Source organism: Marmota flaviventris, chromosome 18 (genome assembly GCF_047511675.1).
Source record: "Marmota flaviventris isolate mMarFla1 chromosome 18, mMarFla1.hap1, whole genome shotgun sequence".
NCBI classification, from domain to species: Eukaryota; Metazoa; Chordata; class Mammalia; order Rodentia; family Sciuridae; genus Marmota; species Marmota flaviventris.
Genome location: NC_092515.1, coordinates 11,054,727 through 11,125,022, shown reverse-complemented (window position 1 = coordinate 11,125,022; position 70,296 = coordinate 11,054,727). Strand labels below are relative to the sequence as shown.

At 39.5% G+C, this 70,296-nt stretch overlaps 1 protein-coding gene across 6 annotated transcripts; it reads right to left on the bottom strand.

The window, feature by feature from the left end:
- Positions 1-32,188: 32,188 nt before the first annotated feature.
- Positions 32,189-60,538, bottom strand: LOC114100908 (zinc finger protein 112-like). Of its 6 annotated transcripts, none has more exons than XM_027945745.3 (8): positions 60,485-60,538; positions 57,577-57,645; positions 54,510-55,079; positions 52,805-52,930; positions 47,912-47,959; positions 45,472-45,598; positions 42,294-42,389; positions 32,189-35,655 (listed from the first exon to the last, which is right to left on the bottom strand). In XM_027945745.3, the coding sequence occupies exons 5-8, from the start codon at positions 47,924-47,926 to the stop codon at positions 33,149-33,151; spliced, it is 2,745 nt and encodes a 914-aa protein (XP_027801546.2). In that variant the 5' UTR covers positions 47,927-47,959; positions 52,805-52,930; positions 54,510-55,079; positions 57,577-57,645; positions 60,485-60,538; the 3' UTR covers positions 32,189-33,148. The 6 variants fall into 6 exon arrangements, with proteins under 6 accessions (XP_027801546.2, XP_071460682.1, XP_071460683.1 ...); XM_071604581.1 differs by lacking the exon at positions 47,912-47,959 and having other exon boundaries at positions 54,510-54,604; positions 55,030-55,079; XM_071604582.1 differs by lacking the exon at positions 47,912-47,959 and having other exon boundaries at positions 54,510-54,604.
- Between the last annotated feature and the right edge of the window lie 9,758 nt (positions 60,539-70,296).

Here is a 70,296-nt window from a genome sequence, read left to right as displayed (position 1 = left end):
GTTAGATTAGAGGCCATGCCGGTGACCACTGCAGAATTTATTGCTTACTTGCTGGTGGGGAGGAAATCCCCACACACCTGGTATCACAAGTCTGTGTTGAGTGTGGTATAAGACCAGAGGTAAAAAATGCTTTTCTGACAGTTATCCAAAAGAAACCCACTTTTTAATTTTAATTTAATTTTGAGACAGAGTCTCACTATGTCAGCCAGGCTGGGCTCAAACACACAATCCTCAAGTGTCCGACTCCTGAGTATCTGGGATCATATGCATGCACAACAGTGCCCAGCTTTTAGAAACCACTTTAACTATAAAGACATATATTGATTAAAAGTAAATGGATGAGAGGCTGTGGCTCAGTGGTAGAGTGCTTGTCTAGAATATGTAAGACACTGGATTCGATCCTCAGCACCACATAAAAAATAAATGAATAAAATATAAAGTAAATGGGTGAAGCTGGGCACATGCCTGTAATCCCAGCAACTCAGGTGGCTGAGGAAGGATGATTGCAAGTTCAAAGCTAGCCTCAGCTAAAGTGCTGTGCTAAGCAACTCAGTGAGACCCTGTCCCTAAATAAAATACAAAATAGGGCTGAGGCTATGGCTCAGTGACCCAGTGCCCCTGAGTTCAATCCCCAGCACAAAAAAAAAAAAAAAAAAAAAAAAGTAAATGGATAAAAAGAAAAAGAAATGCTAACACTAATCAAAAGAAAGCTGAGGGCTGGGGATGTGGCTCAAGCGGTAGTGCGCTCACCTGGCATGCGTGTGACCCAGGTTTGATCCTCAGCACCATATACAAAGAAAGATGTTGTGTCCACCAAAAAAACCTAAAAAATAAAAAAAAAAATCTGTCTCTCAAAAAAAAAAAAGAGAGAGAGAAAGCTGGGGTAGCCAAATTTAACATCAGAATTCAAAACAAAAATAGACAAAAACTGATAGAACTGCAAGGAGAAATAGATGAATATGTTATCATATTTGGAAACTTCAACATGTTCAGATTCAGCTGGGCATGGTGATGCATCCCTGTAATCCTAGTAGCTGCAGAGGCTGAGTCAGGAAGATCACAAGTTCGAAGCCAGCCTTAGCAACTTAATGAGACGATGTATCAAAATGGAAAGAGCTGGGGATGTGGCTCAGTGGTTAAACACTCCTGGGTTCAATCCCTAATACAAAAAAAAAAAGGTAAGATTCATTGGGCATAAAATGAGGACAGGTGAACTCAACAGCATCCTTAATCATATACTACATAAACTACTTCATCCACCAAAGAATACACATTCTACTCAAGTTCACATTCACCAAAACAGGATAAATTATGGGCTGTAAAGTACATCTTAATAAATTTCAAAGAAATCATATAAGAACTTTCAAAATACAATGGAATTAACTAGAATCAATAGCGGGGTGGGGGGAGATAGTTCCAAAATATGTGGACATGGAATAGCACACCTCTAAATAATATATGGGCCATAAAAGAAATCACAAAACTTAAAAATATTTTGAAATAAATAAAAACACAACCTAGAAAAAGTTGTAGAATGCTTAAGAAAGCAGTGTTTATGAGCTATTTATAGCCCAAATGCACGTTAGAAAAGAAAAAAGATCTAAAATCAAGCATCTAAGCTTCTGTGTTAGAAAACTAGAAAAAGAAGAATAAATTAAATCTTCTGCTTGAAGGGAAAAAAGAGCAGAAAAAGGGGGGGGGGCAAAAACTCTTACGAGTTCTTGAAAACAGGAAATCAATAGAGAAAGTCAACGAGGCCAAAAGATGAAAAGATCAATAAAACCAATAAGCTTCTTTCCAATACCAATTGTCCAATTCAATAAAACCAATAACACCACTTCAGTCATGAGCACCTACAGCCCAAACCATGGAGGCAACTAGACAATGATAATGAGTTGTGCAATTGAAGACACAGAGACCACACTACTGAGCTCACCCAAAATCAAGGGTAACCCCAACACACCCAACCAATATTCTAGCACCTTCCACAGGAAAAATAATTTCTCCCTACAGTGGGGAAAAACATTACCATAACATTGGAAAGGCATCCCTTGCACTAGTTGCACAGATATCAATGTAGGAACACAAGCAACACAAAAAAAGCAAGGGAAAATGACACCTCCAGGGAAACATCATAATTTTTCAGTAACAAACCCCAAATAAAAGAAAATTTGTGCAATGCATTATAAGGAATTCAAAATAATGACATTAAGAAAACTCAGCATGATACATGAGAACATGGCCAAAAAATTCAATGAAAGAAGGAAAACAATTTATCATCTGAAGGAGATATTCAAGAGATACAAAAAAAGAATGAAGCAGAAATCTTGCCATTAAAGAATTTTAAAGAATTCAGGGAATGAAATAAAAAGTATAATTGAGAGCCACAATAATGTACTAATGAAGTAAAAGAATTTCCAATCTTGAATTAGCCCATTCAGGAAATAAGTTTATGCCATATTATAAAAACAGGAAGACTGGCTGTGGGAGGCAGTCTCCCTGAAAGACTGGCATTCTCCTTCCTGTGATGGAAAGAGGCTCTGTTGGTCACTTTCATAGTGACCTCGATATTGCCCCCATCCTCTAAGTAGCAGAATGTGTCTTCAGGCATAGGTGTGCCTTCCTGCAGCCCCAGGGATCGAATTACTCTCACCTGTTCCTTTGTAGATATTACCCCTTTGCCCTGTTTGGAATAGAATGTTCCATGGAAACACCCTTTTTGTGTCCCCTTCTCTTGCTCTGCCTTTGGGTGTGGCCTTCCTAGATGTTAGTCAGCCTGCTGACAGTAGACATCATGAAGCTAGACTCAACCCCCTGACACCTGATCCCTTGCCTTATTTGAATGGCCTCTCCTCAATAAAAGGGTTCAGCATGCACTTCCTTGCTGTCTTTCTGTGGACCCTTAAGGTCAGAGGAGCCGTCACAGGACCCCCAAAGAATAAGGTATCTCTGTCTTTTGTGTGGTTATTTCGTGCATCCCAGTTCCTCTGTAGTGACCCTGAGTGTTTTTGTAGTGAGGAAAGCGACAACTGGCAGAAATACCAAGAATAAATCAATTACCACTTAAACCATAAGTTGGGCATAATTAAAACTAATTTTCAAATTCTTAGATATAATGTGATTCAGAATAAGCTTCAAACACAATGTAATAAAATACAACAGCTACTAGATGGTGCATGGCAGGACATCAGAAACAGCAGACAAACTGGATTGTTTTATGCTGAAAGTTTCTATCAACAAACAATAGCATAAACTAACCATCTAGACCTACTGGGTATTCAGTGTCAGCAGATAGCTCACTACACATAATTAAACTTTAAGATGGAACATCACTGATAGTCTGTCCCACCACAGCAACACCCCAATATGCAATGATCATAAATATCAAATTTCAGCTAAAGGAGACCCATTATACAAATGAGGATTCTGTATGAACAAAGAAATTATGCATAAATGGTCATCATCAGTGTATTATACATTCAAAGAGATTACCCCAACCATATATTATTACCCCATAAATATAGCAACTCTATCTATACATTAGGAACAGTGGAAATTTTATTTAGAAACAAGCACTGAGGTGCAATAGTATACTCATACCTCAGGGTCAAATGCTCAGGTTATTATAAACTCAGAATGTGTAAAGTTGACAAATGTAATCAAGATTAATAAGAATGGAAAATGTTACCTATCCTCCCATTTCCCCCCAAATCTCATACAGACATTTGCTTGAAACATAGTATGGTAGAATCCAAGAAATACCACGGGTGCATGTGACACACATGGACAATGTTATTGAAATAGCATTGGAGGAACTGAAACAATAGCTGGTGTCTTACATTAATAATTGGAAAATGTAAAGAATTCATTTCAGCTTACCAAACATGCAGTTGCAGTACTAAATATATATTCAGTTGCACTTGCAAGATATTGAAGGCAATATTGAATATTGAATGCAAAATGCTGGTTCTTCCTACTAATTCATAAATCCTTCAAAGCACACACCATGCACAGGTTCATGGTCCAACAGGAACACTCTGACCTTAATCAAGATGGGCTGGTATAATTTGACCAGCACAATTTGGTCATGTCTAAAAGAAACACTGCTCTTGTTATTAGCAGTGATATTTGGATTCTGCTACTTAAAACTTATGCCTCCAGCACTCTCTTGGGTCAGAACACCTGGGCTCATACATTGAGGAATCAAGGGGTAGAGTGTGAAGGGCAGGCTGTGTCCTGCTTTGAGTTACTCTATGATGAATAGAACAGTAGTTTTCAGACAGTATTTAACCCTGAGTTACTTCATTTATAAATAAATAGTTTACCATGAGTTACTCCATTTGGAGTATATAAGGGATGAGATAGAATACCTTGTTTGTACAAGTGAAGAGTCACCATCTAACACAATCATAGGCACAAACTAATAATTGTTCTAATAAAAATGACCTGTGCACCTAATGAGTTAAATCAGAAACACATAAATGCATGGGTATACCAAAACCATATAAGAAAAACCAGCCCATGAGCTCATCAAGCCCACTAGACCACCAAAGTAACTCCCTCCCCTAAGATCTAACCCTTTCTTAGTCTTTCTGTACCTTATGTATATTTATCCTTATGTTACTTGAGTTTTGTAGATATTAGTGATTAAGGATGAAATAAAGGAACCTGTGATTGCTGCCTTATGACTATCAGGTGAAACATATTCCATGAACTGCAATCACTGAATGAGGTATAGCTTGGGAATTTGTTATGCAATAAATTCTGACATTGTGGAAAGATGCAAATGTATTTGATCAGTTAATAGTTCTGTCACTGTGACACTACCCACAAGACACTGGCTGTCAGGATCCAAGTAATCCCTCCCTCCAACCATGTGGGGTCTTTTAGCTGGATGTGAACCATAAATGGTGTTTAGCTCTTTGGGGTTGAGCTATATCCCAGACTGTGAGATTAATAGCCAGCAAAGAACACCTAGGAGGTCAGGGGTGCAGGGAATGTTAGCCTGTTAACATAACTATGGGTTAACTAAGAAAGTTAAGTCAAGCTAACTCCATTCTGCTCAGACACCTCACCCTGCTCCCTCCCCCCTTCCCCCTTCCTGCAAGAGCCTGCTAACCCTGAGGCCGACATCTCCACCCACCTGCACTCTGACCACAGTGCTCACAGACTTTCTGAATATGTAGAGGGGCCTGCCAATTCCAGGAGCTGGAGGCAATGTGTCTGCTCCTCCTGGCCCCTCCCCTCAGTGGTTCTTGAGGTTTTGAAGCTTTTTCTCCACCTTCAATAGCATGGGCTAAGCCCACCCCCAATGCATAACCCAGGCTTTGACTTAGAAAAGTTTACTTCAGAGGCAGTTTGCTGCTGTTCTCTCTGTGCGGATGCAGCCTTGTCAGATTTTCTGACAATAAACTTGCTTCTGCTTAGCATCAGTGTGTTCAGGTGTGTCGCGACCCCTCGCCGGCAAGGGAAAAACACGACACAGGATTCTTCTTTCAGCAGTTTATTCAGGCCTTGATTCAAGTATCATCTTCTAGCGACCTCCCGCCGAGCGCCCAAGCACAGCCTAATAAAGCCTCCCGCATACCAATCCCAAGCTGCCACGTGGATCTTTCTCATAGGGTGGTAAGGGATTGTGCGCCAATTCTCCATAAAAGGAGTTGTTTATCACAGGCCACAGTGGAAGCCGGCGCCATCTTCTAATGGCAGCCACGGTCTATAGGAACGGCTCACCACAGTTCCCCCTTCTGTTTTATAAAACAATGCAGGCGAAAGTAGAGGTCCTATCCCACTGTGCAGAAGTGGCTGCAATGTATGGTTCAGTCCTAAGGAGGGCCCTTCCCTAGACCTGGTCCCATATCAGCCGACACCTTTTTTCGTAGGGCGGGGCGTGGACGTCAAACCCGCATGCAATAGGACATGCTTTCCTTGAGGTCCGTTGAGGGATCACTCAAGTGCAGTGCCTTGCCTCGCATCCTGCATCGTGACGACGGTGAGAAGTAGGATAACACAGGTAGCCTGGTAATGATGACAAAATTTAAGTTGGCAACACAATCCCTAAGCCCCAGAGGAAGGTAAAGAGTCTGTAGCCGAGAAGAAAGACCAGTCTTGAAACCCATCTGCGTGCAATGGTAACAAGACCTGCAGAGTGCAAGGGCTATTCAGCACTGAGAAAGCATAGGAAAGAGGGCACGCCAATCCCAGTGCAATGTGAAATTAACTTGGGGTGCAATGGCCATGCCCAGAAATCACTGTTTAAGATGTGCAAGCCAGATTTGTGGAGAAATGCCATTTTCTAAGGCCGCAAGAGCCTGTACGGTCATAGCCTTCTCTTTTGCATGGCGAGTTTTAAGGCGACAGAGAAGCCACAAACAAAGTACAACACCGAAGCAACACATTGCCCCAAAAATGCCCACTCCCACCCATTCCTTAAAAAAGGAAAAGGCAGAGGACAGCCAACTGGTGAATTGACCCAAAGTCACTGGTTCGACACGGGTACTATTCAAAACAGCAATCTGAGTTGGTTGAGACTGGATCAAGTTTTCTGCTTCCAAGGACCAGGTTCCGGATAGATATTCCCCGATGATGTGGGAGGCATTTCTGGAATCATTAAATCTGACAGAGGTTATACATAAATGCGCACGTTGATCAATACAACCCAAATGTACTAGGTCAGACAATTCCTCAACTTGAGCTTGAAGCAGATCTATCCTTTGATTAGCAGCCAAAATCCCAGATAAAATGTGTTGATTAATTTTACTTTGGGATTCAAGTACGGTGGATGTTTGTTGAATAACCTGATTAATAGTGGCAGCAGTTTGTACTTGGCTGGCCATGGCTACTCCAGCTGTAACTGCTGCAGCAGCAGATACCGCCACAGCTGTCACTATAGCTGCCGTTATTCCAAAATCTCTACGGGCTCTAATCAGTTCAACAATAGGAAAAGACTCTGGATCTGCAGTAACTGGGATCGGGACAAAGGTTGGAATTTTCATAACCACTGCCATAGTCCAGGAGCCATTCCAACGCTCAGACAAGTAACAAGTAACATTAGAACAATTAAGCATCCCCTATGATGTATCATTAGCCAAAAGAAACAGGAACGGAGATTGGAGACAGACTGCTGCGGAGGGTAATGTAGCATTAGATAATTGTGAATTATTTGCAAAAATTTTAAGCCTCCTACCTCGCTCCGAGTCTTGGGTACTACCAGAAACATTAAACAGCCAACTTTGGACTCCTCGTAATTGAGCCAAAGTGGAAATATCAGCTGTGGCCCCCTTTTCATTGGAAATCAACCATTGAAACCAAGACCAACCTGCTCCTATAGAGGAATTATTGTTGGAAGAATTATACAAGTATCTTTTAAGAGAGGGGGAAAGGGAGAAACCTTTAGCGACCTGATGTTTCTCCCAAGAATGATCTTGGCAAGGCGTGAATATTGGAGGGAAGCCATACTCAGGGGTGCAATAAGGAGAAGCCTTAAAATGAGTGGCATTAGGGGTCTGATTAGAAGGAGACAACGGAATTAACACCTGGGAAGTAATGGCCAAAGTGGTAATATTAAGCTCAGAAGTATTTGTCGGGACTCTTCTTGTCAGGCGTTCTGGAACCCACACCGGCTCCGTCCGGTTCCGGCCCCCGGCGGCGCTCCGCTTTCTCCGCAGCGTGAGCCCGCTCCGCAGCAGTGCAGGCAGGTCCTTCAGCCGCGGCCGCAGCGACGCCGGCGGCTGCTCGCGCTCCGGCTCGCGGGTGCTGGGACTGCGGCTCAGAGCGCTGTCTGCCGCCACCACTGCCGCGGCCAGGGCCGGGTTCTCACACGGCTGCTGCATCTTGACTGAGCCCACCGCCATCCTCATGCCCAGACCGCGGCCGCGGCCCCGGCAGCTTCTCTCAAAAACATCTGCAAAGTGCTCTGCTTTACTTTAAGTCCATCTAGGGCCAACAAAATTGGGCTTGAAGAAGTAGCGCCCATAATGTTTTTAGAGCTATAAAGAAAGTGAAAGTACAAAAATCCCCGCTCTCTTCCTTTTATAGGGGAGCTTCCCTTTTCCCGCTCTCTCTTTCTTTACCGAGGAGCGTCCCGCTATTAGCTTGCGGATTCCCACTTTACCTGGGAACTTACCGGTGCACCACCCTGACTGCTGAAAGTTCTGGATCCTGGGTTCGAGGAATATAATTCCCCGTACGGGCCACCAACTGTCGCGACCCCTCGCCGGCAAGGGAAAAACACGACACAGGATTCTTCTTTCAGCAGTTTATTCAGGCCTTGATTCAAGTATCATCTTCTAGCGACCCCCCGCCGAGCGCCCAAGCACAGCCTAATAAAGCCTCCCGCATACCAATCCCAAGCTGCCACGTGGATCTTTCTCATAGGGTGGTAAGGGATTGCGCGCCAATTCTCCATAAAAGGAGTTGTTTATCACAGGCCACAGTGGAAGCCGGCGCCATCTTCTAATGGCGGCCACGGTCTATAGGAACGGCTCACCACACAGGTGATTTAGTCCTGAGGCATTTTCCTAACAGGGACCAGGTCCAGACTAGAATGAAGTAAAAACATGATAATGGACTTTAAGGGGGGAATGAAAATGGAAGCTTTTAATTTGTGAAGGAGATCTCGACCCAAGAGGCAACTTGGCACAATTATAAACTGTCGCAGCATGTGACTGAATCAGACAGGGTCACTCCAGGTGAATTGGGCTGGCACAACAAGTCACACAGACCCAGAAAGTACCTTTTTCTTGGGGTTCAGTGACTGCTCCTCTGCCCCAGCCCCCACAACGGAGGCAAGAGAGGCAGGCAAAAGAGAGAGAGCATGTCTGAAACCATCCTATTTATTGGGTGGAAAGACATTCAAGAATGTTCAACCCAAATAAGACAAGGGATTGGGTCTCAGGGGGTTGCCTGGTGATGTCTTGTGGTCAGCAGATTTGACTGACATCTTGGAAAGCCACACCCATCTCAGGTGCTGTGTGGGATTAAAGGCAGAACAAGCAAAAAGGTATGTCACACAGCCCAGTCAGAGCAGCGACATCAGTCCAGCCCCCTCATGTGCCCATGGCTGGCTCCTGACAATAAACAAATGAGATAATGAAAGGAATCCAATTGTACCAAAAAGGAGAGGTGTCTGCAGCAGATATATAGGTATTCCTAAGACTCCAATAATTGGGGTATTTGATTTGAAGGTGGGCCCATGCCCTTGAGTCAGAAATAAAAGACTTACTCCAGGGTCAATCACCAATGATATTGCATGGCCATTCACCATCCCTGTAGCCCTGGGATCCTGAGGTGACTGGGGCAGTGGAGTCTGGGCCCCCTTCATTCCAGTAACTCAGTGAATGAAACTTCCCCAGGTATCTGTGCTGGGGGAAAAGGTGTCCTCTCCCAGGGACAGTCTGTCTTCCAGTGTCCCCATTGCCTGCAGTTGGGACATGGCTTGTGGGGGGAGCTCAGATTAGGGCAGATCCTTGCCCAGTGTCCAGTTTGCCCACATTGGAAGCAGGGCCTGGGAGGTGCACAAGAGGGTCTGGGGCCATGAGCTGCAGGGACTATTTTAGGGCCCTGGATGGTGGAAGCAGAAGCTAATGTTTAGTTTTAAGCTGTTTTTTTTTTCTCCTTTTTGCCTCATCTTCCCTGTTGTTAAAGACATTGAATGTCACATCTAAAAACAACTGCTTGGGAGACCCAGGACCCTTCTCTGAGTTTCTTGTGAATGTCAGGTGCAGACCTGCTGACAAAGTTAAAATGAAGGAATAGACTGCCACCAAGACTACTGACATACAAGTTTGTATATTTGGTAACAGCCTCAGTAAGTTGGGCCAAAAATAGGGTGGGATTTTCATCAGGTCTCTGGGTAGTTTCCTTTATGTTTTCCCAATTTACCTGGGTGTGAGAATTTTTTGTCATGCCTTCAAGGAGGCAAGTAACCATGTGTTGGAGTCCAGTGACCCTGGGGTCTTGAGTCTGATGTGTCCAATCAGGGTTAGCTGCAGGGATTGCAGCATCTGTTGCTGGGTGGATATTTCGGTTTTGGGCATGTAGGAGGTTCACATGATCCCTAGTGGCCTTCCAGATGTGGGCACTTTCATCATTGGTCAGGATGGAAGTTAATATATAATATACATCTGCCCAAGTGAGGTGATAGGGCTGAATGAGACTCCTTGCTATATGGCAGGATTTTCAGAAAATGAGCCTAATCTGTCTTCTATTTGAGACATGCCTCTCATGAAGAAGGGGATACAGACTTGGACACTCCCTTCAGTCCCTGCCACCTCCCAGAGAGGAAACAGATGTATTTTGGGGAGGGTTTTTGACCTTGTATGGGGAGTGGGAGTGGCAAAGGGAAGTGAGAATGTGGGGTTTTGAGGAGGAGGGTCTAATGGGGAAGCAGTGGGACTTTGAGGATGGGAACCTGAAGGGGAGGGGGAGGCTGGAGAGGAGGCTGTGGGACCCCAGGAATCTCTAAGGGGGGGTTCATTGGCTATCTCTGGGGCTATGAATAAAGAAGAAAGTTGTGAGTCCATACTTAGTAACTGCACAGCAGAATAAGGTTGGCATAGGGAGTGGTTTGAGCAAAGGAAAAAGAAGGCCTGGAGGTAGGGAACCTCAGACAACTTGCCATTCTGTATTCAATATTTTTCCAAAGCCTGGAGAATTTCTTTATCAAGAGTTCCATACTTGGGCCATTTATACTGTTTGAGTGCTGAATCTAATGAGGCATTACTTTTGAGGTCAGTTTGGGAGCAGAGGGTCTTAAAATTGGTAAAGAAATGGCCCAAGGGGCAGCTGAACTTAAGGTCACTTGTGTGAATTTCCAGGGACACCAATAAAACACAGACACACACTTTACCCTTAAACAAGATTCAGTACAGCTCCTCTGCTCTTGGCCTCAAGCTCCCCAAATGGGAGAGTGAGGGATAGTCCCAAGAGGCTGGTGAGAGACAGTGAGCGAGCACGTTTGGAAGTGGGCTTTTATTGGGAGGACCCTCATTCTTAGAAAGTTCCATCCAAAAAAGGTAATAAGGGGTGGAGTTACATGGGACTTGTGAGTGTAATTTGACCCAAGGGCTGTAGGGTGATGCCTAAATCTGAAGCTGCATCCTCAAACTTATGAACTTCTGGGACAGGGGCAATGTCCAAGTCACTACGAGATGTAGTGACGGTCAAAGCCTCTCTGCTCTGAAATGGAAGACATGAATCAATCAGAGTGGCTCCCCACAGTGTCTCTGGGAACTGACTGGGTAACTTCCATGTTTGGAGAGACTTGACAGAAGCGATGCTTTAAGAGCAGAGTGTCCCCTGAACTCTTATGTCACAAGGGTGCCAGTCATTGGACTGGAATTTTCCCACTGGGGTGAGGAACCTCCCAGGTGAGGGACCTCCCAGGGTCCTGGATGGCCAAAGGGTGGGTATCTCTCTGCTGGAGACTAGATGAATGGAGTTTTACCTCTCCAGATAGATGCAGAGGCCAGTGGTGGATGCAGAAACAAAATGGCAAGGAAGTCGTTGATCCATGAAGTTTTGCTGGGTGTGTAAGGGAAGGGAATGTTGGTGAGGGGAGGAAATATAAATAGGATAATTTCAATGGCCATAAAGGACTTGATAGAAATCCTTGCACCATCCAATGGCATCAAGCCATAATTATCTAGCAGAAGGTCTATTTTTGGTACCCTTGAGGGCTGTCAGTTTCAGATTTAAGACATAAGACCTTCCTGCAATACCAGGGATGGCCCTGGCCAGCCTCCTTCAATGGCCTTAAGTCTTCCTGTGTCCTATGCACCAAATTTCTCCCACACAAAGCTGGCAGTTGCTCAGCTAAAGTGGACTGCAGAGGCTGTGAAGGGCTGTGTTCTACAGGGTGGGCAGGGGACACAGTCAGTTTGAGGATTCAGCCTTAGCTTATATGAGTGGTGGCTGGGGGACCCCCAACTTTCAGAAAGCCATGGAAGTTCCAGACGTTTGATGGTAACTTTCAAGGCCCCATCAGTTGTTTAACCTGTAGGGAGAGGGAATGGGGTTTTTGGGTACAGAGACGGACAAAATATTACCTTTCACCTGCTTCCCAGTTAGGGAACCAAAATGTTAGCACAAAATGACTGAGCCAAGTACAAATGTCACTGATCATCACAGCCTTTACTCAGCAGTGGAGTCGTGCATCTGGTGGACCCACCTTCCTGATGGAAAATGAGCCACTGGCCAAGGAGGAATCTGTGCTTGTAAATGCTACACTGAGAGGTGACTTCATTATTGACAGAGCGCGTCAGTTTGGGCACTCAGGAAACAGGTTTGTGAGAATTTGAAATTCGCTTTTACCGGGCAATGTTATTACTTGGGTAAGAATGGGGTGGCTGGGTCAGTGTTCCCTTCATGATCCCATCGTACTGTCACTGGGAAAGGATTTATTTGGGAAGATCAATGCTTTGGCTTCCTCCCAGAGGCTTCCATTTTGGGCTTGAAGGATATCTCCTTCCCAGGGACTGTCTCCTCACTGGGTGATGTTTGCTTCCCTCCCAGGGGTTTTCCTGTCACTGGGAATGGATGTCCTGGGAAAGGATCAACGTTATCAACCTTTGGCCATCTTCCTCACTCCCTTTTCCCAGACCACACTATTTGGGGTTTGCCATTTTCCATACCTTACAAGTGCTGTTATGAGCAATCAGAGGCAGAGAGGTTAGGTAAGTCGCTCCCCCGTACAGGTGTGGAAGGTGAACTCCGGAAAACCAGCCCCAGTGAGTCTGAGAGGGGCCGCACCCAACCTGGGAAGCGAGACTCTTCCCAAGTGCGAGGCCGTTCTGCCCAAGCAACCGCCATCGTCATCTCATCCCCGTTCCTCAACATCTGCTCTATTCCTCCCACACCGACAACTTTGTTGTTGTTTCCTCAGAAGCAGGTCAGGAAAGTTCATAGGAATTGCGGGATTCAGAAGCGACGAAAACCCCAGTGGAACAACTGGCCAAAAGCTCGCCCCTCTGCGGGGTAAACACTGTCTTCTGCCATCTTTTCCCAGAATCCCCACGCAGCCTCCTGGAGCGGAAGTGTCTGTGACTACAGTGGACTTCCGGACTCCACTTCCCAGAAGGCCCCAGGACAACGCCCCGCCCCACCCCGCCCAGTGAGGTGCGGGAGACCATGGTGGGGGGGCGCTCGCCCTGACTTCCCAGAATGTCAAGGGGGCTGCGTCCGCAGTCCCGCCTCCCCCAAGAGCCAACGCTCTAAGGTTCCTGCCCTGCGCTGCCGAGGGCGCGGAAGGCCTCGACCCTGTCATAATCTGAGAAATTGTGGATTACTTCGTGAGTGACAGGATTCAACTTCTTTAAATCCTGGAGAGGAAAATATTCTATAGCCGTGGCGTTCTGGAGCTAAAATGCCCACAAAACAAAACCCAGCGTTCTTGGCAAACGAGCACCGCCGACGCACCACCGGGAGCGGAAGTTTCTTCAACCACGTGGTGCGCCACTCGGCGACGCTCCTCGCTTTTCACGACCGTCCTTGGGTTTGGGGTTGGGAGTGGGGGTGCTGCGATGAGCTCGTGGCCTCATGCCTGCGGGACAAGCGGCCTATCATTGGGTGACATCCGAGACCCCAGAGTCAGAATCATCGAGTTCGCCCTGAATGAATTTTTGTTCTCTTAGTTGAGCCCGATCTTCCTTTTTCTTTTTCCACACTTTTTTCTTTCACATCTGATTAAAGGTATGGTTATCAAGAAAATATCAAGTATAGAAGAGAATCAAGCTTGAAATACAGAAAGAAGATTAAGAACCATTATAGAGTGGAAGCCATGTGCTGTTAAAATGGAGATGTGGAAAGGGAGTCAGCCTCAACTGCACCAGACAACAAATTTCACGCAGGTCTCAATTTCGTGTTGACTGGATTCCCTTGTTTGATGGGAACTTGGGAATCAAGGCAAGTGTTGAATTGTTCATTTTAAAGAAATGTGTCAAGTGGGTGAAAGCTACCCTAGCAGGAAATTGGAGAAATCATTGGAATATTAAAAGGGGTAAATCCTACTTACAATCTTTAAAATGTCTCTTCTTCCATCCATTGTCAGATATCACATCACCTACTTCTAACCTGCTCGGTCATAAATCAGATAAGTCAATCATGTGCCTTACTCTTCCATTAACAGTTGAATATAGGGAGGCCTGGTTTATTATGTGAGATAGAGGCTCAAGTCCAGAAGTTGAAGAACAACATAATCCAGAAAGCTTGTTCTGCTCAGGTTTCCTTTGGACAAAAATGAAATATTTTTTTCTAGCATGATTTACACGTGCCCACACATACACATAGAAGAAACAGTAAAATGTCCATAAACTTATCTTCCAGGTTCAACAATTTTCAGCATGTTGTCCCTGTTGCTTTACCATTTTTTCTGTCATTCAAAAAGGCTCAATCTGTGATGCCAAAAAAAAAAAAAAAGTACACTTATTTGGGGTCTTAAATTTGCATTTCATAAGCAAAGATTCCAAGAAAAACAAGAATGAGTTCCCTTTGGGAGGGGCTTAGAGGGTACTTTTATAGGTTTAGAAAAAGGAGGAACTGAGTTAACATAGGTTGTCAAAAATTATTATTAAAGGATAAATTTACTTCTGTAGATATTGGTGTAACACAGGTCCATTAGTTTTATAAAATCCTCAGGAGGTTTCCTCTCAGGAAGCCTCTGGGCATGTAAGAAAGTGGTCACCACAGCTTACAATAAATTCTGGGTCATACAATGGAGTCACTTCTGTTAACATTACACTTGCTTTTTTATTACTAAAGTAGATTAAATGCAAATCCTTGATATCTTGTCATTTCCCAAAAAATAATTTCATAATATTCCTCAAAACATAAGAAAACTTACATTTATAACAAATCCATTAACAAAATAGTAAGTTCTTAAATAATCTATCCTTATTTGAAATTCCAAACTCTCTCAAAAGACTTTACACCCTGTTTTAATAATAGAATATATCCATTCATTGCATATGATTATTATATAATTTCTGAGTGTCTCCTGTAATCTACAATTGACCTCTTTTATCCCTCTTCACACCCATGGCCTGCTAAAGAAGCTCCATTTACTATCATTCAGGACTCCCATATATTGGCTTTGTCTGCCATTCCTGGATCTGTCATTTATTTTCCTCACTCACCTATTTTCCCCATAGACTGGAAATTAGATTTAAAGATTACATTAGATTCAGGTTCTTCATTTTTTTATAAAAAAAATGGCTTAAAGGTGATTCTAAAATAGCTGAACAAACATCCATACCATGACCAACTGAAAGTATGTATCTCAAATGCTGGGAAAAATCTCTTTATAATTAGAAAAAGTGAGAGACTTAAGAGAAGGGAACCATTCAAAGGAATCAGACCTCACAATATATGAATATTACCTCTCAAAATTTTTAATAAAACTTATTTTCCAGTTTATATGCAGGCATGTATTAAACAACATCACATTGACAATAGAAAAACTTTTTTTTCAGATAAAAATGGCAAAAACATTTTAATTAGAATGGATGCATTAAAAAATACTACTGTTCCTTCATTGCAAGTAATAATGAAAAAATTACAAATAATCCTCCTACTTAGAACAACTAGGGAAAAAATATCTCTCCAAATTCAATTTTAAAAATATCTTTCAGACACCATCAGAAAGTCAACAAGGGAACTGAGGTTGTGGCTCAGTGGTAGAGCACTTGTCTAGCATGTGTGAGGCCCTGGGTTCAGTCGTCAACACCACATAAAAATAAATAAATAAAGCAAAAAATTTTTAAAAAAGTTAACAAGGAAGTGGAGAAATAATGAGTCAAAATGGAACTGAGGAGCCAAGAATTTGGAGTGACTTTTCCCCTAGGATGATTACCTAGTCTGTTTAAAGGTCTAGATGCTCTGCAGCACTTTCACTTCTTAAGTAGCTGGGGAGACAAATGTTGGGGTTGAGTGCTTATCAAATGGGAAGATACTCCAATAAAGTCATACTGTTTTATGTAGAGAATTCCAGTACACTGCACACAGAAAGTAAGGTTATACATTGATCCTTGTAAACAAAAATCTGGACATTATAGAAGTCCACAACCCATAACAACACTAGACACAGAGCAGGGGAAAGCCTTAAGAAAGCCTGCTTCTTCTAGCAAAAGGCCTGGAAAAATAGTAGCTTTGTGGAAACCTTTTAGCTAAATCCATCCTCCTTTAGGTAATATCAAAAGCAACATTCCTCCATTTAGCCCTGTTGTCTTGGTAATACAGAAGGTAGACCACCCATAGACGGAAAGTGGTTTCAGAGAAGAAAAGGAGGGAGAAAGGATTTGGAAATCAACCTTCTGACCCCAGTTAGTCTGGCCACAGGCAGTTATTTAACAGCCCCTAGACATGACTAACCACAAACAGTGCTTCCTCTTGTACCAACAGACCCTCATTGTCACCGCTGTGCTAATTCTTAGAAATCACTTTTCTCCATTTTTGCTGAAGACGACAGAATAGTTGATCCGTCCCTTTCTGAATCCTATATCCCACCAATTACCTATAGGGATAGATCAAACCCATAAAACCCCTAAACAACAGACACCCATTGGCAACCCTCTCTTGGGACCCTCCTCCCCCTGCAGTAGCTTTGCTTGCTTTCTTTATATTACTCTAATAAATCCTGTTGCTTTGCTCTCACCCTTGTGTCTATAGATTTCATTCTTCAAATTACAAGACAGAACCCACCCACCCACATCTGTGCTACCTTAAAGACTTGTACATCTTTCCCTGCACTAATCAAGTGCCCCCTCTGCTTCTCTGCCTGAAGCTGCAGAGACTGTGGAGTTCTGTTGACCATTCCTATTTTCACTACATGAATGCCAGTCAAGAGGAAGAACCCCACCCTATCCCAGCTAGAGATTGGGAGGAGAAATTCAGAGAGGAAGGGATCTGGAAAAAAAGATATTTCATCAAAAAGGGGAAAAGTGACAAATGTGACAAGATGTTTATTATTGTAGAATCTTATGGGACTGGGTGAGTCCAACTTTTTTAATATTTGAAAATTTTATAGCAAAACTCATATCACCCAATCAGTTCAAATTCTATTTTTGTGAATTAAAGCAATGATAGTAACTTCTCTAAGCCTGGTTTTTCATTTCTGCAATTGAGATGTGTCCACTTCCTGAGAATAGAAACATAATTTCTAGAAGAAATGGAGGACATTCCAACTCACTGTAAGTGGCTAACATGATTCTATTCTTGAAGAATAGCAGCATAATGACAAAGGATAATTAAGAAACAGGAAAACCCCATGAAATTGCCATTTCTTCCCAGTCCAGTTTAGTTAGGTGCAGCCTACACAATAGGAAGGAAACATTCAGAAGCAGTAATTTAGTAATTTATTTAGTCTCCCTCGACTGTATGATCTCCTCTTTTCTCCCAAACACCTCATGTCCCACACAGCTACCCTAGACTCTTAAACAACTCACTTGCTACTCAGGCCTATGGCTCATGTTCTTTTCCTTATCTCAATTTCCTTAATGCAATCATGTCACCTAGGTCCTAAATATCTTAAACAGGAGTTAAAGAATTGCTGCTTTGGCAAGAGTCAATGTAAATTCCTATTGATGAGGCTTGAAGTCTTCCTGTTTTCATTTTCTAAAACTTTACTTGTTCCAGTCATCCCATAGCCTGAGAAGATTCTTTAAGTTCATTGAAATCTAAATATTGGTTTTCAAAAATCTCTCTCCACAGAAAATCCTATACTCTGGTTACCCACATGCTCCAAAGACACTGCCTATATGTGCACAGCACATTGCTGTGAAGGAACATTGTCTAGTTTTGAGGATGAAGCTCAAGTTATTCAGATATTAACTCTCAAACTATGAGTCAGAGGGGAAAAAAGTAGTATTTAATCTACTATCAAATGCACGCACTTAATTATTTAGTTCTTGCTTTTTTTTTTTTTACTGTAGGATGTCTGAGCCCAAGCTCTCATAAAACTTTCCAACTTTTATCTGCTTTCTTGAAAGTTTTAATCAATACAATTTCACAATCTTTCACATAACTTCAGTATCTAGATCACCCAGGTTCTGGTTTTGTTTGTTTGGTCCTGATCCCTAGAAAACATGGCCATCTTTCAAACATCAGCTGTTAGGAATAGAATATTATGAAAGTTATTTTATCATCTTCCATAAAGGATTTAATTCTCTGAGGGCAGGCAGGTAGAGGAGAGCAGATCACCTTCACTGAATGGAAGATTAATACCAATCTTGAAATGGGAGAACGTGGATGCTCTCATGTACTTTCGGAAGAAAGGTGTTCAGTAAACATTAAAAGACCTATCTTTGAATCCAGAGATCCTACTTCTAAAAATTTCTTCTACAGATACAGGAAGAAAATATCAGGTCTGTAACTCACTCCCTCACTTACTGGAGATATCTAAGAAATAATATTAAATCAATCACACCATCCTATAAACATGTAATTGGTATTTTCTAGTCTGAAGATAATGAAGAAATTCTAATTTAAAAATAAGCTTTTAGGGGCTGAGGTTGTGGCTCAGTGGTAGAGCGCTCACCTAGCATGAGTTCGACCCTCAGCACCACATAAAAATAAAGATATTGTGTCCACCTAAAACTAAAAAATAGATTTTTTTAAGAAAAGCTTTTAGATGAATGTACCTGATCTTTCCAAGTTGCTTATTCAAATAAATTTGGAATTTTAAAATGCATATCTAGAATGTTATTTGCTGGAGGAAGAAAGTCAGTTATGCAATCTCTTTATCCAAATATGAACGAGTAATCAAATACAAAATCTCACAGTTCCCAAGCTTTCTTCATCTTAGCTGGCATGCATTACATACATTGTTGGTGTCCACCTGTTAATCTGAAGTCAAAATGCTTCCTCAAGCCTAATTATAAAGTTGAACTTCATGATTTGGGGTCTCTTAAAAAAGGAGTGCTATATCAGGGCCAGAGTTGGGTAAATATTGAAACACATTTTTAGTATGCATCTGTTAGTATCAAAAATGTATTTCAGTGCAGGAAAAAGGACAATGAGATGGCTCTGTTTTTATGACTCCCCTTAAAGCTAAAATTGTGTATTTTTGCTTATATTCTGTAAATCATAAATAACATTGCATAAGAACTATAATTTGTGTGAGTCTGCTATGACAATAGATTGCTTCGTGTTACTTATTACAGAAGTTAATAGGAAATTGAAAAAAATTAAATTTGAGGTTTTCAATTTTTCATTACATTGCTTTTTAAGAGTATAAAAAATTCATCAGCAGGATAGATTAAGTAAAAAACAATAAACACCAAATACTGTGCAGCTATTACAAGGATGTAGTAGATAAACTTGGTGACAGTAAATATTTTCAATACATCAATGAGTAAAAACATTAAGTTAGAAAATGGTACATATGGCATAATCCTACCTAGTTTGGGAAAATATTTGCCCACATAATCTGGTACAGTTGACCAGAGTATTCATAGTATGAATCTGTGTGATGAGTTTAAATTTTCAAAGATTTTCCTCTTATATGTTGCATTTTTCTATACAATTCTATTTGCAACATTCAGGCATTCATTTCACAAATCAGTTTTACTGAGGTATAATACACATTAATATTTTCTTCTTTTTAGTGTACAGTCCTGTGAGTTTTGACTTATAGTCAATAGATTGAATATTTCTATCACTCAAAAGTGTTCTCTCATGTCCCTTTGTGATCACCTCTTCCTCTGTCCCCAGGCAAACACCAATCTGTTGCCTGTTCCTGTAATTTTGCCTTCTCCAAAGACTTCTTTCACTTAAAATAATGCATTTGAGAATCATCCATGTTGTTCTACCAGTAATTTGTTTATTGTAGAGTAGTATTCCATAATATGGGTATGGGAGTTTGTTTTTTGATCTCCAGTTAAGGGATATTTGGCTTTTTTTTTTTTTTTTTTTTGTACCAGGGATTGAACTCAGGGGCACTCGACCCCTGAGCCACATCCTCAGCCCTTTTATGTATTTAGAGACAAGGTCTCACTGAGTTGCTTAGCACCTCACTTTTGCTGAGGATGACTTTTAACTCACGACACTCCTGTCTCAGCCTCCTGAGCCACCTGGATTACAGGCGTGCACCACCACACCTGGCAATATTTGGGCTTTTTGACTTTGCAAATTTAATAGTTTTAGTATTACATGTCTTTTTCCCATCCTGTTTTCAGAGCTCTGTGAGGAATGCTTTATGTATCTTATTTTTTAAAAAACTGCCATATCATGTTTCACAGCAGCGGCCGTATTTTGCATTCCTACATTGTCTGAGGACACTAATTGCTCTGCACTCTTTTCCACACTTGATGTTACCCTTTTTCATTTAAGCCATTCTAATAGATATGTAGTTCAGTCTTACTGTGGTTTTAACTTGCATTTCCTTAGTTACTAGTAATATTGATCATAATACCACATGATTTTTTTAAAAGAGAGAGAAGAAAAATTTTTAATATTTATTTTTCAGTTTTCGGTGGACACAACATCTTTATTTTTATGTGGTGCTGAGGATCGAACCCAGCGCCCCGCGCATGCCAGGCGAGCGCGTTACTGCTTGAGCCACATCCCCAGCCCCACATGATTTTTGACATATGTTTTGGTTAAGTTCCCATTTAAAATTTTGCCTATTTTATAAAATATTTTATTATTTTTAAGCATTGTTTTTTTAAAATAAATAAATAAATAAATGGGTTGGTTTCTTGAAACAGAGAGTTCTTCATATATTCTGATTACAAGTCCTTTTATTGCAAGTATTTTCTCCCTGAACATAGCTTCTCTACTTTCACAATAGTGTCTTTTGAAGAGGTTTTAATTTCAATGAAGTCAAATTTATCAAGTGTCATTATATGGATCATTCTAGGAATTCTTTGCCTAACTCAGGGTCACAAAGAAAACACTATCTTCTTAATGTTCTCATAATGATATTCCTAATAATTCTGGGTATCAAATCGATGGTGGGCTAGGGTTGTGGCTCAGCAGTACAGCACTCGCCTAGCATGTGTGAGGCCCTGGATTCAATCCTCAACACCATATAAAAATGAATAAAAATAATTTTTTTTTAAAAAAGGACCTATGGTGACTTTTTTTTTCCAGCACTGGGGCTTGAAGCCAGGGACAGTTTACTACTGAGCTACACCTTCAGTCTTTTTGAGACAGGGTCTTCCTAAGTTGCAAGGCTGGCCTCAAACTTGCAATCCTCGTGCCTTTGTCTCCTGAGTAGCTGAGATTATATGCATGTACCACTGCACTCTGCCATTTATTTATTCTTGATATTGATAATTTGTAACTGCTGTTTTCTTTATTAATATGCTCAGAAGTGTTTCCATTTTATCAAAAATTTCCAAGAATCAGTATTTGGCTTCATTGATTTTTCTCTATTAACTTTTTTGTTTTTGTTTGCGTTCTGGATTTCTGCTCTTTGTTATTTCTTTCTTCTGCTCATTTTAGGCTTAATTTGCTCTTCTTCTAGATCTTAGTGGTGGAATCATAGATGACTGATTTCAGAACTTTCGTGTTTTCTAGTGTACTTATCCAATGTTATCGATATGACTCTAAGAACTTCTCTAGCTCCATCCCACATATTTTGATATGCTGTGTTTTCATTTTACCTCAAACTATATTTGCATTCTTTTAATTTTCTCTTTGACTTGGGAGTTATTTAGAAGTAGGCTGTTGAATTTTCAAATATGGATGAGGGAGGTTTCCAGTATCTACTGTTATTCCATTTTCATATGAGAACATGCTTTGCATTGTTTTTTAAAACTTGATATGTTTTATGCCCCAGATATATAATTTATTTTGGTGAATGTTCCAAATTATGTTCCAATATTATTCAACCATAACAAAGTATTCTCCAGGTGTCAAATAAGTTAAGTTAGGTGACATTGTTCAAGACTTAAACATCCTTACTGGTCTTCCACCATTTTGATTTATCAATTACTAATAGTACTGAGTTCTCCACGGCATTTGTGGTTTTCTATTAGCTTTTGCCTCATGAATCTTGAAGTTCCATTGCTAGGTACATACACATTTAGGATTGTATTTCTGGTATATACCAGGAGATATTCCTTATTATGAAGTCTTTGTTGTTATTAATATAGCCAATCCAGCTTTCTTTAGTTTTAGTATTACTTGTCTTTTTCCCATCCTTAGACTTTAAATTTCTCTTTATACTTAAAAATGATTTATTGTAGATGGCATGTAGCATATAGTTGGATTTTGTTTTTTTATACAATCTGACAATCTCCATGTTTTAATTGGTATGTTAAGAAAATTTACATTTGATATAATTTTTTAGACCATGGATTTATACTTACCATCATGCCAAATGCCAATTGTTTGCTGTATTTATTTATTTATTTATTTATTTTAGTACTGGGGATTGAAGCCAGTACTGGGTGCTGGGCCACTGAGAAATATCCCCAGCCTTTTTTATTTTTTAAGACAGGGTCTCACTAAGTTCACAAGACTGGCCTCAAATTTGCAATTCTCCTGCCTCAGCCTCCAGAGTTGCAGAGATCACAGGTGTGCACCATAATGTCCAGCATGCCAATTATTTTTTATCTGTACCATGTGTTATTTGCTCAATTATGTCTGTTTGTTTTATGTGATTTTTATGTTTCCATTTTTGTCTCCACTATTGACTTGTAAGTTGTGCCACTTAAAATTTCTAAATGGTTGGTCTATGGCTTCAAACATGCATTTATAATTTTACAGCCTACTTTCTTTTTTTTTATTGTTGGTTGTTCAAAACATTACATAGTTCTTGATATATCATATTTCACACTTTGATTCAAGTGGGTTATGAACTCCCATTTTTACCCCGTATACAAATTGCAGAATCACATCAATTACACATCCATTGATTTACATACTGCCATACTAGTGTCTGTTGTATTCTGCTACCTTTCCTATCCTCTACTATCCCCCCTCCCCTCCCCTCCCCTCCCCTCTTCTCTCTCTACCCCCTCTACTGTCATTCATTTCTCCCCCTTGTATTATTTTCCCCTTTCCCCTCACTTCATCTTGTATGTACTTTTGTATAACCCTGAGGGTCTCCTTCCATTTCCATGCAATTTCCCTTCTCTCTCCCTTTCCCTCCCACCTCTCATCCCTGTTTAATGTTAATCATCTTCTCATGCTCTTCGTTCCTACTCTGTTCTTAGTCACTCTCCTTATATCAAAGAAGACATTTGGCATTTGTTTTTTAGGGATTGGCTAGCTTCACTTAGTATAATCTGCTCTAATGCCATCCATTTCCCTGCAAATTCTATGATTTTGTCATTTTTTAATGCAGAGTAATACTCCATTGTGTATAAATGCCACATTTTTTTTTTATCCATTTGTCTATTGAAGGGCATCTAGGTTGGTTCCACAGTCTTGCTATTGTGAATTGTGCTGCTATGAACATCGATGTAGCAGTGTCCCTGTAGCATGCTCTTTTTAGGTCTTTAGGGAATAGACCTAGAAGGGGAATAGCTGGGTCAAATGGTGGTTCCATTCCCAGCTTTCCAAGAAATCTCCATACTGCTTTCCAAATTGGCTGCACCAATTTGCAGTCCCACCAGCAATGTACAAGTGTACCCTTTCCCCCATATCCTCGCCAGCACTTGTTGTTGTTTGACTTCATAATGGCTACCAATCTTACTGGAGTGAGATGGTATCTTAGGGTGGTTTTGATTTGCATTTCTCTGACTGCTAGAGATGGTGAGCATTTTTTCATGTACTTGTTGATTGATTGTATGTCCTCCTCTGAGAAGTGTCTGTTCAGGTCCTTGGCCCATTTGTTGATTGGTTTATTTGTTATCTTATTGTCTAATTTTTTGAGTTCTTTGTATACTCTAGATATTAGGGCTCTATCTGAAGTGTGAGGAGTAAAGATTTGTTCCCAGGATGTAGGCTCCCTATTTACCTCTCTTATTGTATCTTTTGCTGAGAAAAAACTTTTTAGTTTGAGTAAGTCCCATTTGTTGATTCTAGTTATTAACTTTTGTGCTATGGGTGTCCTATTGAGGAATTTGGAGCCCAACCCCGCAGTATGTAGATCATAGCCAACTTTTTCTTCTATCAGACGCCGTGTCTCTGATTTGATATCAAGCTCCTTGATCCATTTTGAATTAACTTTTGTTCATGGCGAGAGAAAGGGATTCAGTTTCATTTTGTTGCATATGGATTTCCAGTTTTCCCAGCACCATTTGTTGAAGACGCTATCCTTCCTCCATTGCATGCTTTTAGCCCCTTTATCAAATATAAGGTAGTTGGAGTTTTGTGGATTGGTTTCTGTGTCCTCTATTCTGTACCATTGGTCCACCCACCTGTTTTGGTACCAGTACCATGCTGTTTTTGTTACTATTGCTCTGTAGTATAGTTTGAAGTCTGGTATCGCTATACCGCCTGATTCACACTTCCTGCTTAGCATTGTTTTTGCTATTCTGGGTCTTTTATTTTTCCATATGAATTTCATGATTGCTTTCTCTATTTCTACAAGAAATGCCGTTGGGATTTTGATTGGCATTGCATTAAATCTATAGAGAACATTTGGTAATATCGCCATTTTGATGATGTTAGTTCTGCCTATCCATGAACAGGGTATATTTTTCCATCTTCTAAGATCTTCTTCTATTTCTCTCTTTAGGGTTCTGTAGTTTTCATTGTATAAGTCTTTCACCTCTTTTGTTAGGTTGATTCCCAAGTATTTTATTTTTTTTGAGGATATTGTGAATGGAGTGGTTGTCCTCATTTCCATTTCAGAGGATTTGTCACTGATATACAGGAATGCCTTCGATTTATGCATGTTGATTTTATAGCCTGCCGCTTTGCTGAATTCATTTATTAGCTCTAATAGTTTCTTTGTAGACCCTTTTGGGTCTGCTAGGTATAGAATCATGTCAACTGCAAATAGTGATAATTTAGGTTCTTCTTTTCCTATTTTTGTGCCTTTAATTTATTTCGTCTGTCTAATTGCTCTGGCCAGTGTTTTGAGAACTATGTTGAACAGAAGTGGTGAGAGAGGGCATCCCTGTCTTGTTCCAGATTTTAGAGGGAATGCCTTCAGTTTTTCTCCATTCAGAATGATGCTAGCCTGAGGCTTAGCATAGATTGCTTTTACAATATTGAGGTATGTTCCTGTTATCCCTAGTTTTTCTAGAGTTTTGAACATAAAGGGATGCTGTACTTTGTTGAATGCTTTTTCCGCATCTATCGAGATGATCATATGGTTCTTATTTTTAAGTCTATTGATGTAGTGAATAACATTTATTGATTTCCGTATATTGAACCAGCCTTGCATTCCAGGGATGAATCCTACTTGATCATGGTGCACAATTTTTTTGATATGTTTTTGTATCTGATTCGCCAGAATTTTATTGAGGATTTTTGCATCTAGGTTCATTAGAGATATTGGTCTGTAGTTTTCTTTCTTTGAAGTGTCTTTGTCTGGTTTAGGAATCAGGGTGATGTTGGCCTCATAGAATGAATTTGGAAGTTCTCCCTCCTTTTCTATTTCCTGAAGTAGCTTGAAAAGTATTGGTATTAGTTCCTCTTTAAAGGTTTTGTAAAACTCTGCTGTATACCCATCCGGTCCTGGGCTTTTCTTAGTTGGTAGTCTTTTGATGGTTTCTTCTATTTCCTCAATTGATATTGGTCTGTTTAGGTTGTCTATATCCTCCTGAGTCAATCTGGGCAGATCATATGACTTAAGAAATTTATCGATGCCTTCACTATCTTCTAATTTATTGGAGTATAAGGATTCAAAATAATTTCTGATTATCTTCTGTATTTCTGAAGTGTCTGTTGTGATATTGCCTTTTTCATCCCGTATGCTAGTAATTTGATTTCTCTCTCTTCTTCTCTTCGTTAGCATGGCTAAGGGTCTGTCGATTTTATTTATTTTTTCAAAGAACCAACTTTTAGTTTTGTCAATTTTTTCAATTGTTTCTTTTGTTTCGATTTCATTAATTTCAGCTCTGATTTTAATTATTTCTTGCCTTCTACTTCTTTTGCTGTTGTTTTGCTCTTCTTTTTCTAGGATTTTGAGATGAAGTATGAGATCATTTATTTGTTGGTTTTTTCTTTTTTTAAGGAATGAACTCCAAGCAATGAATTTTCTTCTTAGAACTGCTTTCAATGTGTCCCATAGATTCCGATATGTTGTGTCTGTCTTTTCATTTATCTCTAAGAATTTTTTAATTTCCTCCTTGATGTCTTCTATAACCCATTGACCATTCAGTAACCTATTGTTCATTCTCCAAGTGATGCATGATTTTTCCTTCCTTCTTTTATCGTTGATTTTCAGTTTCATTCCATTATGATCAGATAAGATGCATGGTATTATCTCTACTCCTTTATATTGTCTAAGAGTTGCCCTGTGACATAATATATGATCTATTTTTGAGAAGGATCCATGTGCTGCTGAGAAAAAAAGTGTTTAACTGCTTGATGTTGGGTAGTATATTCTATATATGTCAATTAAGTCTAGGTTATTAATTGTGTTATTGAGTTCTATAGTTTCCTTATTCAACTTTTGTTTGGAAGATCTGTCCAGTGGTGAGAGAGGTGTGTTGAAGTCTCCCATGATTATTGTATGGTGGTCTATTAGACTCTTGAACTTGAGAAGAGTTTGTTTGATGAACATAGCTGCACCATTGTTTGGGGCATATATATTTATGATTGTTATGTCTTGTTGGTGTATGGTTCCCTTGAGCAGTATGTAGTGTCCCTCTTTATCCCTTTTGATTAACTTTGGCTTGAAATCTATTTTATTTGATATGACTATGGACACTCCTGCTTGTTTCCGAAGTCCATATGAGTGATATGATTTTTCCCAACCTTTCACCTTCAGCCTATGTATGTCTTTTCCTATCAAATGCGTCTCCTGTAGGCAGCATATTGTTGGGTCTTGTTTTGTGATCCATTCTACTAGCCTGTGTCTCTTAATTGGTGAGTTTAAGCCATTAACATTTAGGGTTATTATTGAGATATGGGTTGTTCTTCCAGCCATATTTGTTTATTTCTGTTACTAAACATGGTTTGTTTTCCTCTTTGATTATTTTCCCCCCTTTAGTGTCCTACCTCCCACTGTTGGTTTTCATTGTTATTTTCCATTTCCTCTTCCTGTAATGTTTTGCCGAGGATGTTTTGAAGAGATGGTTTTCTAGCTGCAAATTCTTTTAACTTTTGTTTATCGTGGAAGGTTTTAATTTCATCTTCCATCCTGAAGCTTAATTTCGCTGGATACACAATTCTTGGTTGGAACCCATTTTCTTTCAGTGTTTGAAATATGTTATTCCAGGATCTTCTAGCTTTCAGAGTCTGTGTTGAAAGATCAGCTGTTATCCTGATTGGCTTACCCCTAAATGTAATCTGCTTCCTTTCTCTTGTAGCTTTTAAAATTCTCTCCTTATTCTGTATGTTGGACATCTTCATTATAATGTGTCTAGGTGTGGATCTCATGATTTTGCACATTCGGCGTCCTGTAGGCTTCTAGGATTTGGGATTCTGTCTCATTCTTCAAGTCTGGGAAGTTTTCTCGTATTATTTCATTGAATAAATTGCTCATTCCTTTGGTTTGAACTTCTATCCCTTCCTGTATCCCAATGACTCTTAAGTTTGGTCTCTTTATGTTATCCCATATTTCTTGGATGTTCTGCTCATGGTTTCTTAACAGTCTTGCTGAGCTGTCTATGTTCTTTTCAAGTTGAAATACTTTATCTTCATTGTCTGATGTTCTATCTTCTAAGTGTTCTACTCTGCTGGTAGTATTCTCAATTGAGTTTTTAAGTTGGTTTATTGCTTCCTGCATTTCTAGGATTTCTGTTTGTTTGTTTTTTATAACCTCTATCTCCCTGTATAGTTGATCTTTTGCTTCTTGGATTTGTTTATGTAATTCATTGTTGAAGTGATCTTTCATTGTCTGATTTTGCTGTCTGATGTCTTCCTTGAGACTCCAGATCATCTGAAGCATGTATATCCTGAATTCTTTATCTGACATTCCATCTGCTGCAGATATTACCTCTTCTAACGTTGAGTTGACCTGCATTGCTTGTGGTCCTTTCTTTCCTTGTCTCTTCATACTGTTCGCGTTTCTTTCTGCTTGGTGAAACTGTTGTGCTGTTGAATTTTCCCCCTATATATTTTATATTGCTCTTGTATAGTTGCAAATTCTCCCTCGCAGGCGCGGGTGTCGGCTCTGCCCCTCCTCCAATTGGGGCAATGTGCCTACCATGCAGGCAGGCAACTGGGCCTGTTCTGCCGGTGGGTAGCAGGTCCGCCTACCTTGCAGGCGCGGGCGGCGGCTCTGCCCCTCTGCGGGCCGCTGGGCTTGTTCTGTCGGTGGTCACAGTTCTGCCTACTTTGCAGGCGCGGGGGGGGGCGGCTCTACCCCTCTGCAGGCCGCTGGGCCTGTTCTGCTGGTGGGTCGCAGGTCCGCCTACCTTGCAGGTGCAGGGGGGCGGACGGCTCTACCCTTCCGCAGGCCGCTGGGCCTGTTCTGTCGGTTGCAGGTCTGGCCTGTTCTGTTGGTGGTTGCAGGTCCGCCTACCTTGCAGGCGCGTGGGGCAGCTCTGTCCCTCCGCGGGATGCTGAGCCTGTTCTGCCGGTGGGTCACAGGTCCGCCTAACTTGCAGGCACGGGGGGCGGCTCTGCCCCTCCGAGGGCCGCTGGGCCTGTTCTGTCGGTGGGTGGTCACAGTTCCGCCTACCTTGCAGGCGTGGGGGGAGGGGGCGGCTCTGCCCCTCAGCAGGCCGCTGGGCCTGTTCTGCTGGTGGTCACAGTTCCGCCTACCTTGCAGGTGCAGGGGGAGGGGGCGGCTCTGCCCCTCAGCAGGCCGCTGGGCCTGTTCTGCCGTTGGTCCGCCTACCTTGCAGGAGCGGGGGGAGGGGTGGCTCTGCCCCTCAGCAGGCCGCTGCGCCTGTTCTGCCGGTGGGTCGCAGGTCCGCCTACCTTGCAGGCATGGTTGGCAGCTCTGCCCCTCCGCGGGCCACTGGGCCTGTTCTGTGGGTGGTCACAGTTCCGCCTACCTTGCAGGCGCGGGGGGAGGGGGCGGCTCTGCCCCTCAGCAGGCCGCTGTGCCTGTTCTGCCGGTGGGTCGCAGGTCCGCCTACCTTGCAGGCATGGTTGGCAGCTCTGCCCCTCCGCGGGCCACTGGGCCTGTTCTACAGTCTACTTTCAAGGGACAAAAATTCATGACAGAGTATGACAATATGCTTCCAATTTCAATCTGTCCTGTTTTGTGATATTGCTAAATCTTACTTTTATACATTATAAACTCATAATACCTTGTTCCTATTTTCACTTGTTAACTATCAAGTGTTAAAATAAAATTTATAAAATTTTAAAAATATTTACCTTCATTTTAACCATTTTCAAAAGTCTCTTGGTAGATTCATGTCTATTTCTGATAGGATATTCTTCCTGTTTGTAAAAGTCCTTAATACTTATTGTAGTGCAGGTATGCTAATAGTGAATCTTATCAGTTTCTGTTCATCTGGAAATGTTTTAGTAGCATACTTTTTGAAAGATTTTTTTCTATTGGACTTACAATTTTTGATTGACAGAATTTTTCAAAATGTTGAAGATGACACTCCATTGTCTTCTGCTTGCTTGGTTTCAGATGAGGATTCTGCTGCCTTTCTCATATTTGCTTTTCTGTTTGCTCTTGGCCAATGTTTTTGTCCATTTTTAGTTGTGTGGCAATAAAGTACCTGTGATTTCCAGTTTTGTTTTAAATCCCGCTTTGATATTCTGAGTTTCTTGGATCTAGGTGAGGTCTTTATTTTTATAAAATTATCAGCCATTATCTCTTCAAATATCTATTTTCCCTCCACCCTGGGTTTAAAATCATAAAAACATTAGATATTACAATATTTTCAATTATTGGTTGTTCTTGTTTTCTTCACACTTTTTGCTATTGTGTTTTAGATTGGGTATTTTTATTGACCCACATTCAAGTTTTCTGACACTTTTCTCAGCTCTTTTAAGCCTACTCATAAGTCCTTCAGAAGTATTCATTATAAATTTTCTTTTCTAGCATTTCCCATTGGATTCTTTATTAACTTCCACTGAAATCCCCATCTTCTCATGCATACTGTCTGCTTATTTCACATATCAATCAGTTATGTAAAATTCCTTGATAGCTCCAAAATATGGTCAACTCTGTGATGTTGACTGGTCTGCTCTTAGTGGAGGGTTTTTTCTCATTTTTTATTCAAATGCCAGATAACATATATAGAATAGTAGAGACTGAAGAAAAGAATATTTTTGCCTGGAACTTGGGTTGTTTTGCTAGGATTTGTTAGAATGTTGGATTGCTCTGGATAGGAAGAAAGCTGGAATTGAATTTTTTTCTTTCTTTCTTTTTCTCAATAGTTATCTTCAGTGTACCACTGGCTTCAAACTTCTCTGGTATGACTGTGTGTTTAGGGTGGGGGTTGGAGTGCTGGAAGACTTTCCCCAATATTTATGCTGTGCTTCAGCTTTTGGCCATCCTGTACACTTGTGCTAGAGAATTCTTCTTTGTCCACATTCTTCCCCTTTCCCTGTGTAGCCCGCTGTTACCTGTCACCAGGAGCAGAACAGTCCAGGGTGTCCTAAAAACTGAGACTAAATAAAAACAACAGGAATCCTATGCACTTTGAGGAGCAAAACTACATACCACTAAAATAAGACTGAAGCTCTTTCCTTGGTTGTGAACAAAGAAAGCTGGAATGCTATCATGTTGTGAGCAATCACAAGACTCAGGTTTAATCTATCTGTATCTTTTCATTTATTTAAACAAAAATACTTTTGGTTTAAGTAACCCTGAATTTTCTGTTACTAAGATTTAAAAAGCCTTCTTATTAATAAAATCACCATGAGTTCTCATGATTTTTCCTTAGAAGTGATAAGAAATGCATTAGAAGCCCTGGATTTCTGATGACACTGTAATTCTTGAGCCAGCATCTCAGAGATCAGTTCAAACTAGTGCCTTTGTCACCCTTTTCATCCAGCAGAGGGAAATATGACCCCCCAAAATGTGATGCATCAGCTTACTCTACTGACATGTGGACATCCTAGGCAACACTGAGACCTAAAGAAATCTCATAGAAATATAAAGTTGTTGCATCTAAGCATCTAATTAATCTGTATCCTCAAAAACCCCCAAAATTTGAAAATTAAACTCAGGGGTTTTATTCTTACATTTAGGCCATACTGTCAAAGAATAAAATAGAGCAATCGTATCACAAGTTCTTAAATAGAGGATTAATATCTCAGTAGTTGATTATTAATTTAATAAAACTGGTAAATGTCCATTGTACTTTTTAAAAATGAACTGCAAAAAAAAAGAGAGAGAACTAAGATTTTTCTTGCTAAGGAAACTGCTATATACATAATGATGAATAATCTTTCAAATATTATCTATAAGCATGTATTTGAACACATATCTATATAAAATTAAATTAACTAGATATTATGAAGCCACAACACACATTTTCAATAAACAATATTCATTGATAGTGTGCTGTTGTTTTTGATGCATTTAATACTTTTTGTAGCTCCACAGTAAAGGAATATAAAGAAAGTTATCCAAATTCCTATTGATGAATAAGTATTGCATTTTAAAATTACCATCAATGTAAATCCTCCATCACTGTTAAAATTAATCATAAATTATTATCCTATTATTTCCAGATGAGTATGCACATTTTGCATTTTGATATAGTTATGTAACTCACAACATTTCAATCAACAATGGAGTGCACATATGAAGAAAGTCCTATAAGATTATATTGCTGGGCGATGTTGTAGACATCTTGGTTTGTGTTAAGTACATGCTATGATGTTCACACAATTAAACTGCCCTACATTTCTCAGAATGTGTCTCTGTTCTTAGGTGATACATGACTATATACACAAGAGTTTGATATGTATTGGATGAGAAACTTGTATTTTTCACTCCCACCAACAAAATGCATTATTCTGGAAAACTGAGATCAACAAGTAAATGGCAATACTGTCCTAAGAGTCAACTGGTTAAATGCTTTGAAAAATTCAAGATTTTCCCCTTTGTGCAAGTCGGGAAAGTGTGAGTACAGAGAACTTAAAAGTTCTTCAAGCTTGCCACACACCCTGCCTACAAAGGTCTGGATTAGAGACAACACCAACACTTAAAAATCAGTCAGATCAAATGGACTTTAATGGAAATATGGAGAGTTAAAAAAAAAAGCCATTATAACTCTGACATTTATTTAAATGTATTTGTCATCAGTAATCACTACTGACACTTTCCAAATGTTACAGTAAAATTCTGCCTTAACATAGGGCAGAAGTAAGAATTCAATTATGTAAAATGCAGCATTCTGTTTTTGCAAAGTTAACCAGAAACAGTTTATCAGTTTGTATTGTCATTTAAAGTGCACACTTGTGTACACACACACACACACACACAGGGAAAGGGGGCAGAAGAAGGAGTAGGAGGAGGGGAGACAGGGAGAGGGTGCTAAACGGAAATTGAGTATGCTGTATAGAAAGAGAACAACTATTAAGAAATTCTGCATACCCCCATTTAAGAGGATGAAATATGGGAACCAGTCCTAAAAGGGTTACAACCAAATTCAAATTAATTCAAATTGCAATATTGTCTGATATTCTATATTTCAAATATTTACTTGAAGTGATACTAAGATTAGTTATAGAATTCTTCTTCCAATTCCATTTTTAAACAAAAGTTTTTGAAATGAGCTTCATAAAATTTTCAAATATTATGTATATTTATATACTTTTACTCACTTAGCATAAAATCCTGAGCACCTACTCCAAGTTGTGAAATGTCATGATTTTGTAGACTCAGCAATGAGCAAATTCCCTTCTTTCATGGGGTTTACATCTTACTGGGCATGGAGTCAGGCATGATGACCATTATACTTCTGTTAAATTCCTGACCACACTCTCATATTTTGTAAGCCCTCGCTTCTGGTTCAATGATTTTTAAAATTTTTGACAAAATCTGTTAGTAGCCCCTCTTGTTGGAGGTCTTTGCTGTCTGATCTCCTAACCATCATAGATGTTGATATTGGGGGGAAATTACATTTTCACTGTAAAAAGCTTTTCTGCCCACTAAAAGAACTCTAATGACTAGGAAATTTCATCTCCCCTTTGAGGACTTCAATACAAACCAGAAATTTTACAAACCTTCATTTCTGTGTAGATTTTCTGCAGCAGGATAATCCTTATCAAATTCTTCACTTCTATAGAATTTGTCACCACTATGGACTCTCTGATGAATTAAAAGACCTGAGCTCCAACGAAAACCCTTACCACATGCATCACATTTGTACGGCTTTTCTCCTGTGTGTACTCTCTGATGAGCCTGGAGGTTTGATCTCTGGCTGAAGCCCTTTCCACACACCTCACATTTGTATGGCTTCTCCCCAGTGTGGACTCTGTGATGGGCTTGAAGACTTGAAAACCCACTGAAACCTTTACCACACTGTTCACATTTGTAGGGTCTCCCTTCCGTATGGATCCTCTGATGTGCTTGAAGGCGTGAGCTCTCACTAAAGCCCTTCGTGCACATCTCGCATTTGTATGGTTTCCCTCCTGTATGGACCCTCCGATGTGCTTCAAGGCGTGAACTCTGACTAAAGCCCTTTCCACACATCTCACATTTATATGGTTTCACTCGTGTGTGGACTCTCTGATGACCTTGTAGATATGCTCTCTGACTGAAGCCCTTCCCACATAACTCACATATATATGGTCTCTCCCCAGAGTGGACACTCTGATGACTTTGAAGGTATGCTCTCTGACTGAAGCTCTTCCCACACTCATCACACTGGTATGGTTTCTCTCCTGTGTGGACTCTCTGGTGGGCCAGAAGAGTTGAGGCCTTACTGAAGCCTTTACCACATTCTCCACACTTGTAGGGTTTTTCTCCTGTGTGAACCCGCTGATGAATTTGAAGATTAAAACTCCAACTGAACCCCTTCCCACACTCCTCACATTTGAATGGTTTTTCTCCAGTGTGAACTCTCTGGTGGCCTTGAAGGTGTGAACTCCGACTGAAGCCCTTCCCACACTCCTCACACTTATATGGCTTCTCTCCAGTGTGAACTCTCTGATGGCCTTGAAGGTAGGAGTTCCGACTGAAGCCCTTCCCGCACTCCTCACATTTGTATGGTTTTTCTCCAGAGTGGACTCTCTGATGGGCTTGAAGGTATGAACTCCGACTAAAGCCCTTATCACACTCCTCACATTTATAAGGTTTCTCTCCTGTGTGGACTCTCTGATGAACATTGAGAACGGATCTATGACTGAAGGCTTTGCCACACACATTGCATTTGTACGGCTTTTGTCCAGTGTGGACTCTCTGATGATCTTTGAGTTTTGAACTCCAGTTGAAGCCATTTCCACACTCCTTATAAGGTTTTTCTCCAATGTGAATTTTCTGATGGCCTTGAACATGTGAGTTGTGACTGAAGTTGCTACTGCATACATAGTGTTTATATGGCTGTTGCCTAGGATAGACCACCTGAAAGTCCTGATAATGTGAAGCCAGACTGAAGTCATTATTGCATTCCTTAGAATTATAGGGATGCTCTTCCATGTGAACTCTATGTTCAACGCTAAGATCTGAACTACAAATGGAATCTTTCCCATATTTCACACCTGTGTATAGTTTCTCTGCAGGTTGCATTTTCTGATGAGCTTGAAGACATGAACTCTGGTTTAAAATATTCCCATTCTTCTCACAATCATGGGGTTCCTCCCTAGTATGGACCCTAAAAATGCTTTTAAGGTCTAAGCTATAACTGAAGGATTTCTTATAAAGGTTACACCTCCCGGATGTTTCTCCTGTGTGGTTAAGTTCAAAGGTGTTTACAGAAGAGAAATTATTAAAATTCTTTCTATATCCAGAACATTTGCATAGTTTCTCTGTACACTCTCTCTGATGAGATTGCAGATGTGAACTCTCACCAACATCTTTATCTCCCCTCTGAACACTTGGATGTAGATGAAGAATTGACCTATAGCTACAGCCTTTTCCACATGGACTATATGTGCAGGGCTTCCCTTCTAAGTGGAACTGCTGATTAACTTGAGAATTGCAGTCACTGCTGAAGGCTTTTCTATACTCAGTACATGGGCAGAGCTTCTGCCCTGTTTGAACTGAGTCCTGATGAACTAATGATGCCTTCATGGTATCTTCTCCACAGTCATGACAACTGCCACCTTTTCCACTTCTGTGTACTTTCAGATTATCATTATGATGTGAGATCCATCTGACACTGTCACACCTACAGGAATTATTTTTTGTGGAAATTTGTTGACATTTGCATTGATAATTATGTGACTCTGTCAGATACATTTTCCTCCAATACTGCTGGTCTCTCAAAGATGGAAATTCTTGATTTTTTACATAATTTGAATCATCCCCTACATGACGAGTCAATATGTAGTTCCCATCTTCAGAAATCTGAATTGGCATTTCTGTCCAAATCTGGTAGAGAAAATCACCTTGTTTTTGCAACTGGAAATTCTTGTCACACTGAAAGTTTTTCATAGAATCCTGATCCCTGGTTAACCTGCCTGCACCTTGTTGCCAAGTCTGACAGGAAGAAAGCTCTTTGGGGGAAAAGTAGCTTAATCCCACTTCTTGAACATTCTCTGTCTTGAGTTGACTGCTGCTTCCTATAAGGATAAAGAGAATTCAGGCAGGTGTACAAGTGAATGCTTTATTCAGAGATTTCAATACTTTATTCTTAGGTCATAACATAACTTGAATGAATCAGGAAAAAAATTCATGTCACTACTTCTAAGAATACTTAGAAAATGCCTCCTTTTAGGTTACATTAGATATGTAAATAGAATCCACAATATTCAGATTATTTATACACCTGAAAATCAGGGCTTTAACACAACCTGATCAGCAAATGGTGGTCCTGTTTAAAAAGCCTAGTAACCATAAGCATGCTATCATGGGTTTACCATGGGTTTCCTGGACAGCCAAAGGATGAAAGAGAAGGGGATATTCTCAAATTGGAAAGAATATGGCTGCAAATGGACAAGTGCTTTTTGTTCTGATAATAACTTTCTTTCTTTCTCAGGCATATCATCATTGTAATGTTTCTGTTTGTTTATAAGGAGATTGGATGTTAAATGTTATGCCCAAGGTGGTCGACAGATCTTTGATCTATGCTTGAGATATCATATGGCCCATCTCTAAGTCACTGTAAGTCATTATCATCTCTAAATCCTTTCAAAAGACATTTCACAATTACTAAGGGCCATGGTGCAGATCAGAATATGAAAAACTCTTAGAGGATTCAACTCAAGACATCAAGAAAAAAAGAGGTGCAGGAGGCAAGCACAGCCAAGTCTCAGGGAACTTGAAAGGTGTTTTCCTAGGCATCTCATCAGCCAGGAATAAAACCTAACAAACATCAACTTTGGTTTGCATCAATTTACTGGAATAAGATCCTAATGTTTAGGGAGTCTTGAGGCACCAGGAAGAGTTTGAAGACAGGCATATTTGGGTAGAAATGACCTGCTATCTAGTTATTAAATACTGGATTATAAGCAATCAGCAGATCTTCATGTTCCAGGGAGAAGTATCCTAACCAAAACTGGTTAAGCAGGGTTGAATTAATACTGTACTTGGCAGCACACTAACTTCTCCAGGTTATTCAGAAAAAAGGTATAAATATGAATATTGCCTGCATCCACAGTAATTCTTCCTTATTTATTTGTCTGTCTTTCCATGCTGGAATATATTATCCACAAGGACAAATACTTAGTAGTGTGCCTCGCATTATCTTCACTGCCCCTACAATATGGCTTAGTGAATAGTGGTTGCTCAATAAATACTGCCTTGTGTTATTCTCACTCATCTAACAAAAAAGGGCATGTACATATAAATTATTTTTACTGGGAAAAAACCTAGTGATGGCAATTTTGCAGGCAGTTCAAAGTTTATAGGAGAGATAGGGCTACACTCAGGGTGATGCTTCTGGAGAGAAAAGCAAAGGTCACAAGAATCTCTTGTGGATGAAATGAAAGCAAATGACCCATAAAAGATCCAAAGGTAGGAACTATGAATTGCGTCTTTAATTTTTAGAGTTACTTTTAAAATAGCGTATTTTTTCTTGAGCAAAATTTCACCTGTAAGACCTACCCTATCCCCACATTAAAAAAAAAAAAAAAAAAAAAACAGGAATAAAGAAAGGGCCCCATAATGGCCCTATGCCATAGGCTCTGGGGGAATACACCGACTGTGGGAAAACACTTCAAGGCATCTGCTAACTATTCATCTGGGTACTTTTAAAAGTTGGTTATTGATGCCTCTGCCTTCTCAAATGCAAAGCTTTCAGTTGTTACATTAAGATTTTAGCTCCTGGGGCTGGGATTGTGGCTCAGTAGTAGAGCACTCGCCTGGCACAGGCGGGACCCGGGTTTGATCCTCAGCACCACATAAAAATAAAGGCATTGTGTTGTGTCCATCTACACCTAAAAAATAAATATTTTTTTAAAAAAGATTTTAGCTCCTAACAATAAAATTCTATAATATAGAGAAATTTGGGTTTCTAGATAAAGTTAATCTAATGCTTACAGCTTAGTTTCAATGTCATCAAAAATACCCACTATATACCTATAAAGGTATAGCTCAATATGTCAAGTCTTTTGGGAATGACATGTCTTAGAACATAAAAGCAGCTCAACAGTCTAATGTCTTACAAAGCATCTATTTCAATGCAAATTACTACATAGTTTATGACAATAATCTCTCAGAAAATATAAGAGATTAAAGTTTCTTTTTAATCAGTGGTTTTTACAATGTTAAAAAGAGGAAGGGGGCTGGGGATGTGGCTCAAGCGGTAGCGCGCTCGCCTGGCATGCATGCAGCCCGGGTTTGATCCTCAGCACCACATACAAACAAAGATGTTGTGTCCACTGAAAACTAAAAAATAAATATTAAAATTCTCTCTCTCTCTCAAAAAAAAAAAAAAAAAAGAGGAAGGGGCTGGGCACAATGGTGCATGCCTGTAATCCCAGTGGCTCGGGGGACTGAGGCAGGAGAATGGTGAGTTCAAAGCCAGTTTCAGCAAAAGAGCAAGGTACTAAGAAACTCAATGAGACCCTGTCTCTAAATAAAATACAAAACAGGGCTGGGGATGTGGCTCAGTGGTCAAGAGCCCCTGGATTCAATAACTGGCATTCCCCCCACCCTCAAAAAAGAGAAAAAAGAAAAAAGGTGCTTTCATTCACTGCTCATGGAAAACACCAAACCTTCAACAAAACTAACTTGAATTTCCTCTGACCAGCAGTGCAGACAAAAGCACTTTGTCACTTTCTTTCCATGTCTCAACATTTTAGGTTCTATTTTATCAATGGTAGGGTGCTGATGAGAAACTATGCTAACTTTATAAATGAACTTTATTTGATGGAGAAAATAAGTTCAAGAGAGCACTGAAAGACCTCATCTGAGGTAAAATGGTTGAGAATTTATTTCATAGTAATTCTGCTTTTGCACTTAAGTTTGAAAAAGCCAATCATTCCAGCATCTTAAGTCAATCAATTCAATAACAAAGCATTTCTATCATAAATAAATACAAACAATTCCTTTAAATATGATAGCCATAATGAACTGAAAGAAACAAATTTTGGTTATGTTTTCTTTTTCACTTCTATTAGAAGCTACTCAAAAACATCAGCATGGACAACCAGCCGGATATCACCCCACATTCTGACGACACCTTTAGATAGCAAGAGGAACTAAGGCATTCTGTGGGCAAGTACAAGGCACAGCAATGATGTGTGACCACAGAGCAGCCCTGAAGCTGCTGTGCTGGCTATGCTCAACCACACCAGGCTCACCTCTACCTCTCTACCTGAGTGTATTTAACGGCAAGACTCTGGGCTCCCTCCACTTCTTGCCCTCTATGCAGACAGAACTGAGCAAGTTCTATCTTCCCAATCATCGACATTAACAATGGTTCCAACATGTAACTTTCCACAGTTTTGACAGTCCACAGAGAGAAATATATAATATTTAAAACAAGAACAGGCTTGTATGGGGAGAAGCAGAGAGAGTGAAGTGCAGAAAACAGACTCCCTTGATATTATAACATAAATTTGGCCTGCCTACCACAGCCAGGGATTAGATGTCAGAACCACTGTCAATGCAGATGATCGCAAAAGGCACAACAAATTATAAGAAAAACTGTTCAAACATGTAATTTAACAGATTTATCATATTTCATTAGCAACATGCCATTTCATCCATAACTTCTTTCTATTTGAATTTAGTTAATGCAAATGAAGAGCATTTTTTATTAAAAAGGAAATTATGTCAAAGAATTATTAATGCTAGGTCAACATCTGAGTGACGTATCTAAGACATCACAAAATATTTATGAAAGGTTGAGTTAAAGTGAAGGGCTGGGGATGTAGTTCAGTGGTACAGTACTTGCCTTAAAAGTGCAAGGCCCTGGGTTCCATTCCTAGTACCACAAAATAAAAAATAAAATAACTAAACTTTAACTTTTGAAAAAATGAGTTAAGGTTAACATATAAAATTAAAATTGCAGCAACTGTTAACATGGTGTATTTTACATTTGAATTAAGTAATAAAGGAATTAAAATTAATGAAGACAACAATTGATGACAATTATCTGATAGAAATGGAAAGGTCCTTTGTTCCATACCAGATAAAAGATGCTAACACATGCAGAATCAAAGATGAGGAATTCTTAGAGGTTATATTTTCTACTTCCCTGTTCCTCTTTTTGCTTGGAAAGATAAGGAGAACAGACTAGAAGAAAGAATCTGTGAGACAGGAGAAATCTGTCTCATGGCATCTATGAAAAATGGATTAGTGTTATCCAAGCTAAAAAAGCTTCAATGCTGGGGCTGGGGCTATGGCTCAGTGGCAGAGTACTTGCCTAGCATGTGTCAGGCACTGGGTTTGATCCTTAGCACCACATAAAAATAAACAAATAAAGGCATTCTGTCCATCCACAATTTAAAAGGCTTCGATGCTGAAAGACCTTCATACATGTGGCCGAAAATGCTTTGGTCCTAACTAAATAGGAAGTTCCTCTGCTGGGTTCCTAAAAGGTGCCCAAATGGTAGCAGCCTCAGGCTCCCTCAGGATACCAGAAGGGCTATCAGAATATGTGTGTACAGAGGCCTGTGCACATCCAAGTTGATCCTGGTAATAAGCATGTAGAAGTTTCTGTCCATAGTTGAGCAGAGAGAAAAATCTCCCAACATGCCTCCTGATGGAGTAATGATACTTCATACTGTATCATTTTTTTCTGAGCTCATTACTTTCTCTCCCTTCTTACTTCCTGTTATGGTTTAGATAAAAGGTATTCCCCAAAACTCACATGTGAGACAACACTAGAAGGCTCAGAGGTGAAGTGAGAGGGTTATGAGACTTATAACCTAATCAGTGCATTAATCCACTTATAGGGGTTAACTGAGTGGTAACCTGGCCAGGCACGGTGTGGCTGTAGGAGGTGGGTCATTGGGAGCATGCCTTTGGGCACTCCTGGTGAGTAGAGTTTCTCTGCTTCCTGATTGTCATGTCCTGAGTTGTCTTCCTCCTCCACACCTTCTGCCATGGTGTTCTGCCTTACCTTGAGCCCAAAGCAATGGAGATGACCATCTATGGACTGAGAGTTCTGAAACCATGAGTCCCAAATAAATTGTTCACAGTGACAAAAACACTGACTAAAACACCTCCCTTCTTTCCTTTCTTCATTCCTTCTTTTTGAGACTGTCTCACTGTGCTGCCCAGGCTACTCTTGAATTCCTGGATTCAAGTGATCCTCCTGCCTCAGCCTCCTAAGTGCGAAGACTCAGACAATGCCACTGCACCTGGCTAGTTCTTGTTTTTTAAATAATGTAAAAAAGTAAATAATATGCCACACAGATTATATGTGACCAGCAAAGCCTAATATTTACTATCTGGACCTCTGGAGAAAATATTTGTCAAACCCTGCTCTCAAGAAGGCACTGCACCATGTGTGACCCTGAACCTTAACTGACATGGAAACAAAAATTATAGAAATGAATAAATTCATTTTTAAATTTTCTTTTTTTTCTACCCAGGAGAATCCATTACTACACAGTTGTGACAGTGGCTTTTGATGTTAGTCTTGAGGATTCAAGAAACATTAAATGTTTGAACTCATGTAAATGTCCAACTTTAAAATTCTACCTCAAGACTGATGTTATGTGGAAGAGACTGTTTAGGCGAGAGAAGAGAACAGAATGGGCATATGAACTCAAGAGTGTCTCACTTGAAATTGCTGCATGAGAAAGGTCAAGTACAATGTTGGCACTGATCATTTTGGTACTTACTTTAGTTGATTGGCTATTCTTGTCTTCTAGGAATAATGGTTACCTATTTATGAATACCCAAAGACAGCTAAACAGGACATGCAGTGTCAGGAGCCGTCCATGGGTTGCATGTGGGTCACCACACATGGAAGCTTCATGGATAGAGACATCTGGTGTCTGGGAATGACCAATGGTCATTTCCTCTGGTCAACTGCCCAGGGACAATGTGAATCTCTTTCCTGCTCTCTTTTCCTGTGGTCCACACAGCACCTGAGATGGGTGTGACCTGCCAAGATGTCAACCTGCTGACTGCAAGACATCACAAAGCAAGACTCCACCCATAAAACCTTATCCCTGCCTTTGATGTACCCTTAAATGAGCCATTTTGTCTTTCATCTAGTTCCAGAACCCATGTGGACTAGACCTATCAGAGGCTTCACTTTCTGTAAATATTTCTGAGTATCTGTGCTTTGTTATTTACTAATTATTTCAGATTGTAAGTCTTAGGGTGGCTTGGATTATCCTGGGCAGGAAGAAGGACCCCTTAATGAGATGCTGGCCTTCTTCCCCCCAATAATGTAGTTATCAGATACAATCAACACTCTAGAGTATTCTTCAATTACCCTGATTTACTCTATATCTATTAGCTGTCCCAGGGTAGACTGAAGACAGCAAGGACCATGCATCTATTAATCAATTTATACATTAAGACAGCAAGAAAAGTAAGTCACAGAACCTGATGGAGAAACAGATTATAGGTCTGGTGGGAAGCATTAGGGTGATGTAGCTAAAACTGACAAGAATGGTCAAAACCAAGGGGGTAAAAGGCAGATACTATAGGTCCTAGTGGGCCACTGTAAGTGCTTTAAATCTACTATCTCTGAAATGGGGACCACTGAAGAGTTGAAGCACAGAACTGACATTTCCTGCCTTGTGTTCCAGAGGGGCTCACTGGCTACTAGTCCCTGTTGAACAAGTCTCACCTGAATATCCATCTCTTTGGATTTTTGCCTCCACTATTAAAAGCTTTTCTTCTCTCTCCAACTGGGCTATCAGGTCTGGTTTGAAGGGCTGATGTGCTATAAGAAAGACAAGGAGGGCAAAATATTTAAGTTTGATGACGTCTATTTTGTTAAAACTAGATTAAAAGGTATACTCAAGTATGGCTCCCTCTTTTTCACTAATCCTTCCCTCCTGTGTTTCTTCTTATAAAGATAAGCAGATACACATAACCTTTACCTGGGTTCCTCTTTCTTACACAAATTGCAATGTACTGTTAATGCTCTTTTGCACTTGGTTATATTTATGGAAAAAATATAGATGGAAATAGACTGCTGGGAAAGGTAAGTACAGAGTTTTGTTAGACGTTGTCTGGAGTTGCTCTCATTAGGGATAACATGATTTTGCATTCTTACTTTCAATGAATAAGAGTGCTTTATTTCCCATAGGTATACAAGAAAAAAAAAGTATAGCTTTAAAATTTTCACCAATCTCATGGATGAGAAATTATATGTAAGTATAACTTTAACTAACATTTATTTTATTTTGAATGAAACTGAACATCTATTCACCTGTATACATACTTATATGTATGTTTGTGTATATGTAAGTATATGTCTATGTGTATATGTACATATATGTGTGTGCACACACTTCCTAGCTCTGCCCTGAGACCAAGAAACAAAGATACCTCAGTGGTGGATGACCATATGCAACATCCAGGTCTTGGAGTTAAATATGATTTCCCCAAAAGGGTATGGATGCCTCCATAGCTGGGGCAAAGCAAAAATGATCACAGGACATCAGGCTGTGCCATAAAAGAAGTGCTAAAAATAGTATTAGGGCATGTTACGGAGGTACAGGAGTCAGTCTAAAGGAGCCAAATTTGGAACAATGACAACAAAGTAATTTTAACAATAAATTATAAATTATTTAAAAATTCAAAAACCCCTACAAATAACAAATAAATTAAAGCTGGGAGGAGGCTCTTACTGCAGAATACCAAATCTGTTAAATGTAAAGGAAATACTAAAGTCAGAGAAATCATCATTGTGTAACCACCATGGTAAAGATAAGGCAAGACTCATCACTGGATGATAAATCCATAGGGAATTACTTGTGCTGACCAACAGAATCAAAATGAGCTTCATTTGTGAGAGAATATTATGTGCCTCCAGATACAACACCTTCAAAAGAACACACTCCATCTATATATAGTGTTCCCGACTGAATGGAACATGTAAATCTAATTATGAGGAAAATTTGGGAATGGTCTGTTTTTAAAAGGGGAGGGGTAAATGTATTTTTCAAAAATGTCACTGCCATAAAAGAGAAATGCTGTGAAAATGTTCCAAATTAAAAAAGGCTACAGAGACATGATGACTAGGTAAGACTCAGACTAGACCCTGGTCTAGAGGGAGAAAAATACATCTGCGGATCACAATCAGCTTTATGGATAAAATTAGAGCATACGTGATAGATTAGATCAAAGTTGTACATCTGTACTAGGGATATGTGAGAGAATATTCCTATTTCTAAAAGTAGAATTCTACAGGCAGAATCCAGTAAAGGATTCATCTTCTCCAAAGAGAGGTCTGACCTTTGCACTTGGCTCCTGGGAGGATCTAAATACTTGGAATTTCCAACCTGAGAAAAGTCTCTTGTTCAGCCAGATGCCCTGGGCCATGCCAGACATTAAACAATGTAATTTATGGTTTGGGCTTCGGGCCTCATGTTATCAGCTTAGCCTCTGGAAGGGTTGGAATCCGATGGTCAGCCATATATAACATGACTGAACCCCAATAAAACTTCTTGATGCCAAGGCTCCAACAAGCCTTCTTGCTTGCGACAACCCATGCACCCTGATACTCAGCACTTCTGGGAAGAGTCAACACTGTGCACAGCTCCACAGGGAGACAACCAGAAGCTTCAAGCTTGAAACACTCCTGGACTGTGCCCTGTAAGCATCTTTCTTTGGTTGATTTCAATCGGTTTCCTTTCTGTATAATAAATCAAAAACTGTGATGATAACAGCGTTCAGTGAGTTCTGAGAGTCCTTCAGTGAATTATGGGGTCTGGAGGAGATCTGTCTCGAGGACCTCCAAATTAGCAGCTAGTATCAGAAGTGAAGGTGATCTTAGGAATTCTCAAACTCTGCATATACACTGAAATATTTAGAGAAAAAGGGCCATGGTATATGTAAATTATCTTCAGGTGGTTCAGAAAAGATATTATAAACATTAATATATTTTCATTTATGTTTATATAATGGAAAAAGAAAGAACATGAGCACAAATTTTGAAGCTAATGAGGTAAAATGTCAATCTAGATAAAAGTTATATGAGTGTTCTTATTCTTTGACTTGTGCAAATTTCCCACAAACCTGAAGTTATTTACAAATACACTGTTAAATAAAAAAAATACTCCCCACAAACCAAGTTAATAAATAAATAATTACTGGTGTCCTAAAAAACAACAACAAAAGTAAAAACTGAAATGACTTACTAAATTGATTGGGGTCCTAGTGGAGCAGGACCCAAATTTGCCCATGTACAGATCAAAAGACAGACTTTTGCTTGGAGGGGACCATGAGAAACACTGTGTCGGTTCTACAGAGATTGCTAGCTCTTATGGTTTGGGTATGAGGTGTCTCCCAAAAGCTCCTGTGTGAATGCAGGAGTAGTCAGAGTACAAGAGCTATAACTTCATCAGTGAGATAACCAGGGATGGATTAATAATAAAGGGACTAACTGGGTGGGAACTGTAGCCAGGTGGGGGGTGGCTAGAGAAAGAGGTCCCTGGGGACATGCCTAAGGAGTTCAGATTTTGTCCCTGGAGCCTTGCAGAGACTTTCTCTGCTTTCTGCCTTCCTTGAGGTGAGCAGCTTTCCTCTGCTACAACTCTTACAGTGAAGTTCTGCTTTACCCAGAGCAATGGCACTGGCCAACCTTGGACCTGTGGAACTCTAAGCCAAAATAAGCTTTTCCTTCTCTTGAGTAGTTCTTGTCAGGTATTTTGGTCACAGTGATGAAAAGTTAATAAACACACTTTGACTCTCAAGCACCCAAGCACAGAGAATGATTCCAGGAGTCCCAAAGCTTCCAATTGCTGAGCCCACAGAGACACCCAGGAGGCTGCCAATACACAGGTGCCTGTCCTCACCCACTGAGAGCAGGTTCCTGAAGTTCTCCAGCATCACATCTCGGTACAGCTTCCTCTGAGCAGAGTCCAGCAGCCCCAGCTCCTCCTCACTGAAGACCACAGCCACGTCCTTGAACGTCACCATTTCCTAGAATAACAAACACACAAAGACTATGTTTATGGGAGAGGGGCAGCACTGATAAAGTATAAATGGTGGGGAGCTGTTCTGGATTCTGAAGGATTCAAGTCAAATTTTTTTTCACGTTTTTTGGTTGGTGCCTTATAGTTGTCCTCAAGTCCAATTTCAGTAGCTGTCTCTGTCTGCCTTCTATAATGTTGGTTCCATCAACCAAAGGGGCTGGAGGGAAAAAAAAATCCTTATACTTTACATTACTTCCTTTTCTTGGCACTCCTACAGGTACCCAGAACTCTGTTGCATCTGGGCTATTAATGTTTTAAATTTTATTAATAAAGCCATTTGCACCAGAAAAGCTTTAGTTCCAACAGTGTAGGGTGGTGTCTGTATCTCTACTTCTGCGTGCACGCTACACTAATTTACCAAATTTACAGGATATCATTGCTTATTGCTCAAGTATGTTCCCATCCTCTGTGCCACATCTTGAACTGTAGCTTTTATAGCTGCTGAGGTTATGGGCACAGCTCTGGAGACTGACTGCTTGTGTTCACATCTGGATGCTTGACCCTATGCTAGCTGTGTGGTCTTCCACAAGTTTCTTCTCTCATTTTTATGCTGATAATTATACCAAAAGGGTCCCAGTAATAAAATGAGTGGCTATGTAAAGCATTTAGAAGCAGTGCCTGGTACACAGGAAGTGCCCAGTAAATGCTGCTATTGCTACCAATGTTGTCATCACATCTTTCAAAAAATTTCAGGGCTGCATAGTAATTTAAGGATCTGATGATTTAAAATATAGTGACCTGAATCAATTTATACACACTTTGTTTTAGATTACCTATTATAAACAGTGTTGCAATATATATATATATATATATATATATATATATATATATATATATATATATATATATTTAGTTCCTGGAATTTTGTTGTCTCTTCAAAATAAACATCAAAAAAGTAGAAATAGCTGTGTTGTAGAATAACAACATTAAAGTTTTGGAATCACAATACAATATATTAGTACATGATAATGAAGCACAGAAAGCTTCAAGTACTGGTGTGAAATAACTTAGTTCTTCTTATGTGAAAACATCTAATTTTTTTTCAAGTTTAGCTTCAATATGATCCTGTTAGGGAAAAAAGTGTGTTTTAAGTATTCTTTTTAAAAGTCCCTGAGGTACCGCTTAGGTTTTTTTTTTTTTTTTTTTTTTTAGTTTTGAGTCCCTAGAATATTAAAGACAAACAATAGTAAAATAACTCTCAGAATTGCTTTTGGAGTAAAGATTATATCCAGGAAAACTGATATTACAATGTAAAACTGCAAGAATCCTCAGGAACTTAAAAGCTTGTAGTGAGAAATAATTTAAAGAAAAAGGTAGTGAGTGGGATAAAAAGAGTTCACTGACATTATTAGGTATTTTATTTATTAATACTTTTTAGTTGTACACGGACACAATACCTTTGTTTATTTATTTATTTTTATGTGGTGCTGAGGATTGAACCCAGTGCCTCACACATGCTAGGCAAATGCTCTACCACTGAGCCACAACCCCAGCCCCTACTATTAAGTTGAATTTTTTTCCACTATTAAGAAGAAAAAGGACGAAGAGCAGGAGAAGAAGATTAACATTTAACAGGGATGAGAGGTGGGAGGGAAAGGGAGAGAGAAGGGAAATTGCATGGTAATGGAAGGAGACCCTCAGGGTTATACAGTGGAGGGGGTAGAGAGAGAGGAGGGGAGGGGAGAGGTGGGGAGGGGGGAGGGGGGAGGATGGGAAGGGCAGCGGAGCACAACAGACACTAGTATGGCAATATGTAAATCAATGGATGTGTAACTGATGTGATTCTGCAATCTGTGTATGGGGTGAAGGTGGGAGTTCATAACCCACTTGAATCAAAGTGTGGAATATGATATGTCAAGAAATTTGTAATGTTTTGAACAACCCACAATAAAAAATTAAAAAAAAAAAAAAGAAGAAGAAAAAACTATTTAAACTTCTGTTATTGCAAATGTAATTAGGAAAGCATGTTCTTAAATGACCAATAGAAAAACCAGGTGATTTTCAAGTATGGTAATACAATGTGTGATTTTTAATTTCTATTCTCTTTTACACTATTATTTGTGAAATAGAAATGATAATAAATCAAATTAAAAACTAAGAAATTCTTCAAAAAGACAAAAATGTACACAAGAGCCTGACACACAAATGGTATTAAATTCCTGTTGTCTTTCTTTAATTTTGGTTAAGAAGGGAAAAAGTATGTCTTCTCTCTGAGAAATGAGGGCAACATATCCAATGACAGAAATGAAAACCAACTCACCTGGAATTTGGTCATTTTCTCCTCCTTTTTTTAGGGAAAGGTAGAGACCTGAGAAGTCAGAAGAGGATAATATGAAAGCAGCTCCGAGAGAAAGGGAAATGTTTCCTTGTACAAATTACAGAAAGGTCTCCTTCCCCAGCACGTGCAGCCACACACATCTGGTAAGTGGTGGGCAGTGTGGGCTGGATTCCAGCCCCACCCCACCCTGGCACAGGCTGCGCAGCTGGACCCAGCAGCACTCACACCTTGCATCTCGCAGGGTGTTCATTCTGATCCTGGGAAATGGAGACAAGGAGAGGCAGTGAATGTGCTGGTTGAAAGTGGGCTCTGGGGACAAAATACCTGGGTTCAAAACCAGGTGCTGAATAATTACAGTTGTTTATTGACCTTCCACATGATTTGATTCTGTCATCTGCAAAACTGCAATGGTTAGAGGGCCAACATTATAGGATAGTCAGGATTACATGTGGGGGTAGCGGAAAGCTATTCTAACTATTCCAAGATTCTTTATTTCCTCGCAGCTAAAGAAGTAGACACCATTTTGCATTATAAAACTGCCTGTAAATAAATTTGGGAAGATATTTGGATGCAGAGATTATTTTTCTGTCCAGGAAAAGTCACCCTTCAGTTCTGGAATGTCCAACTCTGGCTTCTTATTTTATTTGTTTCCCCAGTAATATCACTGGTTAGAAACTGAGACTGCCCTTAGAAAAAATGTATAGTGGCTGATAAATGTTCTTCCAAAATTCAGAAGAGGTTCAATGTACATTCCTTTCTCTCATGGAAACAAAAAATTAATGAAAACTGTGTGCTATGATTCTTCTGATGTTAAACAACAACCAAAAACGTGACTCTGCCTGTTTTGACTGTTGATCAGAACCCCTAACTAGTTAGCAAGGCTGTTTGTGGGGTAAGGTGTGCTCATCTGTGCAAAGCAGCTCATAGCTTGTGAATTTAGACACCATAAGTTTAATTTCCTGGGTCCTTCCCCAAGATCTGTTACTTTTTTTACTGTTCTCAGGCAACTTCAAGGCCATCTGTAGAAGAGAAAAAAAAAAAAAAAAAAGCAAGGACTGTGTAAGGCAGAGCCTGTTAGTACCACCTGGAGGGAGGCTACTTCAGTAGGGTCCTACCTGTCAAGAGCTGCCACATAGGAGCTGAGCACCCACCAGCTTTGAGCAATGGAAATGTGGAGACTGGCTTCCCTGACCAGGAAGAAGGTGGATCCCCATCTCCACTCGGCAGAGGAGCAAAGCTTTGGGAGTGGGTGTTACCCAATGGAGTGGGCTGCCTTCTTGTTCCTTTGTAATACTACCCCTGACCTGTTATGGATAGAATGTTCCATGGAACCTCCCCTAGTGTGTCCCCTATATAAGAATAAAGAATTCCAGTGGCTCTCTCTCTCTTTCCAATGGAAAGAACCATCCTGGGATTTTGAAAAGGTACTTCTGTGTGTTGTGTGGTTATTGAAGTAGTCAGAGTTTGTGAACCCAGCATAGGTCACCAGCTCAGTTAGATGGTGTAACCTACCTCCTTGGGAGTCCCTGCCTACAAGGCCATTGCTGTAGAGTCCACAGAATGCACACACAACTACCTAGGACGAGTATTAATCTGGCTGTGCAACCAGCAATGAAAGAATTGAGTTTTTTTTTAACATGTCCAGTATTCACCTTTGAAAAGTGATACAGTTCCTAGATAAAAGACAGGCTGTGTGGTGTCCTTTTAGAACATGGAAGGGGCCCCAAAACCTAGACTTCGGGAGGGAAAGGGAGGGATGGGCTCAGTAGAGAAAAGGAGGCCTGATCTCAGCCCTGGAGGATGACTGAGTTGTATCTGCCCTCAAAGACAGGCGCTTGCCAAAGACCTGTAACAAGGAGTTAGAGGGCACAGGGGCAAAAAAGGAATCAGAAAAAGTGGTGAAAAGAGCCAAGCCATGTGCTTTAGAGAAACTACCTCATGAATCCTCATGCCACCCAAGATGCAGGGACTCCCTTCACCATGGAAAACACGAGGCATCAAGATTTTTAGTTGCTTTCTCCATTTAGCCAACAGAGTAGCCAGGATTATGAGCTCAGAGTCTGTGTTATCAATTCCTATGATGCTGACACTCAAGCTGCCAGGTCACTGGAATCAGTGGTGAGTCCAAGAAAATAATGCCAATGCCCAAGTAACAGTCCTGGTTTTAAAAATCAGGGTCTGTGGAAGAAGAGCTTTTATGAAATTCCCACAGGTGACCACAGTTCACAGAAAGTTGCAAACCACAGACTGCGGGATGAATGGTGGCAGCTGGCAAGCTGGGCCCATGCAATTAACCACTGGGCCTGTGGCCTCTGGAGGGAGCTGCCAGAGGACACCAGGAGCAGAGCAGGGTCTGGGACCCAGGACTCCTGATTCCCAGCTATCTATCTACTTTAAGAAGCTCTTGGAACTGTCACTAAGAAAACAGCAGTTTACCTGTGCTGCAGATGCCTTTGCAAGCACTCGCTCAGCATGAAGAAGGCTTCCAGACTCAACCAACCTCATTAGCTCAAGCAATGACTCACCGACTACCCAGGAGATTCTTAGAATTAAAAATAAAAGGCAGGACAAGAGCATAGTTCAGTGGTAGTGTGTGTGCCAGGTATGAGAGGGCCCAGGTTCTATTCCCAACACCACCAAAATCACAAATAAAAGGCAATTCTTTTTAAATAAGTATTTAAATAGTGGTAGCTCTACAAAATGTTCTCGTTTGTTCATCTATTAAATACAGTTAAAGTATGGGTATGTTCCTTCTTGGTTAAAACTCGTGCCTGTATGCCAGCTGCCTTGAGGATAAAGGCTAGATTTTCAGCAGGCCACACAGAGGAACCTCCTATGGCCTTCTGCTTGTTCTCTCCAAACCCTCTCCCCTATAACCTCTTGCACTTTCTAGGTATCAGGGTCTAAGATCAGTGTGTGTGTGTGTGTGTGTGTGTGTGCGCGCGAGTGCGCGAAGGGTGAGTGAAAATTTTTGGGTCACATGCTGTCTTCTTGTGAATACTGATTATTCTTTTTAAAACCCTTTAAATGTAAAACCATTCTTAGCTGGGAAGAGACATAAAGAAAGAAATCATGGGTAATAACATGCCTACCCTAGTCTGAGCCTTCAGGGCCTCGAACACTCAGTTTCCATGTCCCCTGCTCCAGGATGTTTTGAAACAGGTTTGGCTGTGGCCTGCTTACTGTGCCAGCCCACCTTGCCAGCCTATGAAGGCACAGGGCTTGGCCAACAGCCCAAGCTATAGAACCAAGCTGCTGAGCTCAGTCCTGATTCGGCCACTAATAGGCAGAGTCAATTTCTGCAAATTAATTAACCTCTCAGTGCCTCTATTTCTTTATCTGTAAAATGTAGTAAAGGCAGAGTTGTTAAAAGGACTAAATGAGTTGAATGCATCAAAGCATTAGAAAGTTGGTATGGTTTATAACAAACACCAAGTAAAAGTTAGCTATTGTTGGTACCATCCTCCTTTATTGTCACTGTGGAAGAAACAGAGCCCACACGTTAGGCTTCATTTGTTTCTTAGGTTATTTATCTTAGGTCAGTAATTTCCAACAAGTAGACATCACCCTCTGAACACTGTTAAAAAAAAAAAAAAATGGTGGCTTCCACATCCCAACAAAACCAATTAGAGATAAAGGGCAGAATTTAAGTTGTCTATTCTTCTCACACTCCTTTTCAGAAAATCTGAACATGACCTGAATTGAAGGTCTATTTCCTACTACTTGTTGAAAAGCTGCACCAGCCAAAACATGGACTGAATAATTCCTCTCTACCAATCCTGGTGCTTGGCATTAAGCACTCAGAGAACTTGACACAGTCCCTGATACCTACAAATCTGCAGCTGGGAGATGGATCAGAGAAAAGCAGCAGGAACATCAGTCAGCTCAGGTCAACAGAAATGATCAACACTGAGGCCCAGGAAAGTAATGGGCATCCTGTTGTTTTTTGATGAAATGTCAATGAGGTGAGCTGGCGTCAGTCCAGGTTCTGCATGCTTACTGCTTTTCAGTCTCCTTGTTCAACTCATCACTAGAAAAGAGTGTTGAGATCTTCCCATATGACTGCAGATTGCTCAGTTTCTTCTTTCAGTTCTATTTGGTTTCTTCATATAACTGTGGCTTAGTGATTACACACACAGGACGGTCACATCTACTCGGTGGACTGCCCTGGTGTCCTGTTGCTTGCCATCCCTGGTAACAGTCTTGGTCTGAAGTCTCTGTGTCTGATGTGAACATGGCCTCTATGGCACACCCTTTAAAAATGTTTTTAAATTGTTAGCCTATCTCTTTCCTTAGAGCTAAAATAGGGTTCTGTTAGACAGCATACACTCGATTCTTACTTTTTACCTAAACTATAATTTCTCTTAACTGATGTATAATCAGTGTTATTAGCATTTCATGTAATTATTGACATGGGTAGATTTCCATTTACCATTTTATTATTTTTTTCCCATTTGTCCTCCCTGGTTTTGTTCCCCTATTACTCTTTTTCTGTCTTCTTTTGGGTTAATTTTTTTTTTTTTTTTTTTTACTATTTAACTCTTTTTCATTTAGCTCTTAACTTGAGGCTGGACCTCCTGTTTTTGTTTGTCATTCTCTAGTGATTGCTCTGGGGTAACGCTGCCCATGTCCACTCTTCACAGGGCACTCTGTGTTACTGTTTTACTGCTACTGTAAATGCAGAAGTCTTGCCACCAGGCAGTTCCCTACACCCTTCCTCTTTATGTTTCGGCCGTGTGTAATCTTCTACGGGCAATAAAAACTCTAGCCAAGAAAGTTATAATTTTCTACCTTAAACAGTTATGTATATTTTTAAGACACAAAGATGCATTAAACAGCATTTCATATTTACAAAACAAAACAAAAAAACCTTACTATTTCTGGTGCTCCTTCTTCATTTCTGAAGTTCTCAGCTTTCATGTGGTATCATTTCTGTTCAGCCTAAAGAACTTCCTTTAGCACTTCTTTCAGCACAGGTGTGACATTTTTTCCCCTTCATCCCTGAAAGAAATTTTCTTTGCTTATAAAAACAACTCCTTTCATAAAGCCTAGATCAACAGCTCCGTCTTTAAAGCATCTTCACAATGTTGTTCTAACATCTCTGGTCTCCGTACTTCCCCAAGAGAACTCTGCAGACATCTAAGTCGTCGTTCTACCAGACATAACATGTCACTTTCACTAACTCTACTCAAGAATCCTTGCTTATCTTTGTCAGGAGTTTGATTCTGACGCATCCAGAAGTGATTTACAATGAGTTTGTGTTTTTTTTTTAATATTGAGCTTCTTATCATTCACCAGATCTGGGCAGTTTGGGGCCAGTATTTCCACATAAATATTTCTTTCTCCCTCCTCTGAGACTTCAATGACATGAATATTAGACTTTTGATTCATTCCATAAATTCCTAAGGCTCTGGTTTTTGTTTTTGTTTTGTTTTTTTGTATTTTCCCTCTGCTGCTCAGATTACCTCAGATTCCATAAATTCCTAAGGCTCTGGTTTTTGTTTTTTGGTTTGTTTTTTTTTTGTATTTTCCCTCTGCTGCTCAGATTACCATATTTATCTATATTCAAGATCACTGATTCCTTCCTCTGTAATCTCAGTCTGCTACTGAACCCCTCAAATGAATCTGGCTCTTCAGATATTGCATTTTTCATAAATCTAAATCACTCAAAGTATTTTCTCTAAATGTAATAAAATTAAACTAGAAATCAACAACAAAAAGATATCTGGACAATATCCAAGCATTTGGAAATGAACAGCATATTTTTAAGCAACCAATGAAATTAGGCCCAAAAGAAATTAGAGCATTATTTAGAATGGAATCAAAACCAAGATGCGACATATCAAAATGCATGAGATGCAGCTAAAACATGTTATAAAGCACTGTACACCAATGATGCATAAATTAGAAGAGAGATCTTAAATCAAAGGTAATTAATCCAAAAGCAGAAAAGGAAATGATAACCATAAAACAGAAATCAATGAAATTGAAAACACAAAGACACTAGACAAAATCAGACACTAGACAAAAGTAGGACCCATGGGCCCAGTCCAGCCCCCTGCTTGTTTTTGCACAAGCTGTGAGTTAAGAATTGTGCTTACATTTTTAAATGTCTGAAGAAAAATCAAAAGAATATTGTTTCATGATGGAGTCACTATATAATATTCAAATTTCAGTGCTTCTGAACTGCCTCAGGCTGCTCTTGCATCACAGAAGCAGAGCCGTGTGGCTGCAGCAGAGGCCACATGTGCCACCTGCACTTCTTTGTATTGTTGTTAAGCACAATGCAAACTATAGGACCCAGCATTGGGCTGATTCAATTGGGTTAAATGTTGCTAACTAAACAACATTTTGAGTTACATCTATTTCTGTAGCATAATATTTTAATTTTAAAATTACCAGTCCTTTTCTTTTTTAAAATTTATTTATTTATTCTAATTTGTTATATATGACAACAGAATGCATTTCAATTCAGAGTACACAAATAGAGCATAATTTTTCATGTTTCTGGTTGTACACAATGTACCAGTGTATTTTCATCACATCAAAGAAGAAAAGAGCCAGGCACAGTGGCACATACCTGTAATCCCAGCGGTTCACGAGGCAGGAGGATCGAGAGTTCAAAGCCAACCTCAGCAACCATGAGGCACTAAGCAACTCAGTGAGACCCTGTCTCTAAATAAAATACAAAATAGGGCTGGGCATATGGCTCAGTGGTTGAGTGCCCCTGAGTTCAATCTCCAGTAGCCCCCGCCCCAAAAAATAAGAACACAAAAACCGACTTCGTTAAGGGACAATAGAGGTGAAATATTGTTATTGAATTAGATGGCAAAGCCTTTTGCTTATTATGCACTGAGAATATAGCTATGTTAAGAGAACACAACATATGTCAACACTGTCAGAATAAGCACCCATCACAAATATTCTCAATTCACACTAAAGCAATGGTCAGAAAAATTAGAAAATTCAAGTTGAAATATCTCATCAGAGCAGACTTTCTTCACAAAACAAGTGATGTAAATAAAGCTGCAATCAAAGTAAGATTTGGCTATTCATATACACAGCTTGTATTTTTAACCCAAGCAAGAAAAGTATCTTACCATTGATGAGCTCATCAAATCATGTCTGACTAGCAGGAAAGCAATTGAGTCTAGGTAAATAAATTTGCTTAAAGTTATTAGACTTGAGGCAAGAACAAAACTCTGAATTAAGAAAAATAAGAACAACATTATAGTCCCTTAAAATACAAGGAAAATAATTTCAATAAATTACATTTGGCTCCTGATGATTCCAGTCATTACTGATATCGCTTAGTTGTTGTTTATTTGTTATCAATGCCAACTTTGAAGTGACTCAATAATTAGCCTCTAGGAACAGTCTTCATAGAAGAACTACAGGTGAAATATTTTCAAAGTTGAAAAAAATACCAATCCAGTATAACCCAAAGCAGTATAATCTGCTAAAATGTGTTAAAATTGATTGTGGTCAAAGTATGATGTTGAAGCAGAAAAAGGCTGAGATGCACAGACTTCTAGAACCTTATGGTTTTAAACAATACACTTTATTCTTTTTTAGTTATGGAGGTCAGAAGTCCAAAATCAGTTACTGGGCTAGTCGAGGTGTCAGCAGGCCTATTCCTTCTGAGAATCCATTCCTGCGTTGTTTCCATCTTCTAGAGGCAGCTGGGATGCCTTGGCTTATGGCCACATCACTCCGGTCTCTGCTTCCATTACCACATCACCTTAACTTTGATCCGTGTGCTTTTCTCTTATAAGGACCCTCGTGGTTACACTGAGTCCAATCAGGTAATCTAGGATAATCTACCCACCTCAAGGGCCTTAGCTTAATCACATCTGCAAATCTCTAAACAATGTAAAGTAACATTCATAGGCTCTGGGGATTAGGATGTGGACCTTTTGGGCAGCAATATTTCTCAGTACCACATATAAATAAATGAATAAAATAAAGATCTATCAACAACTAAACAATCCTTTTTTAAAAAAGTCATTTTCAAAAAAATACATAAAATCTCATTATATATCAGCATTAACAGATGAAATTTTGCAGTTAATTTTAATAATATTAATGAACTTCAATTAGGTGAAATGTTATCTCTCCAAAAAGAATTCCACTGTTCCATTTGGTGTGTCTATATTAGAAACAAACTGTACTTCATCATTTTATTTTAAATTTTGGCAATAAAAGATTTCTCTTTTATTTATTTATTTTTTTGTACCAGAGATTGAATGCATGGGGACTCGACCACTGAGTCACAACCTCAGCCCTATTTTATATTTTATTTTAGAGACAAGGGTCTCAATGAGTTCCTTAGCACTTCACCTTTTTTGTTGAAGCTGGCTTTGAACTTGCAATCCTCCTGCCTCAGCCTCCCAAGCCACTGAGATTAAAGGCATGTGCCACCACACTAGCTTAAGATTTATCTCTAAATAAAGCATTGATTTTGCCAATTGACTGGAAAAGCTGAAACATTTATAATCTCAGACTTTGAAGAAAAATTCTGTTGAACCCCAGATAAAATCAATTAAACGCACAGGGAGTTCTTTGGGAGAAAAAAAAAACAATAAAAATTAAAATTCTAGCCATACTGACAAAGAATAAAAAAGAAAAGACACCAATTAGCAAAATCAAGAATAAAAGAACAGGTTTGAGGGTTTAGCTCAGTAGTAGAAAGTGTGCTTATCATTCATCAACCTAATCAAACATTCTAAGGAAGAAGAAAAATGTTATCAGATGCAGAAAAGGCACTTGAGAAAATACAACATTTATTTGTAACAAAACTTTCACAAAACTAAAAACATAAGGGAATTTCTAAAAATGCCTTTCCTATGACCAAGACAGTGGTGACCATTCAAACCGCTCCTACTCATCAACACGGCACTAAAAACCAGCCAGCACATATGGATTAGTAGCCTGAATCTGGACTTCCTTGAACTGTCCTGTTTGGGATTTGCTCAACTTCTCAAAAGAAATGTATAAGGTTCATCTTAAGATACCACAGGGAAAAAAAAAAAAAAGTGAAATAAACCCAAATAAATGAAAAAAAAAATATCAAAGGGATGAGTATAAATAGGTGAAATTGAAAACAGATATAAAGAAAGCAAAAATTATCTGTTGTTTTACAATCAATAACACTGATACACTTATCACAATGCTGGCAGAAAACAAGAGATAACAAAATTACCAATACCAGGAATGAAAAAGTGGATAGCAATTACTGGCCAGTGGACATTAAAGTAATATAATGGGAACACCATGAACAATTCTATGGGTACAAATTCTAGAATTTAGATGAAATGGGAAAATTTCTTGAAAATTACAAACTATCAAAACATGTGTTAAGGTGAAATAACATAAAGTTATAAAACTGAATTCACTGTTAAAAAATCTTTCAAACATATAATATCTAAGCCAAATAGTTTCACTGCTAAATTCTACCAAACATTTTTAAAAGAAATATCACTTATTGTACATAATCTCTTCCTGAAAATAGAAGAGAAGGAAAAACTTCCAAACTCATTTTATAATTCCAGAATTATACAGTACAAAAAAAGAACATAATTGCAAAAATCCTCAACAAAATATTAACAAATAAAATTAATATAAAAAGAATTAAAAATACCACTTACAGGTGGGATTTATCCCAGAAATGAAAAACTCCTTCAATGTTTGGAAATTCATCAACCTAATCAAACAGTCTAAGGAAGAAGAAAAATGTTATCAGTTGATGCAGAAAAGGCACAAGAAAATACAACATTCATTTGTGACAAAACTTTCACAAAACTAAAAACATAAGGGAATTTCTAAAAATGCCTTTCCTATGACCAAGACAGTGGTGTCCATTCAAACCACTCCTACTCATCAACACGGTTCTAAAAACCAGCCAGCACATATGGATTACAAAGCATGAAAGAAAACTGATCCTATTCATATACAACATGATTGTCTAAGTGGAAGATCCCCATTTACCAATAATAATAATAATAATAATAATAGTAATAATAATAAGAAGAAGAAGAAGAAGAAGCAGCAGCAGCAGCAGAAACAGCAGCCGCCGCCCTTCTGGTGTGTTTAGCAAAGTCTAAAAATACAATGTAGATGCAAAAATCACATTTCTTACACTAACAATGTGCCACTGAAAACCAAAATTTAATAACAATACAACTTATAGTAACTCCAAAAGAATTCATAATATACTTAGGAATAAGTCTAAACAAAACATGCTTAAGCTCTGTATGCAGAAAAACATGAAATGCTGATATGAAAAATTTATATTTTAATTCAGCACCAATCAAAATACCAGATGAATTTTTTGTAGATATAGGCAAGCTATTCTAAAGCATACACAGGAAGGCAAAGAAACCAGAATAGATAAAATGATTTTCACTGGAAAAACTGAGGAATTAAACTATCCATTTTTGAGACCTACTATCTAGCTACAATAATTAAGATAGCTTGGAAATATTGAAGGGACATACAGATCAATCTAATAAAAGGAAGTACAAAAACAAACCAAACAAATGGTATTGGATAGTTAGTTATTCATGTATAAAGAAAACACAACCCAATTTAAAATGGACACAATATATGGATAAACACTTTAGCAAAGAAGATATAAAAATGGCAAATAAGCAAAGGAAAAGATAGATCTGATCATTAACCATCAGAGAAAGTCACAATGTAATTAAAATCACAATGCAATAACGATACACAACTAGTAGAATGGCTAAGACAATATTAAGTGTTGGTGAATATGTGGAATAACTAGAACTCTCATATCTTACTAAGGGGAAGGCAAAATAGTACAGATATTCTGAAGTGAGGTAACTTCTTATAAAGTTAAATATACACTTTCCATATGACCCAGTAACTCCACTCCTAAATATATATACCTCAGAGAAATAAGCACAGAAACCTGTACATGAATATTTACAGCATATCTATTTGTAAGTGCTTAAAACTGAATAAAAAATACCAATTAAAAGGTAAAAGAATAAACTGTGGAATATCCACAAAATACAGCAATGAATAAAAATGAAGTATTCATACACAGAATAACTTGGATACATGTCAAAGGTGATTTGCTAAAAGAATCCAGATTCAAGTATATAAGTATTAGTTCATACATATAACATTCTCAAAAAGACAAACTACAGTGCTTCTATAATCAGAATGTGAACTATAAAGATTTCAAATAAAATACAATTACATTGCAGATAACTAAAATAATCACATCAAAAAGACATAACTTGAGCTGGAGTTGTGGCTCAGAGGTAGAGAGCACACCTAGCATGTGTGAGGCACTGGATTCAATAGTCAGCACCACATAAAAATAAATAAAGGTATTGCATCCACCTACAGCTAAAAAATAAATATTAAAAAAAGTCATAGCTCATCGACATAGCTTTTGTGACCCTCTACAAAAATCCAAATGCACCTTCTCAGTCTGATAGGAAAATGCAATCAAAAATTAAGGAAAAGGATTGAAACTAACTAAATTCAAATCCCAGCTCAGTCTCTTGCTAGCTAGGAACCAGAATTAACAACTTAAGCTGTGTCTCAATGATAATGACAGCCCCCCTCCCCCACACAGGGCTGTGAGGATTAAATGTGTTGATTCATATAAAACTCTTAGAATGATATTTAGCACTACATGTTTATATGCTATCTTTATAACTGAAACCCACCACCCCTTTCTGCATCTATTCAACAAATATTAGAGCTGTTCTGTAGATTTGCCAAAGGAAATCCCTTCTCCCATGAGAAGAGCGAACTAGGGAGAAGGAAGGATGCTAAATTCTGCCAGGCCAAAGGATCATTCCCGACTTTTCCCCTCGGCTTTTGTCAAATCTAGGTTGAGGAAGGAAAGGAGGCTGGGAGAAATCAGAACTCCCCCATAACTTCCAGTGGACATCCCAGACAACAGCCAGGAGTGGGGGGCCGGGTGGGGGGAGATTCCTAGGCATTCGGGTAGAGCCCGGGTTCCTTCTGGGATCCGAGAGGGGCCAGGGACACTACAACTGGAGTTCTCACCCCTTCCTAGGTTCCCTGGAGCTTTCAGCGAACTGTGTTTCTGGAAAAGTTAAAAAGAAGCCCAACAACAAATGTTATCAATGATGCACGTCTCCTGCCCCGTGCCAGGTCTGTTGTCAATCATTTTATTGAACTCTTAAAACCACTCTTAGGGAGGTCGGAATGCCATTTTAAAGAAGAGGAAACGGAGGCAGAGATTAGATACTCGCCAAATACACCTCTGGGAGGTGGCACAGCTGGCTGTGGCCAGGAAAGGGTCTGGAGGGTGCAGAACCGAGGAGACCCGCGACCCCCAAGGACACACGACCCCGGTGCGGGCCCAGCGCGCGGGATACGCCAACCGCCCGCCACTCGAGAAGGCTCTTCGGAGGGAACGCAAACCCCGCCCTTCGCCTTAGGAGGACTCTTCCCGCAGGTCCACCGCCAGGTCGCTACTGGCCCGGAGCGAAACGCAGAGCGCTGTACGCGGGCGCCGGGTGGGGTCGCGCCGAGGGGAGAGCTCACCTTTCTGAGAGCAGCCAAGGCCGCGGCCGCGCATACCTGGGCCGGAAGCGCCTCTGCCGGCAGAGCCCGTCTGGACTACGCTTCCCAGAATTCCCGACGGGAGCAGGACGCGGCCGCAGCCGGCTGCAGCGGAAGTTATCCCACCGCCCAGGGGTCCCGAACTGCACTTCCCAGAATCCCCAGGCCGCCCCTCGCCTTCCCAGGCCGGAAGTGCCGGCCGCGCCGGAGGCTGTGCGTTGGGTTTCGCGCCCGGCTTGTGCTGTCGAATTCCGGGGCTCCGCTTTCCGGGAGCCAGACTCTCCCAAATGCGGAGAAGGCTGATGGGCTGGTGCTGCTGGTTCCTCCGGCAGGCGGTGAAGTAGAGGCGCCTTTCCCACAGCGGTCTTACCACCGTGTGGACCTTCGGGACGAGGACTCCGGCGTCTCCGGCATGGCAACCTCCCACGCGGCGGGCTGCCTTCGGGAGTTCGGTCTGCTCGTTGGGGAGTCGGTCCGACTCAGGGCTGGGGCTCCGGTCCGGCTCGGTTGTCCCCACCCCACTCCGCCCCCCTTCTTTTTTTCTTGAACTATTTTCCTTTCAAATGCGATACCCAAATTCAACCAAAGCAAACTCTGCCTACCTCTACGTACGTGTTCCAAGAAAATAATGAGCAAACTTGAAATGCATCCAAGAAGGAAAAAGGTATAAAAAGGAAGTGGTGTGTGAGCTAAAAATGGAGATAATGAAAGAAAATTGGGCTGACCTGCCCTGGGAGCTGACTTGAAGGAAAACAGGATGTCAACCTTACTTTGACTGGATTGCCTTTTTTAATTCTGGAGCTTTGATGATCTACAAAACTGACCGCTCTGCTACTATCTGCTGACAAGGTGTTCCTTCCAAGAGCCTCAAGAATGGATGTTAGATGCTAAGAATCAAAAGAAACAATACCCCGAGGCAACTGTTGATGAGGCCGCAAAGCGTAAAGACACGGTTTCTTGAAAAGGTTTTAACTGATGATTAGGAAATGCGGGTCAAAAGGCCAATGGAATTGATAAAAAGTGGTAAATCCCTTACTAAAGTGATTTGAGAGACAAATCCTATATTAAATCTTGAGATTTTTGACTTTCTGTTATCACCTGTTTTCATCCTGCTCTTGCTATCTGTCATAAATACTATAAGTTGTGGAGAACACGGTGATTCAGAAAAGGAGAGTGAATGAGGAAATGACTCATCTAGAAAAGTAAAACAGAAAGGCTTAAGTGCTCAGTTTTCTTCTGGGCAAAAAAAAAAAAATTATATATTTCCTTTATGCTAATACAGCAATGGTATTTGATGGTGTGTCTTGAATTTCTTGTAATGAAAAACAGCTCCCCTTCCTCTTTTGCATGCCCTTGACCTGCTGAAGTAATTTGTCAAGTAAGATTCCTTATGCTATGGATTTGTGTGATGGATTCCTTGATCTGGCACTTAGCATCTTGAAACTTGAGTTTATTTTTTTTTAACTAGAAAATCTCAAATGTTGGGCAGATACTCTCACAGTAGACTTAAAGTAAAAAACACAACAGCCATTATGTGAAACTGCTCAATGGTTTAAAAGAAGGTAACCGTTCTCAGAAATTGGATCATATGATTCTTCATTTGACAACTCCTGCAAAAGGAAGTGTCTTAAAATTTAATTATGATTTATATATTAATGAGGATAAGTCTCCTAATAACTTATTTTTTTGGAAAAAATGGCAGAAAATCTTAAAAATACAGTGGACAAAAATAAAAGTTTTGTATACTTCCAGTAATAATTTGTAACAAAAACCTGGCAGGTGAAATATGGACAATTTTTTAAAAAAAATATCATCAAAAGGGCTGGGGATGTGGCTCAAGCGGTAGCACGCTCGCCTGGTATGTGTGCGGCCCGGGTTCCATCCTCAGCACCACATACAAAGATGTTGTGTCCGCCGAAAACTAAAAAATAATATTTATTTTTTAAGATTTCCCCCCCCTCTCTCTCTCCCCCTCCCCCTCTCTCATAAAAAAAAGAATATTTCTTTTAAAAAATATCAAAAGACAAAAAGATAATACAATATTAGTTGGCCGACATTCAGAAAATGTTGGGGGAGTCATGCATTTGGGGCCACTTCTTTTTGTTTTCCCTACTACACATCCATCTTCCTTCACAATTGCCTGCCCTGTATATTTCAAGCTCCTCTGTGTCACGTGATGACTACAAACAGCTTTATAGAGATGCTTTATCAGCTCCCAAGAAAGTAAAATGTCTATCTACAGCAGTGTAAGAAAAAAATGTGTGAGAACAGTAGCACAATAGATGAGAGAAATTGGAAGTATAATGTTATAAAATATATTTACAGGAAGCTGATCAATTAAAAGAGGATATTGCAAAGCTTGAGGAAACCACCAAAAGTTAAAAATAAGTAATGAACCAATATTAGAGTTAAAGTGGAACCATAAAATAATCAACCTAAAAGAAATCTGAAATGCAGGAAAAGAAAGTGCACATAGGCCAAATGGGAAATAATAGCTACGTGGCAGACTGTATTCCAATAATATTAATAATTACATTAAGTATAAATGGCCTAGGCATACCAATTTATATTTTTTTAAAAAAGTGCAGCATCCTTATGCTCAAGAGATTTCATATATGTTTTCTATATGAAATTCACTTTAAACAGAGTAAAGGTAAGAAATAGAAAAGGACATACTACACAAGAAGTAGAATTAATTAAGAGTGGCTATTTTAGTATTACACAGTAGACTTCTGAACAAGGAATATTACAGAGTATCAGTGGCTGGGGTTGTGGCTCAGTGGTAGAGCGCTTGCCTGGCAAATAAAAAAAAAAAAAAATCCCTTCAGTAAAGAAGAACACAGCTTGAAAAGTGAAAAGAATATGAGGAACAGGTTAAAAAGGGGAAGATATGTGTGGGTTAGAAATGGAGAACTTGAAAACTCAATCCAACTTTCACTGGATTTTCTACTTAATTCAATAGGTATTGGATGCTTCTAGAACTCTTTGTTTTTGGTTGTGGGGATGAAACCCAGGGTGCTTAACCACTGAACCACATCCTCAGCCCTTTTTAGAGACAGGGCCTTGCTAAGTTGCTGAGGCTGGCTTTGAACTCTTGATCCTCCCGCCTCAGCCTCCCAAGCCACTGGGATTACAGGTGTGCACCACTGCTCCCATACAGAACCCTTGACAGTATTACCTGGCATCTATTCCAAATGCATGAATCCACAAAAAAGCATCTCAAGCTTTAAGGGTTTCTTTGTTTTTGTTATAGATGGACATGATACCTTTATTTTGCTTATTTATTTATATGTGCTGCTGAGGATCAAACATGGTAGGCAAGAGCTCTACCACTGAGCCACAACCCTGGGCACCCCCATCCTGAACTTTAAGTTATAAAGCAGAATCATCAAAAGCTTTCAGCTGTTCCTTGACTTGAATTTCTTCTTATGAACTATAGGTCACCAGGCCTCTGAAAGGAACTGTGTTAATGTCAAGGAATTATTATATGTAAAAAAGATAAATATATAAAACTCTGAAATCATTTTGTTCAAGTATTCTATCACCTATTACCCTCTTCTTGGTATCAGAAAAACAAGTAAGTGTTTTAGGAATATGGAAAGCAGTGAGACCAGGATTTTTATCAGGTGATTTGGTGAAGGCTGGAATCAACCAGCAAATAAAAACATGTTCTGCTTTTGATTTTTATTCTGGACAATAAAATTTTTCATACCTTTTACTATGAAACATTTTAAACATACACAGAAGAATGAAATATTCCGTAGCTCTAAATATTCACTGTACCTCCAAAATAGTGCTTCCCAGCCAAAATCATGAACCATGATGGAGCATCTCACAAATTACTTTGTAACAATTGTTCAATACCAAATCTGGTGGTTATTTAAAAACAGTAAACTCACGCTGTGGCTGGGGCTCGGGCTCAGAGGCAGAGCACTTGCCTAGCATGTGTGAGGCACTGGGTTCCATTCTCAGCACCACATAAAAATAAACAAAGGCATTCTGTCCATCTACAACTACAAGAAAAAAAGAATACAATATTTTTCACATAATGGGAACATTCTTCCCTTTTCTGCATCTTGATTTCAAGAACAGGAGACGATTTAGAGCTCCTGGGCCAGGAAACACATATAAGCAGATGATGCTACTGGCCAGCTCATGGAGCAGTCAGTCATAACCCCTTTGCCCTGAGTAGCTCTTCTCTAATCCTGGCGGTGGAGGGGGGAATACATTCTTAGTGCTGATAGCAGGCCCGCCCTGGCCCCTGGGGACTCAACCCCCAGTTCTTTGTTATGCATGTCAATGTGGCCAGCTCACAAGGCCATGACGCAGGCTTGCGGTTCCCTGTTTATCCGCCTCGCACTTATGTGTCTCGGGAACATCTTGACCTGTTCGAGCCTCCTGATAGGGGACGGTGACGTGACGGTAACCCAAGGACGCAGTTATTACTCTCCCCTCCTCACTTTTGAGTAATTTCCTGCAGCTGTTAAAAAGATATATAAGGGGAACAAATCTGGCAATAAAGCGCGCACACGCTCCCTCCTGGATGAAGAACCTTGGTGTCCTGTGTATTTTTTAACCCCGACGTCCCTCGCCGGACTCGGCTCCGTTAGCCGGACGCGGCACTTAGTATTCTGCAAATCTACAGGTTGTCATGGAACACAATTCTGAGCAATGAGACATAAACATAAGGCTTCTTCTATGAAAGACGGGGAAACATGGCATAGGATATGAGGAGACTAAGGGAGGCAATCAGATCAATGAATTGTAGAAACTGATAAAAAGAGTAAAACACAGATCTAGAAAGAGGGTATGACTTAACATTTTGCCCCTCTGGGCTCCTCTATCACTTTTTGTTCAACTATTTAAGATCAAGTCTCTGGCACTGTTATTTCCTTTCAAATACTATATGTATTGCATAAAAATGAACTTTTTTTGCAGGGTACAGTGGTGCATGCCTATAATCTCAGCTATTTGGGAAGCTGAGGCAGAAGGATCATGAGTTCAAGGCCGGTCTCCACAACTTAGCACTCCTGAGGCTTATGAACATGTCTGTGAGGCTGTGGATATCAGTGGCCGTCCTGGAGTGAGAGCTAAGGCAACTGCAGAGGCTCCTGTCGCTGCCTGTGCGGTCAGTGAAGGATGTTCTCATCCTAGAGTTGTTGAGCTACACAAAACAGAAGAGGGCCTTGGGTTCAATATTATGGGAGACAAGGAACAAAACAGTCCAATCTATGTATCTCGAAAAATTCCAGGTGGAAGAGCGGATAGGCATGGGGGCCGCAAATGAGGAGATCAGCTCCTTTCTGTTCATGGAGTGAGCGTGGAAGGAGAATGTCATGAAAAAGCTGAAGAATTGCTGAAAGCAGCCCAAGGAAAGGTTAAGGTAGTAGTGCAGTGAACACCCATGGTCTTAGGAGAAATGGAGTCACGCTTTGAAAAAATGAGACCTGCAAATGCAGGCAACGGACCCAATGCATTTAAAACTTTATTTTCCATTTTGCTTTTTAACTAAAGAAGTTTTACTTGTGACCTACTGATGGCCACAATGCTGATGATTGTAAAATAATAATAATAAAAAACATACAAACTTCCGGCGAAATCCTCCTTGACATTGTATAAATGCCTATTTTAACATCCTTTATGGTTCTAGAGATGCATATGCTTTTTTCTGACAAGAAAAAAAGTGCTGCGGGCAATTCTGTCTTCCTTTTTAAAATGCAATTTTTGTCATAAGTTGTTACAGATTTTTAAAATGCTTTTCTAATATTCAAATTTTACATTCTTAATCTTTTTTTAAGAAGAATGTTTTCTTCATTTGGCTACTTATTTAAAATTAATAGTTCTCCAAACCTTCCTGCTTACTATTTTTTTAACCTCTGAAATTCCTTTACAGATCAATAATTATGCCAAATTTACAAGAAAGCATGTATAATGCATATTCATTTATACTGATTTATAAAAATGAGTTTTTAAACACTGAAACAATCATTGCTAAAATATGTATTTCATAATATTTGAGCAGTGAGGCAAAAGGATGTGACTTGACTATTAGCATTAATGATTATTCCTTTCTATTTGTATTCAATATATCAAAAAGTATAAATGCAAAACAGGTTCAGAGCTCATCTTGCAAATTTTTTAAGGCTATCTAATCATTTTTATTTAAATACATTTCTCATGGTTTGGTCTTTCCATGCCTAGAGATGAGCCAGTTAATTTATGGTGGAAACTAGCAGAAACAAAGAAGAAAAAGTAATACTTTTAAACTCACGAGTCTCAAGTTATACATCTTACTAGGTCAGTTTAAAGAATCAAGGTTAAATAGGAAAAAGAGGATGTTTAAGATCTGTAAAAACTATGAAGTGACTTGTTACGAATGTGTAGAAATTCATTCATATTAAAATGGTTGGATTAGTGGAAATTTTTAAAGTTACTTGTAGCCCCATCCAGCATGGGCTACTGAAGTGGGGTCACTTGGCTGAATGTGGGGGTGACACAAAATGACCATGCAGACCCAGAAAATGCCTTTTTCTGGGCATCAGGATGGCTTCCCCACCTCCAGCCACAAGCTCCCCAAGGAAGAGCGAGAGAAAGGTGAGGGGGTGAGAGAAAATTGGAGGCTGGTGAGAGAGGGGAGCTATTCCATGGAACATTCTAGCCAAACAACAAACAGGGGGGTGTAATTCAACCCCATTGGGTGATGCCCAGTCCCAAAGTTGCACCCTTGTATCCCAGCAGAGGCAAGTCCACATGCATTGCAGTGGGTGCAGTGCCAGTCCAGTACCTCCTTGCTCAGGACTTAAAGATGTGTGCGTAACTCCTGTTCAGGGCGCCCCGACAGTTACTTTATGTCATTTGGCCCCTGGATGTCACTATTTTACTAAATGGCAGCTATTAGTATATGCCTGTGACTGAAGTCTTCATAAAAGCTGAAACTAAATAGTTCATTTGCAGTCACAGCTCATAAGAACATTTGAACTTTTCAAAAAATTGTGAATGACATGCTATAAAGAAGATAATGGATTGGAAAAAAACAAGAATTTGGCATAATTATTGATCTGATATTTAAAAAGGGGCATTGTAATTCTTTAGGAAGAGTAGAAATTTATATATCTTTTTTTGCATGTTTGTGAGCAATGTGAGTCTTAAAAGATTATTCCAGTTTTCAGTGAATTTTTCAGAATATAAGTCAATCAGCATTATTATTTATCAAAATTAATTATTTTCAAAATTAATTGATGTGTTTTTAAAGTTTGGGACCAAAGTAGGATAGAATAATTATGGACTTAATTTAATTGTAAAATTATTAGAGGTATTTGTTTATAAAGCTTTATACATTAAAGAGAAGTATTGGTGCATATAAAAACAGTAATATTATTGCTATGCTTGTATTCTTGCATTACAGGGTAAATAAACCCAGAAGAAATCTTATTTTAATACAGCTACAATAGCTTTTAGGATACATCAACATTTCCTTATAAATTTTAGCTTCCTGGTTGAATGTCTCAGCTCTTTCAGAACTTTCAGCCAAGCTAAATCTTTTTAAGTGTTGAAACTCAGTAAATTAAGTAAGCTGGGTTTTTTTTTCCTTTTGCAGTAATCCACAATCTGTTCTTTGTGTGGGCTGGCACCTATTTGTAATTTTTACAATAAAGACTGCTTAAGGAGCCAAATACAGTGATTTTGCTTGGTACTATTGAGCATGAGTACAATAGTTTGTTTTCATTAATGTAGTTTTCATAGTATATTTCAGAATTTTAAATCTTGACCATAGAATAGTTCATTCAGGAGCAAAAATGTACAAAGGTGGTCTGGTATGTGATGGTATGTGAATAAAGTTAGGCAGATAGTAAGTATATAATTAGTGCTTGATTTATAAATTGCAAATGTTAACCATCCCCCCTCCATATTTTCCTTTAATTTTCTTATTACTTCAAAATGAGTTGACTCTGATTCTCAACCTTAGTTGCATATTAAAATACCCTGCAAAGCTCAAAAAATATTGATGCCTGGGTCCCCTCCCATAACAACTAAATCAGGATCACTCATTTTTAAAACACATTCCAGAGGGCTCTACTGGACATCCAGGGTTGAGAACCAATAGTTTTGTTTGCAAGTATCAGAATAGAATACTTCAATTTGTAGCTACTTGGTGATTGATTACATTTCTTAGTAATTTCTTTAGGAATAAAAAGTACTTGGCATTTCTTAATTGGAAAGTAATTTTTTCTTTTTTAAAAAGTCTAGTAGTGGGGCTGGGCATGTGGCTCAAGCGGTAGCACGCTCGCCTGGCATGTGTGCGGCCCGGGTTCGATCCTCAGCACCACATACAAACAAAGATGTTGTGTCCGCCAAACACTAAAAAATAAATATTAAAATTCTCTCTCTCAAAAAAAAAAGTCTAGTAGTTTAACTTTTAATGTTTTATCTTTCTTCCCCATTTGCCTTTAAAACTTACAAAAATAGTGTTTATGTATTTGAAAAAGCATACTTAAAAATTACAGATGAGAAGTATTGTCATTGATAATTACATGCTGTTTTAATATGGTCACTTTATCCTTTACTGTAATACTAGATTACAGTGGGCTCATTAAAAGTTTGCTGTTTCAGATACGTGGGGTGAGGTTTGTTTGTTTGTTTTATCATTTTCCTCCTCTTCTAAATTTTTAGGTTTTTTTATTTTTAATTTTTTCTTGTTCAAGTACTTAAGTAGTTTGACTCAAGTACTTTGTTTACAACTAACATGGATATTATAGCATTTAGTAGAAGAAACAGTTACGGTTTACCTCGAAAGAATGTCAGCATGACTTGGTATAGACTTAAAAGAATATGTGTTGTGAATATTTTATAATGTGGAATGATCATTGAAATATCAAGGACTCTAGTAATTGTATTTCCTGAATAAATGCTTGTTTATGAATCTTTTAACTTACAGTTTGTTGTTTCCTCTGCCAGCAGTCTGGCTTTGTAGATTTCATTGTCCAAAATTCACTAATATTGTGTCTTTAAAGGTTGTTGTAGTAATAGTACAAAATGGAGAAAAATGAATTATTTGCTTTCTCCTTACTTTTCAAGAACTTTAAAACTAATTTGTATATTAACATGTTTTTTAAAATACTGGCAAATGATATGCTTCTACTTTTTTAGTTTGAAATAATATTTCTCCAAGATGGATGTAAAAATAACACTTTTACAACAAATGACTTCATTTATCAATTTAATTCTGATTCTAAAGTTTATTTAAAATAAAATTTGTATGCGTTTAAAAAAAGAAGGGCTAGAGATATGTCTTTAGGTTCAGTCCCCAGTACTACAAAAACTAACAAAAAATCCCAATTATTTTCCTGCCTAAACGTAAAACCCTCATTACCTTGAAACCAAATTAAAACCTTGGTTTTATCTAATCTGTATCCTATTTAAATTCCCATTTATTGAAAAATACATAGTTTATTCCAATCCATATTCAAATAATCCTGAAGTAAATCACAATTTTGAAAGGACGCTAACATAAAAGAGTGTCCTCTAAAAACCCATTATCATTCAATACTGAGAAGCCTGGATCAATTTGCTTTTGACAATCAACACTGTTGGTCTCCTATAAGTTGTTGCTTGCTTCAGTGTTAGTTTTATTTGATAAATTTTATTGACTGGGGCTGGGGTTGTGGTTCAGTGGTAGAACGCTTGCCTATGTGTGAGGCACTGGGTTCGATTCTCAGCACCACATATAAATAAATAAATAAAATAAAGGTCCATTAACAACTAAAAACACCTTTAAAAAATGTATTGCCTAATTG

Bases quoted from the DNA above. Each gene is read 5' to 3' on its own strand.
- LOC114100908 (XM_071604581.1), bottom strand. From the start codon at position 52,849: ATGAAAGCTGAGAACTTCAGAAATGAAGAAGGAGCACCAGAAATA. The intron at 42,390-45,471 runs GTGAGGACAGGC...TCTTTCTTATAG, and splicing joins CAGGAACCTGCTCTCAGTGG to CACATCAGCCCTTCAAACCA. The intron at 35,656-42,293 runs GTGAGACTTGTT...TTATCCTTATAG, and splicing joins CCAAAGAGATGGATATTCAG to GAAGCAGCAGTCAACTCAAG.